The sequence below is a fragment of the Drosophila eugracilis genome, unplaced genomic scaffold, assembly GCF_018153835.1.
Source record: "Drosophila eugracilis isolate 14026-0451.02 unplaced genomic scaffold, ASM1815383v1 contig_401, whole genome shotgun sequence".
NCBI lineage: Eukaryota > Metazoa > Arthropoda > Insecta > Diptera > Drosophilidae > Drosophila > Drosophila eugracilis.
The window spans coordinates 851044-920513 of record NW_024573263.1 but is presented as its reverse complement, the minus strand read 5'-3'; the positions used below and the strand labels follow the sequence as shown (position 1 = coordinate 920513).

The following is a 69470-nucleotide window of genomic DNA, read 5'->3' as shown; positions in this document are numbered from 1 at the left end:
CGATTGCTGATGACCTGCCACTTGGCATTGCATTCTCGGCTTTATGGGTACTTCTCGATGCTTGGGAACTGGAAGCTTGGGGGCGTGGCACTGGCAAAGGTCAGCCCACCAAATCATCTGCGATGCCACTTGATGTTGTCTGATTGCTGCAAATCGTGGAACTGCAAGTGTTTTACAAAAAAACCCAGATAGGAAAGGGAATCTAACGAAAGGAAAGGGGAGAGAGAGAGATGATGGGGTTTTATTTCCGCACCTCTTCTCCCTGACCTAGTTGGAAAAGTTTTGCTGGCTGAGACTAGCACCTCCGCACGTATCAGCTTTTCACTTTTATTTGCCCTTGCCGGTGTGCCTTGTGGTGGTCCGTTGGCCTGCTGCTCCTGCTGAGATAACTCCTTCCTCATGCTCCGACAACTCCATAAAGCCGCACTCACAAAAGCTGATGCTGCTTCTGGTGCTGAATGTGCCCACATTGATGGACGGGAATGGTGAACACCTCCTCCAGAGTCTTTTCTCGGAAAACTTTCGGTTTCAAGCAGCTGTCTCGAGTCCGCAGCTCACAATTTAATTGGACTTTAGTGTGTCAGTGGGTTGCTGAATTGCAGACGTTTCGGTGAAGGAAGAGGTTCCTCCATTCCCTCCCTCTTCTCCTAGCTCTTGCCCCGCCAGTGCAGCAATTTCCTTGCAATGCAACTTTGTGCGCTTGCCGCCCTTTTTGGGCACTGGTACAGTGGTGGGTGATGGGTGGGGCAGCTGTTTAGTGGGTCAGGTCAGGCCCAGCCAGTTAGCCGGGAAATGAGTCGCGTGCATGATTTATGGCCAGGGGTTCTTGGGCAAAAGACCAGCTGTGCCGCCTGCCAAGTGTCGAAGAAGTTACGAGCCACGCCAATCTTCCGCACTTAAGAAAACACTTTCCCTAGAAACTTTAAAAATTTATTTTGAAGATAAGTTGCAAGAAATGTTCAGAGCTACTTAAATAGTTGGTCAAAAAGATTGCATCTTTGATAAATTTATTAATATTTCATAGCTTAATGGTCGAATATAAACCTTGATAATTACAATTCTGTACCAAAAGTAAACTAGATCCAGGTTTTTTTTGAGTGCAGTCGTTGTTAAAAATGCAAAAGCCCAATTACAACCACTGCCATTACATAACCCTTTCTAACTTCTCCCTCAACCCTCTTTTTTGCACTCGTTTTTTAGGCCAGTCCCGCTGATCAACTAATCAATACAATGGACTTGCGTGCCCGTTCGGCGGCGGCCATTGTGCGTCCTCATTCCGCGGATTTCTTGGAGTACGAGGCGCGTGCCGAGGCAGCTGCAGCTGCTGCCGCCGCAGCGGTGGCCCAAAGTCAGCAGGAGAGCGGGCGTGCTCCGCGGCCCAAATCCAGTTTGGATATCAATCGAACACCGGATAGCTTCTACTACTCAGAGGCCAGTTATGCGGATAAAATGCGGAAGAGTGCTTTGTATCTCCAGAGTGGTGGAGCTGGAGCAGCTCAACCTCAGCAGCCAGGAAGTTATCGCACCGCTGCGGGAGATTTCAACTCTGGTGTGAACACCATTGGCTATGAAAATCCCTATGAGAGGGCCTACAAGCGTCAGGAACTTCTGGCCGAGGCACAGGCACAGGGTGGAGCTGCCAGCAGCATGCCGCGAATGAGTCGATCTGCCAGTCAGGGACGCTCGGTGGCCTCGCAGCTGCAGTCACCGGAGCAGGAGAATCTTCCACCCTTGAATGTCCATCCCGGTTCGATTTTCCCTCCCTCGATGTCCACCCAGGAGATCATTAGCAAGAACGAGCAGTTCCTGCGCTCAGCCAGTGCCCGTCTACCCAAGAGATCGGGTGGCATGGATGATGACTATTCGGCTGGCAATTCGACGACAACCTCACCCACAGGTGGAGCTGGTGCGTCCAACTCTCCGCAACACAACCAGGATGGTGAAAGGAAGCGTGAGGAGTCAATGAAGCGACTGCTCGAATGGAAACAACGCATGTTGCAGTCACCTTTGACCCGCAAGGGCATCCAACAGGGCGGCAGCAACATGTCTGCCATGTCCAAGCTGGGCAGCAATCCGAACATCCTGCTGGCATCTACAGCTGTGGCCAGTGGAGCACGCTATGCACCCCAGGCGGGTAAAACAGGGCTGGTGGGCAATGGAAATGGCAATGGTCAGGGTGCTGGCAATCTACCATCTAACTCGGGAATTCAACGATCCCGATCCGAGAGCCAAGCCAACGTTGGACCCGGCGGAGTGGTGTACAACAACTATTCCTCGGATGATGAGGGTAAGTCAAAGTCAGCGATGACTTCCTATACGTATTCCCCATTCTGCTTGGCTTCAACTCTGTCCCTATGTAATACGTCTATATCTGTATCTGTAACTGTCTCTACTTCGTGTCTTTAACTACGTTTATGCGACGGTAAATTAAAGAAATGCAAACCTGTTTATAGATGTTTGCTTTAAAAGACCTATTAAAAAAAGCAATTTACTAAAATCTTATAATAAATTTAATGATGAATATCTCAAAAAGATATTCAAAATTGCATTTAAACCGCAAATATTATATTTTAATATCTTGATGAAGTGGCTGGCATTAATTACATTTGTTCAGCAAACATAAATATTTTTTTGCATTCAATGCGCGCGCATAAACGTAGTGAGTATCTCTCTATCTGCATCAGTATCGTAACGTATCGTATCCGTAGCTGTATCTTTATATTTATCTACATCTGTATCTGTAGCTGTAGCTGTTGCTAACCATGCTGCCCCGTTCCTTACTTTTACTTTTATTTTGATTTCTTTTTTTTTTTTACCCTTAGTTGCTCTTGGCTTTGCTTTCAGTTAGTTGCATGCTCTGCGGCAGGCCTTGAGCTGCCTGTTTTTTGCTTTTACTTTGTACTCAGACCAAAGTTACTCACTTGCAATTGCAATCTGCAAAGCTGCTTTGTGCCCTTCCGCTTGAGGTTCTTAGAAATCTATAAATAAAGGACCTCATCTGGCCGTGACAGGTCACTTTTCATAACTACGACCATTAACTATTTATAAGCCTTAACCGTTTCAATGCTAATTTATCATATTCAGATGCCAGACTAAACAAAAGCTTCTTCTAGTTGATATTTGTGTGTGTTTTTGCATACTTGTTTTATGTTTTAACAAATATGGTTAATTTAAATGTACAAAACAGAAAGCAATTAATGTCGAGTATATCGAAACCTTCCTGCCGTGCGCACAGACAATACATACATACATACCCACACACAAGCAGAAGCAAATTGAAAAGTATCGAGTAATAAATTTAGAATTGCTGCCAAAAAGTAGGCAACACATAAAACACCAAAGTCCGGCCAGGTTTCAAATTCGTTGGCCAAAAACTAAAAACCAAAACAAGTACACACAATTTTTTTTCTTTATTTGCCTTTTATTCAATGGAATAAGAAGGGTAAACCAAAAATAAAAAGTAAGATAAACCAATATTTCTGTAGTCCATAAATCTCTCTCTATATTTTTGGAAATCTCTATCTTTCATGGGTTTAGTAAACATTTTTGGCGTAGTTTCGTTTCGGATTTGTTTCATTCATCTACGTACATATACATATATATAAATATCGTTTTTCCATCATGACAACCGGGTGCTTGGTTTTTCCACTACTAAACTGCCGCTGTAAACTTCGCACTAAAACCCAAAAAAAAAAAAAAAAAAAAACATTAAATAAACCAAAAAACCAAATAAAACTCAAACTCAATCTGGGCTCATAGCGCAATCGACCACCCATTTGATTGATTTTAATTACATACCCAACCAGCAAGATATACAAATGTGTTTTATATTTCTTCTTTTTCCATACATCTATATAAATAATTCGTTGTGTATACGTTGAATTTTGGTAACTCTCAAAAAACAAATGAAAAAAAACAAAAACAATACCTCAATTTGTAAATGCTGTAAATGTAAAACAATGAACGTTAACTGATATACCGATACAAAAACATTAACAAAACGCACGAATCGCAGCTGTTACTGTGGATGATAACTTGTATAGTGCGACGGCAGGAAGGTCATCGTCAAAAGCAACAACAACGACATCACAGGCAATAGTAGCAACAACAACAGCGTTAGCAATAACAAATCTTAGCAGTGGCAAAGATCTAGGGAGTCCCATATCATCATCATCATCATCATCTTTATCAACGCCCAAAGCCGGCAATGCAAAATTCCAACTAAAGCCCATTTTGAAAGTGCACGAGGCCAGCAAGACTCGCATTATTCAGGTGCAACCGAAAGAGCTGGAAGAGCGGCCGAAACTCAGATTGCAATTGCCCAAGGCGATTGAAAAGGAGGAGCTGGAGGTGGAGGAGGAGGAGGGGAGGTGGGGCAGCAGCAGCAGCAGCAGCAACGCTCAGCAGGATGTTGAGGTGGAGCCCGTACCCATTCTGCCAAAGAAAACGGCCCCCAAGTCGCCGCAGAATGCCAATTATGTGCCTGTGTACAACAATAAGCTGGTTAGCAACTATGAGAACATGGAGTTTGGCAAGCCAATCCCCGAAAGCAAAACCCAGGATAGCAATGCAGCGATTACCGATCCCGATGAGACGCCCATGCTGATGCAACTCAAGTTGTTCAAAGAGCAGCAAGAACACCAGCAGCAGCAACACCAGCATCAACTGGAAATGGAGGAGGACCTGACACCCACTGCAGAGAGTAAACCCATTCCAGGGGAGGAGGTATTGGGTGTTTCATATGAGGAAAAAGAGCTGGTTGAAAAGGAGGAATCACATGAACAGCTGGAACATGAGCTGGAGGAGGAAGACGAAGAAGAAGATGAGAGCACGGCATGCGAGGAGTACACTGATGATGATATAGACGAAGCCCTAGCTCAGGATGATGAGGATGAAGTTGTCATCGAATCAGCAGAGTCCCAGGAACTGGCAGAGGAAAGGGAAATGCAGCAGATATATGTCAACGAGCCCATCACACCCACCGACCAGCAGTTCGACGAGAGTCACTATCTACCCATGACGCCCAAGAAAGTGGAACTGGGTCAACCAGGTGTCCTGACCCTAGTTTCCACGAATGAATCATACGCCGAAGAGGAGGAGAATCACTATGTGGAGATGACCAAGGGTATTCAGGACGAGGATTGCAAGAGCAACTATGAGATAATGTGCCTGGCCAGCACTAGTTCAAGTGCCTTTAAACTAACCACGAAAACGGAGCCTGTCTACATGGAACTGGCAGGAGTTAAAGCTGCTCCAACACCATCCAATGAGGAAGCCCACTGCTCCTCGGGTCGTTCCACCCTTAAGAAGGGCAAAAAGTCGGGTTCTGAAACCCTGAAGAAGAAGACTAAAAAGCGACAGGGCAAGGACATGCCGGACATCCTTAAGCCAGCTAAGAGTGCCTTGGCTTTGGCAAGCGATAGTTCTGATGCAGATGATGAGAGTAGTCGGCAGCAACTGGAGGCGAAGAAACTGCGCTCCAGATCACGTTTCAGTTTGTCGGATACTTTTAGGCCAGCTTCATACTATTTGGGAGCCTCAACGCCCCTTAATAATTATGCCGAAAGTTCGGATAGTGAGATACTGCCACCACCTCCCATACCAGATTCACCACCACCCATGGAGGAGCTCAAAACGGAAGAGATCTTCTCATCCGAGCATTATGATACGGTGAAGCGAAAGGATAGCAATGGTAAGGTAAATCTCTCGTATGAACAACTGCCCAAGATGCATGCCAGCAATACGTCCCTGAATTTACCCAAAGCTGTTCCTAGTCCTACCCTAAAGAGTAGTCGCCTTTCCCTACCTGACCACTTTACCAAGGTGCGAGGCAATCCTCAGCGATTAATGGTGACTGCAACGCCACCACAACAACATCACGCAAGGACCTTATCCGATTCGAATTATAGTTGTCAACTGACGGATAATAGTAGCTCTCGTACCTCCTCCGATTTGGATCTATATCGCCGAAGAGGTCAGCAGCAGCGTTGCACCAGCAATAATTCCCTTCCCCTGAGCAGCGAAAATGAGTCCGTGGAGTTCCGGCAGAGATCGGACTCGGAATTGGATCGTCAGCGCTCGAGGAGACCCCTATCCCAGGAATCCATCAGTGAGATTGAGTCGCTTAGCGAACAGTTTGAGGAAACCTTAAGTAGTCATGAACTCGATACCTATCTAAGTCATTTGCATTTGTCCACTGGACAGGCCACACCCACCAGTCACCTTCTGAATGATGCCAATGCAGCCGCAGGAGCTGATATCCTGACCAATCTCATCAAGCCACCGAAAACATTCAGGAATGCTGAAGATGAAGAGCAGCATTTCTACGGGAACATACACTTTCTCTCCTCTACAGACTCCATTCAGCAGTTGGGTGAAGGTGGGGCAGCAGCTCTACGGATCATTCATAGTCGGAATAACAGCAATATATCGACCCAGTCAGCTCCGTATTATTACTCCGAGTTACCAGCTCCTCCGCCACTAAACAATCAGCGGGATATCCATGCCCATGGCTTGAATATAGCCCATATACACAATCCCATCGATCGACATCAGTTCAATGTGGATGCCCTGGTGGACAAGGATCAGGCCATAGACAGTAAGAACATCTACTCTGGTCAGAAGGATAACAACGAGAAGCTGAGCAACAAGAACCTCAAGCTGAACAAATCGGTGGAACTGCCGGTGGAGAGCAGTGGTAGTGGTGGTGCACTAAACCCGGTGGTCCATTCATATCTCACAACTACTAAAAACACAAATCTCGCTCGTAAGACGATTGGTGGTAGCAACCCGTCGGATGATGGCAATCCTAACGATGGTGCTGGTGATGATACGGAGGAGGCTGACGACAAGAACCCATCGAATAATGTCCATCCCAACCTCTCAGTTCTAGGTGGCGAGCTGCTCTGGGAGGAGGATGCCCTGTGGCGGGAGAGTTTGCGTCGGGTATCCCAGCGACATGCTAGATCCCTAGATGATCTGGACAGGATTGCGGCAGCGCCTCCGGTGACAAGTACACCAAAGACCAAGTTAAGTCGCGAGGTGACCTATGTGAATGATAGCCTGAAGCCTCGTCAACATCAACCATCCAACGAGCATGATGTCTATGTACAGTTGATGGACAATGCCACCTCCTCGGCTCTTGGTCAGGACCAAACGGATTCCGATGTCTATGAGGTGCTGCGCGAGGAGACAGCCTCGAATTTGTCTCACAAATCCAACGAGCTGGATCGCGAGACCATTCGCCAGTGGGATGCCATGTCCAGTGGCCTAATGAAGAGCCACCACAGCGGTGTGGAGACCACAGTAGCAGGATCTGTCCACCTGCCCCTCACGAGCAGTGTGCGCTCCATCGTTCAACAGCTGAACAATACTTCCATGGACGATGCCAATGGCAATCCCATGACGATGGGCAAAAAGTCGAGAACGAACAACAACCACTGAAGAGGAGGCTATGCCCGCAGGAAACTGACCCCGTATTTCCGCATCCAAAAACCAAAAAAAAACAAAAAAAAAACATTTAGTAGTTTCAATTTAGCTCTCCATTTTGCCATTTGCCATTTTTGGTTTGCACAATTCGAGTTATTTTATGTCTCTGTGTTTGCCCATCATGTTAGATAGTTTTCCCCAGCTATAGATAGTGCTCTTTATTTGTTTTTGTTGACTGTCAATGTTGTTGTTGTTGTTGTTGTTGTCATTATTGTTGTGTTGTGTTGTTTTGTTTAATTAATCAACTGGTAAGCAAACTTATATTTATTTATCAAAACCCACTTATCACATTAAGTCATTATTGAAGCGCTTGTATATACATAAACGCCACACTCATTCACTTACATTCTCACATACCCCAAGCACCAACCATCCATCTGTAAAGTTGAACAAATCCATAGATAGTTAGATACTTTTTTGGGCAGTTACCTAATACAGCCGTAGCAGAGCCAGCAGCTACAGTTACAGATTATAAAGATTTCCACACACCCCTTAGACAATTTTCATACCCTTAAAAAAGAAAAACAAAGCAAAACAGAGAGCCAAATTTATTTATCTCGTACAACTGCTGGGCATATTCGCTAACCGATTAATGATTATTGCTTTTCCTAAATATTTCGCGCACGCATTGAAACTACTTTAAGCCCGCCTCCATTTGACAATCATTGAAAAAATCTTTGCCTAATCAAATATCTATGACCCAACTTATAGCCTCGATATCGGTGCGAAATGTTAACAATCTACCCGTTGGAAATCTGACGGTGAAACCGGATCCCTCGGATGTACATCAGGAGTCAGCATTTGCCCCTTACTATGGTGGAGCGGCGGAGACCAAGTATGCCAAGAATACTGTCCTTACGGATCGTGGTCTTTATGCCGGAAACGGATCCGGATTGGCCACATCCACGCCCCAAAATCATCAGCAGTTCCGGATGCGGCGCACCGGAAGCAGGGCGGAAATCGATATGCTGGAGCGTGAGACAAGCAGCCAGATCAGGGTGAGTTCAACTTAAACGGTTTTAAGGTGTATTTATTTTATATAACATATAAAAAGAATTTTTTTAAGGTTTAAAAACTCAACTTTACTCTTGAACTTTTCACTTTTTAATTAAAAATTGATTTGAGATTAAAAGTTGAAATGAATGTTTCCCTTTATGTGCTTTTATTTAAAAATTTTGTTCCTTAAAAATCACAATTTTGATAAATTAAAGTCAGTTATTTTATTTTTTAAAATACGACGCTACATGAAATCTCCATAATTAATGCAATTTTTATTGAATTTAAGCTGGGGGTGGCTGTTAGGTAAAGTGAAATTTAAATAAAATTTAGTTATTTCTAAAATTTTGGAAATATATAACAAAATTACAGTCTATTAAATTCAACTTAAGCTTTGGAAAATATATAGGAAAGCCTATTTGCTATCCACATTCGTTGAATTATAGAATATTATTTTATATAAATTTAAATTTTATCTTCAGAACCAAAAAATCATATAATTTTTTCCACATTCAACAAAAATTTAAAGGCGTCTAAATATTTGTCTTGGGTACATGTTGTTTGAGGGTCGGAAAGAATGAAACCTAAAATATATTTACACAACCCACAGAACTTGGATGTGTCTGCCGGGGATTTACTGAGTCGCACCCACGAGGAGCTGGTCCTTCTGCTGATCCAGTTGAGGAGACAGAGCAGCCAGACTGCCAGGGCCATTGAGCAGTGCTGCAGCGATATTCACGATGTGCAGGTGGATAAGCTACTGATTTCTATATGTCTATCGTTGGGAGGTGTTGGCTTACTACTGGTGCTGGTTCTGTGACTAATTCTCTAGAATATCTATCTAACTTTAAAATTTTAAAAATATTATATTTTGCAAATAAAACTAACAATCTCTATTTGGATTACTTCACAGAATCGCCTGAGAAGTGCCGAGGGCTTGACTAGAGCCGAAAGCATCCAGAGATTGGACTACTTGAAGCAGCATCTTTTGGACTTGGAGCGGCATTATGAGAAGAGCAAGCCGCTGGTCAATTTGGTGGACAACATGGTCAAACTGGGTTCCCTCTATCGAAACGATGCAAATGGTAGAGTCCAACCAGCCACCCTGGATCGCTTGGAGTTCAATCAGCGAATGCAGGAGCGTCAAATGTTGCAGGAGGAGCAGCAGCAGTGGGAGCGTCTCAGTCCCAATCAGGCTGAGTTACAGGTAGGTGTAGTTAACTTTAAACTTGTACATTAACTTCATTAATTAACAGTTTTAATAACAATTTAAAACCGGAATTAAGCAACCCAGATTACATAAATTTAATGAAAAAAGACAATAACTGGTATTTTTTTCTTCTTAAGGCCAAGGTGCGTGAGCTCTATCAACTCGATCAACTACTTCAAGAGGAATCCGGTACCCTGCAGAGTCTGCAGCGGGACAAGGAGGACCTCGAACGTGCCTTGGGAGGATTGAGGGCTCGCATCCACGACAGCAATGCCACGCCCATGGCCCTGGAGGCGGCCAAGAAACAGCAGCACATCCTGGAGCGCGAATTGTCGCGTGTCCATCAGCTGCTGGCCGAGAACTCAAAGGTATCCAAGGTGCCTAGTAGAAGTTTTTTGCATTTCGTGTCCAGCTGCGTGTTATTTGTCTGCTTGAGCTTCGCATGTCGCTTGTGTAACTAACAAAAAACTAATTTTACAAGGATTAAAATATGACCTGGATTCTATGGATTGAGCAATGTAGTTAATAAAGAGTAGGGTGGGTTAAAAGGGGGTTAAACTTCAAGGTTGAAATGGGAAATATTTTGTTAGTCAATCAATTTGATTACTAACAGACTATCAAACTCAATTATGATTCCTGTTTCTGTTTATTTACAACAAGGTAGGAATATCAAATACATTTTAAATTAGAAAACTTCCAATCAGTGAGCTTTTTTCCCCATTTTTTATGTTCAAATAAAGTAAATAGAAATTCATAATATTTGAATTGCTTTTCCTTTTAAAACAGACAAAAAACTTTCAGTTTGTTTAGGAAAATTTATAAACCAATTTAAACAAGCAATAAAAATAAAAACAGGAAATTAGAAAAAAAATATAATCAAGGTAGTTATGAGCTGTAGTGGATAGAACCATTTTAGACTTTTAATTAACAACTACAAACTTTTCTGAAAACAGAAAACTTAATTAGTGTTTACCAGAGCTCAAATGATAGGATTAATGCAAAAGACTTCTCATGTTTGTGGCCTCTGCTGCATGTGCCATTTCCGAAACCGAAGAACCAACCAATTAAACCGTAATCCTACCTTGCAGAAATTGGAGCAGACAGTGGCGGGAAATGCTCGTTTGGAGCAGGAGCTTCTCTTACTCCGTCAGAAGGTGCAGGCTACCCGAGGAGCAGCCAGCAATGGAATGGGCGGCGATGGCTCGCACATTAATGGTGACCAAACTGCCGCTGTTTTGGCCTCGGAATTGGAGCGCGTGCAGTCTTTGGTTGGCGATATGCAAAGACAACGCCATGAACTCAGCTCAGCGGTTCGCCAGTTGACGGAAAACTCGACCAGGTTGTACCAGGAGATTGGCAACAAGGAGATAAATGGCGGTGGATCCACCAATGGCAGTCTCAAGAAGCGGAGCAACTCCACCAGCTGGACAGAAACCGATCTGGATGCCAATATGTTACGATGTGGAAGTCGTCAGCAGCTTAATGATTCGACTTTAAACCTATCCACTCCTCTGTATGTAGACACTAATAGCTCGAGCAAGTTGAGTGACTACAACAGGTACAATGGTGGTGGAAGTAGCGATGCCCTAGAGATGATTGGAGGCGACAGTGATGGTTACCTGGACAGCAATCCATTTGCCATTGGCCTGGAGAAGCAGGAAATCAAGACAGTGAGGATTGTGAAGAGGGAATCAGAGCGAAGGAATCGCGATCGCAGTGAGAGGGGTTTGAGCAGCTCTATCCAAAATCTGGATCAGGTTTTGGAGGAGGAACAATATGCCCAACAGCAGAGGGAACAACAGCAAATGTACGCCCAGGAGGAACCGATGAGCAATGGCCACCAAAGTCGCTCCAAATCCCTGCCACGAAACTACAGTGAGCCCCCGAAGCAGAGACACAGTCGTCATCTGAATGGTGCCGCCAAGCAGAATGGTCATCACCATAATGGTGGCTATGATTACGATCGGAATAGCAACTACGAGCATCAACCACCGCCGCCACCGGCACCACAAAGCAATGGACACCATCAACATCCACAAAGGGAGCAGCGGGAGCATCTTAATCCCCTGGCCAATGCCTATTTCGCTAAGCAACTGCAACAGCAGGTGAATCCCTCGAGAGACAGTGCCCGTGTGGCTCTTCGTACCAAGACCGATTCCCTGCAGAGTCTGAACAAGAGTCTCACGGACATCAGTCCGGAGCCAGTGTTCCAGAGCGTGGCTGCCCGTCAGATCATCAACGAAATGTCCGCTGGTTCTGCATCCGAGGATACCGAGAAGGTGGTGGAGAAAGTGCCTCCCCATCACAAACATCGCCGGGCTGTACCAAGGGAAAAGAGGCGCCACTACACTGCGCCAAACAATGTCAACCAGAAGGCCATGGAGAAGGTGCAGGCTGAGAACGATATGAATCGAAATGTAAGTCGGTGGAGAAATAAGAAGATTTAGATTGTAATATAAAATAATTTCTTATAAAATATTTATAGAACACCAACTGGCGAGCTCGCGATGATCTGGACATGGAGGTGGCCCTAAGGCCTCGAATGAATGCACCTGATGTGGTTCGTTCTGCTTTGGGACAGGGTGAAAAGATTTCCGAGAATACCATTGATAACTTGCTCCTGGCACCGAACAAAATAGTCATACCGGAGCGTTACATACCAGAAACTGTAAGTAAAATCAAAGTCAAATATTTATTTAAAATTTATAATGGAAAATGAATTTATCAGACGCCCGAACTGTCGCCTGAGGAGAAGAAGCGTCGTCAGGAAAAGGTGGAGTCCATCAAGAAAATGCTGGCCGAGGCGCCCATTAGCAGCAATGTAAGTTAGGGATTTAGTAATATAGATAAGGTAGATAAACTAATCTGTTATTTATAATAATAGGAAAATGAGAGTCTGCCGCCGAGCAAAATCAACGCCGAAAAGAAGCAGCGCGAGCACCTACTGCAACTCAACCAAATCCTGGCCCAGCAGGTGATGCAGGTCAGCAAGATTGTGGCCGGTAAGTACATTCAACCTCGGACTTAGTTAGGTCTCTTACCAGCAGTTAATCTTTGTGTTAAGTTCCAATCGATATCCTAAAAAGAATACCAATTCCAATCCAAACGTATAAGCAATGCCTTGCAAGTTGAGTTTATGTTTCATGTTTATGTTCTTACTAATATGCTATCTCAAAATCAAACATATAGATCCTTATATTATTTATCTATATGTATATATATAAACCTAAGAGTTTATTCAGTGTAATCTAACCAGTCAGCAGATCCCTCCATTTTCAAACTGTCAACTCTATGCTCTTCTAATCTCTATATATGTATCTTCTTTCGACTCTTTCTGATTTCTAGATGATTAATGATAAAACATATCATATTGCATACCATCTAATCTAAAGCGTTAAGCCCCTCGTTCGTATAAGAACTCTAAGATCATGCCCCCCACCACCTCATTGCGTGCTCACCGTCGTCGTCCAAAAGTTCATAACCCCTTCTTCTCACAAAAAACACATCTTCCACATCTCCACCCACACAAATTCAGACACTTTCAACAGTCAATCATACATTTCGAAAAACTGTGGCCCGCATTGCCCTCTCATGCATTTGCATCTGCATCTACCCGACCAGATTATGTATAATTAATCATAAATTAAGTAACCAAATGGATGAGAGTTCTGTGAACTTCCGCAAGATTGCATTTTTCATATATTGCGCATACGCAGTGTTGGCCGAATAAGAGCGGTTTTAGGAGTTTTAAAATTGAATTGAAAAGGTTTTAGTGGGTTTTAATGGGACATTTTAAGTTAACATAAAAATTTAATTATTTAACGGGGTTTTCTAAGTTAATTATTACCGTATGAAAGGGGTATTGAAAAAATATTGAGAACGTTTTAAGGCCCAAGAAAGAGCTTTCAGAAAACTCAAATTTGATAAAATACCATAAATATTTATTATAAAACTAACATTTACGTTACACTTATTTTATTATTGTATAATTTTATTGCATTTGCATTCGTTTTAATTTGATATTGTTATTTGTTTGTTTTTGCATATTTTTCTAGGAAATCCCACTAGTCACAACTAATCCGCAAGTAGCCTGTTGACTTGTTTTCTGTTCACCTTTTGTGTTTACCTTTTGCATTGCATTTCACTATGTTTTTTGTTCACGTTGTTTGTTTGCCAATCGATAATTAAGAGGGTTCATCAAATGATTCGCGTTAAAAAAGATAAACGAAAATTTGTTGTTCGAAAAATACGAAACTAAATAAAATAATGTGCATACCCCAGTACGATATACACCTAAGTATACACAGTAACTACAGCAACGATAACAGCAAACAAGAACACACGCGAAGTTGAGATTTACAGCATGCTAAACTCACATTAAAAAACTCACTCCAAATCACAACAAAAAATACTACTAAAACTACAAAAAAAAAAATGAGAAAAAGAAACAACAAAACAGCAACGCAATAGCAACAAGAACAAGTACAACAACAACAACTAGCACAAGAACAACAACAACAACAGTTATACGATTGAGTAAGTCCAGGTTTGTACACATTTCGATTATACAATAATGATAAATAAACAATAAACCAATATTGTAGCTTCCAGGCCATGCATTTCATATAATAATCAAGCCCAAAAACTTTGCTTAGCCTAGAAATAGAATATTAAATATTGGCCAAAAAATAATCAACCTGCACGCAATAAATATAATATAAGATTTGAAGCTATAATTTAAACAAAAAATGCACACCAACACTAACTCACTAAATCACACACAAGCAAAACTTAACAAACACTCAAAATTCAGCAAAAATTAGAAAAAAAAAACACAAAATCAAGCACAGAGTTAAATGTTTTCACTAAAAAGCAAATTATATTGGAAAATTAGAAAAAAAAATCGATCAAATAGGAGGTTTTTAATAAAATAAACTATTTAAATAAGTTTATAAAGATTGGAAATAATATAAAAGTAATTAAAACTCTAATTCTGAATATAGAAAAACATAGCAATAGCAAAGCATAAAAGATAATATTAATAAATATTAAAAAAAAAATTAAAATTATTACAAAATTTAACATTTTAAAGAAATTATACAAAGTTTAGGTCAGTTTTATCTTTAAATTATTCTCACTAAAATTTTGTTTTAAAACTTAAATTCAAAAAAATTTACTTAAGATGATTGAAATTGAGCTAAAAATCAGTTAAAAAGTCAAATTTTACTAGGTACAATGTTTGCGAAAGTTTTGAAAAATCAATTTTATGCAAAATGGCTTAGTTTCTAAACTAAATTTGTGCACTGCCTAACATGCGTATAAAAGTTGTCGAAAAGAGTCAAGAAGCGATAAATCGAGTAAGTATAAGCTCAAAGCACCAAGAAAACAGCAAACTCAGGAGTAGCAGCAATAAAAAATACACAACAAAGTTCTAAAAAAAAAACGAAATAACGAAGAAAAGAACACAAACCAAACACACACGATATATATACATAGATATATACTTCCAAATGGTTATCGGTGTACTCTTTTTTATCCTACAAAACTTTTACAGCACGCTTGGGAAGGTTTTTTTTTTTTGGTCTAAGAAAATATACATTTACAGACTTGGTAAACTAACTTCTTTGCCTTTTTGTTAACCCACAGAGAAAGCCATGTCGAAGGCGGCTGAACGATCGAATCAGGATGAGGAACACCGATCGGAGTCACCAAGTGAACCACTGCCGATATTCCAGCAACGCGACAATTTTTACAGCTAAACGACGAACGAGAAGGAAGGTCAACTAAAATAAATACTAAAACTCCGATTAGCGAATTATACTATTCAGGCACAATATCTGTTGCATTTATCTTGAGAATCAAACTAGGAAATTTGCTAAAAATTTTAACCGAAAATCGTATCAATTCTTAAATGTGACTGAGTTTTTTTCGGGGGACATTATATATCTGTTGGAAAAAGATCAGAGGGTGGGGGAAAAATTAACGAATTTTTTGTGCGAGACGATTGTTATTGCGTAAATGATACTAAGCATATTATTATATATACATATATATATATATACAACATATACAATATGGAAATCAAAGATTCAACATATCACTGTAAGCGTGTTACAAGTCATTTAAACGATATCAATTACACACAATTAGCGAGCGTTCTTGAATTGTAGGAAAACGACGATAATCGATATGGGTATATCCGTATATAGGTCAGATCAGCAATTATGTACGATTTAAAAAGGAGTTGAGGCGAATCAAATACGTTCCTGAAAGGCTTACAAAGTAGAGGAGTGGCAGGTCAAAGAGAAAACAAAACTCATTCACGATAACTAATACAATAACTTTAAAGACTTTTGTAACGGACTTTTCGAGAGTAGCGCATTTTCTCTACAAAAGAACAAAAAAGAAAAAGGAAAACCAAGGAAAAACCAAACCAACCAACAATGCAGTTACATTAATTGAACCACTTTTGGAGCCAATATTAATAATGCATTTGATATGAACAAGTTTTTAAGATCAGTCAGCAACTATATATCAACAGCAGTGGCATCAAACAGTTAGTTAGGAACTCAAAGACCATCATTCCTATATAGAACAGCGCACTCAATGCACTTCGAACCTTCGCAATATTCGCAATATTTTCCCAAAAACGTACCTATCGCAATTTAAAAACAAAAAAGAACATAAATAATGGACTAATAAGAATAATACACAAATGAGGAAATATAATTGAATTGTATTTAAACGAGAACATATAAAAGGCAACGCTGAATTACGACATGCATATATTAATTTAAAGCTATACATATTTAAACGAGCATAATGCTATAATATACACAAACGTACACATAATTATTTAAATGTAGGTCAATTAGCAAGGCAATTAAAAGGGAAGCGGTCGAAATCAAATATTTGATCATGTTGATGAATGTTTTTAACAAAAAAAAAAAGAAAAACATAAAAGGAAAATTACAATACAAGTCAATGGATAAAATTTTACGCAATCGCTGATTGAATTTAATGTCTATGGAAACTTTAAAAGTTATTCAAATCGCATAGCTCTATTCACAATTAAACATTAAACAAATAATCATACTAATCCCCAAGAACAACGACAAAAATAAATGTTAATAATAGAAAGAGAGAGAGAGAGAGAGAGAGAAGTGGAAAAACGATCCCTGCAAAATTGTACAAAAATATATTTTAAGTTCATAGTTTTTAGTTGTTATTATCTATTTGCTACGTATGGTTTAAGGTTCTTTTTAATCATTACTGCTAAGTTCCCAATAATTCCACAAGTTGTTTGTACATTTCGCGGTGCTATATGAATGTGTATATGTAAATTATTTGCTCTCTCAAGTTTTCCCTCTAAGTTTGCGCACCCACAGCAAAAGTTAAGGCAAAGTCAAAGTATATATATATATAGATATATATCTTTATATATATAGACACTGTCATATATGTAGATTGTCGGCTTGAAATTGCTATTGCACCAGGCATAGAAGCACGCATACTCCCTAAAAAAGCGAAAGTAGCTGGGGAAAGACATTAAAAAGAATAAAAAAAACACCCACTCAACAAATATTTATTGCATATATATATATATATAGATATACATAAACATATATACATACAAAACTGTACGTCATAATATGATAAGAGTTGAAAGACGATAAACTGCGAACGAGAAATGTTATCAATAAAGATTATAGTTGAAAATTCAAATGACCACCCTGCCTCCCCGTTTTTTTTGTTTGGATTTCATTGTAACAGCTTGAAGGTTTCACGGAACAGGAACTCGGCTGGTCACTTACTGGCCACCAGCCACATCATATGACGAATCTCGGCCCCAATTGCCGGCTAAATTCAAGATCAATGTTAAGGGGCGGATTCTCCGGATTCTCCGTCATGAATCACAATGAGTCCCAGCCGCTGTCAGTTTCCAAACATTAAATATTTTTATTTTGAATTGTATTCTGCCCTGACGACGCCTCTGGAATTATAAATAAATCCAGAAATCGAGGTAGAAGCTAGCTCTGCGGAAATGTCACCGTTCGTGTGGGTGTGTGCAGATAGACATATCGGGTGAAATGTGGAGCATTCGATAACTTTCTAAAAAACAGTCTTATCAAAATTCGATATCACATTAGCATAATCGTGACTCTTGTGCCCCAGCAAAGCGCCCACAAGGTGATCTATGGCAGGTAAATTGGTTTGATTTTTGTACGCTTAAAGATATGAAGATGGAAAGTGTTTGCAGATTTCTACAGCAATATTTAGCCCTTTAAGATATTAAAACCAAATCTAAAACTTTCTAGAAGTAAGCTATATTAAAAGATCAGCATATTGATATATTTTATTAATAAAATAATTGGATTTTCAATGGCTTATCAACTATTGTTATGCATTGCTGGGGAATTACTAAATAAATTAACATTTTCAGAGAGTAATTTACATTTATCTGGAATGCTCTACTTGAGTTGCATAAGATTGATTACATTTTAAAACCGATTAATAGTAGTATTTTCCACTCAACAAGTAGAATGAATCCAGATCATACTTATATTTAGATATTTTCTCAAAGTGTATTCCCTAGCAATTAAAGACAACTGCGTTAATCAGTGAGGTTTTTGCCCTGTCCCACAACCTCTCTCTCTTAGATAGAGTTCAATCTGACGACCGCAGAATTAACAACACTTTGTCACTTTAACAGGCAGTTAATGAACATTTAGCGGGTATTCCGGACCAACATCGTCGAGCCATTGCAGGCCAGGCTAATAATTACAATACGCTCAAAAGACAACCGACTTATAAACATGGCACAGCGTATGTAAATAAGTATTGGATATGAAAAACCTGAATTATCATTAAACGATCAGGTTTATGGCTGGTGTTGAGCGTTGATGATGATGCGCACAAAAGCAACTCAAAATCTGAGTGAGTAAGGGAGCAGCAGATAAAAAACCCCGACATGGGGCGACATTGTCCAAGTATTAATTGTGCGGAATAAAGTGAGTTGGCCCGCAAGATTTAGTCGATTTTGTGCGGCTAAAGAGCGCGGTTCAAGCGAAACGTTCAAGAAAGATTAACTATAGGTAAAAAGTGGAATAGACCAAGGGATTCTAAATACCAGTATGTTAGCCTCGATTCCCGCCCGTGTAAGTCCACTGAGCCCGTAAATTTCCGTAAAAACCCAACCCAGCTCTCCCCCAAACTCAACCCCATTTCAATCGCATATTTCACACAGCTGGCGCTGTTCGCCGTGATAAGCTCACAGAGTCTGCTCCAGCTCCAGGCTGCTCCGTTCCCAGGAATCGAGAATGCGTCAGTATCCGTATCTGTTAGTCCCGTATATTCTCCACTTCACCTGGTCTTCTTTTTTTTTTTTTTTGTTTTTCTTTTCAGTGCCTTCACCAGCCAAGATTTATTGGCCGAGGAATCGGAGTCCGTTTTTAGCCAAGTTCAGGTCCAGCACAATCGGCATCGTCGCCATCATGGTGACGGCAATTACCACGGACACAGGCACCACAAGCGGCATTGGGATCACCATTTTCCGGGTCCGGACTGCCATCACCCGGGCGGTTTTGGATTTGAACATCCACCGCATGGACCGCCTCCCTATGGTCCACATTCACATCACAGATTCGAGCCACATGGCTTCGAACCATTTCGGAATACGTTTGGGGCACCGGAATATGAGGGACACCAGCGACCCTTTAACGCGCACTTGGAACCGTTTAAAGGTAGGGAGTAAAGCTCTATTGTTAATTATAAGATGAAAGCGGAAGTGTTTTCAAAACAAATATAAAAAATTGTGTCAATTTGATTTCAAGTTCTTGAATTGCATTGCAGTTTTTTATTTAAGTCTTTTAGCCACTTTTACAAAGTATATTTAGCCAGAAAAGTCAGTGGCATTTATTTCATTGGCTCGACCGAATACACTTTACTTTGTTTATTTTTTTAACTAAAAGCTTTCATTTACTATCTTTCTGATAGCTAGGTTGTCTTGTTTTTGGATAAACATTTCTCTGTCTTTGTTATTCTGATATTTATAGCAATGTTAACAAGTCTGTATTGTCTATGAGCAAACACTTACTCACAACGAATATCTATATGAGCTCTTTAAACTCAACACACTAAAATGCAAATTATGTTATTAATAAGTTAAAATGTTCTGTTTTTACTAACTCTTAATAGTTATTTGGAAAGAAACTCTATACATTTAGGATGTTCTATTTATAAAGTCATAAAAGTAATCAGTACACTTCTTTCTTTCAGATGACAAAGGGGGATCTCAAGGAGAACCCACTCAGCCCAGCACTAGCAGCGTAGCTCCACCACCTGCTGCTCCATCCAGTTCCCCCTCAACGTCGAGCACCACCACTAGAACCACCTCTACCACCACCACCACTACCACCACATCAGCACCCATTCCATCCAGCACCGAAGACGACACCTTGGCCATCGACATACGCATTGGCTGACGACCTAGACTTAAGCCTCGATTCTATTTTTGATATCTTGTGACATTAAAGTTGGTACCTAAACCACAAGTTATCTATTCCATTACCATTATAATCGACCAGCGAAGCCTGGATGGGCCCGGCGAAACATTATCCAGGCCACTTACAGGGATCTTCTTCTGAGGGCCCCCTTTAGTTCTGAAATATATGGTAATTCTAGAGCATAAACAACGGCAGGGGGTGACACTAAAATAAAATGCGAATGCAAAACAATCGGAAAGAAAGTGGCAAAAAACGACAAACTAAACCGATCTGGAAATGAGCACAGTCAGTCAGCAGAAGCAAAACAAAAGCCTGTTCTTTGCCCCGCGACCATTCCCGTACAACCTGTGATTCTTCGGAGAATCGCAACCTCTCACGCATTTTACGCAGGAGGAACAAAGGCGCAATCCAAGAACCGGACTGCAAAAAAAGAGTATTTTTTCTGTATTTCTGAGACCGCCTCCCACTATATAAGTCGAGCGGATCGCGAGCTTAACTGTCATTTGACGCCAAACGCGCGTCGTACGCAGTCCGCTCGAATAATTTCCCCGATTTCGGTATAAATATATATATTTAAATCTTTGGCGATCGTCGTTTCGTTAAGGAGCATTAAGAAATGGGTAAGCCTGACCATGCATACAAAGTGCAAATCGGTGAATGAACTTGAGGCGTGCAACATTATGGACACATAACCTTAGCGGTTCCATAAATACAAACCCTAACAAATGTTAAGAGACTCGAACTACATTCAATTAATAATGCACATCACGTCGATCTCGAAAAACAAGTCTTAACTGAAAGCGGGAGAGGCTTTTACGATTCTTTTACTGAGAAAAAACAAAACAATCCGGAGTGTTCCTGAAAAGTCTGACCATGGGACGCTTAAAAATAAACAATGTTTCCATATTTGTTTAATTTTTAAGGCGTGTCCTTTAAACAAATGATAAAATTTCTGTCTGAACAACATAAATATTCCAGAAAATTATGGAAGCTTCAAATTTTATTTCTTTAGATAGTCATCTTTGTTTCCCCGTTTTAAATTCAAGACAATCTTTTCTTTAACCCCATCTTAGTTAACCATCTGGCGCTCCTGCTCCTGGGAGTGCTCTCCTCCTGGCCAGCTGTAACTGTGTCCGGCGATACCACCTCTAGAATCGTCTGCTACTTCAGTAACTGGGCTGTATATCGACCTGGAATCGGTCGCTATGGACTGGAGGATGTGCCCGCCAACCTGTGCACCCACATCATCTACTCCTTCATCGGTGTTAATGATAAGAATTGGGATGTTCTGGTGATCGATCCGGATTTGGACGTGGATCAAGGGGGCTTCAGCAAGTTCACCCAATTGAAAAAGATCAATCCCAATGTGAAGTTGGAGATTGCGGTGGGTGGCTGGGCAGAAGGTGGCTCTAAGTACTCACAAATGGTGGCAGTTAGAGAACGCCGATTGAGTTTCATACGCAGTGTGGTGGGCTTTATGAAGCAGTACAATTTCGATGGTTTCGACTTGGACTGGGAGTATCCTGGAGCCACAGACCGTGGTGGCTCCTTCAGTGATAAGGACAAGTTTCTCTATTTCGTTCAGGAATTGCGAAGAGCCTTTGATCGCGAGGGTCGCGGATGGGAGATTACCATGGCAGTGCCGGTGGCTAAGTTCAGACTGCAGGAAGGCTATCATGTTCCGGAATTATGCGAGTGAGTTGAATATATTTATACCCGTTACTCGTAGAGTAAAAGGGTATACTAGATTCGTTGAAAAGTATGTAACAGATAGAAGGAAGCTTTTGCGACCCTATAAAGTATATATATTCTTGATCAGGATCAATAGCGAAGTCGATTGGGCCATGTCCGTCTGTCCGTCCGTCCGTCCGTCCGTCCGTCCGTCCGTCCGTATGAACGCTGAGATCTCAGGAACTATAGCAGATACAAAGTTGAGATTAAGCATAAAGTTTCCTGAGGTCCCGGGACAGCGCAAGTTTATTACAGCATCCTGCCACGCCCACTCTAACGCCCACAAATCGCAAAAAACTAAAATTACTGAAATCTCAGGAACTATTGCAGATAGAAAGTTGAAATTCACAAAGTATAATCTTTAGATGGCAGCGCATCTTATAGTGGTACTACTATCCGGCCACACCCACCCATACGCCCACAAGGCCCAAAAGACGGATTTCGGATTTTCTAGAAAAGCTGATATCTCGGTAACTATAAGAGATAGAAAGTTCGGATTAAGCATGTATGTTTCTATGATGATTTCAATGCGAATTGTTTTTTTCCGATCACGCCACGACCACTCAAACGCCCACAAAGCCCGAAAAACCAAAAATGCAAAAATCTCGAAAACTATAAGATCTACACAATTTTGCTTAGGAACACGTATTTAGGAGGTGCCTCTGCAACTTTCCACGAAGTTGCATCCGGCCACGCCCACTCTAACGCCCACAAACCGCGGAAAACTGTGGAGTCTATAATATTATTATGAATGCCTTCGTTTGGCCTTGTGTAACTTACTTCTGTTAATATCTATCGATTTATCAAAGATTTTTCAAATCGGAACATTTGTTCGCTATTTATAAAGAAATTAAGTTATAAGGCCTCACATGGGTAGTGACGTCACTGTAAGCATACTCAACATACTTCCTCTGACAATAGGTGGCGCCTTGTGAATTACCACTAGGAAAATAATATTTTAAAATTTTGTAAAACAGTGACGGGTATCTTATAGTCGCGGCACTCGACTATAGCGTTTCCTCTTGTTTTTTTTAATTTTTAGATGTAATTATTAAATGGTAGTTTAATATTTCAAAACCTTATAAACACTTTAAGCAATTTTTAAAGTCATTCACTTACCAAGCGAAAAGCATAGCAGATTTCCATTCACGTTGATTTACGACCAACCATTGCAGATTGCTGGATGCCATTCACGCCATGACCTATGACCTGCGAGGAAACTGGGCCGGATTCGCCGATGTGCACAGTCCGCTCTACAAGCGAAAACATGACCAATACGCCTACGAGCGCCTGAATGTGGTAAGTGAGATATAAAAAGCTGGCGGAGAGGTGCTGGGCAGGGTTGGGTTTTGCCGTGCCAAACTAATTAGCATCGTCATTCAAGAACGACGGTCTCGGGTTGTGGGAGGAAATGGGCTGTCCGGCCAACAAGCTAGTGGTAGGCGTCCCGTTCTACGGCCGAACATTCACGCTGAGCAGCTCGAACAAGAACTACAACATGGGCACTTACATCAACAAGGAGGCGGGTGGCGGTGCTCCGGGTCCCTATACGAATGCCAGTGGCTTCCTGGCCTACTACGAAATTTGCACAGAGGTGATGGATAAATCGAAGGGATGGACTGTGGAGTGGGACGAAGGTGGAATGGTGCCCTATACCTACAAGGACACCCAGTGGGTGGGCTACGAGAACGAGGCATCTATCCAAATCAAGATGGACTATATTAAGGTAAAGGGTTACGCCGGCGCCATGACCTGGGCCATCGATATGGATGATTTCCATGGCTTGTGTGGCAAGAAGAACGGTTTGATGCAGATCCTCTACGACAACATGAAGAGCTATCGCGTTCCGAAACCATCAAGAGAAACTACACCAAGGGTAATACTATCTTTTTTTTTTTAGATATAACTAAGTATTTAACTATTATTTATTAATTTCCAGCCTGAGTGGGCAAAGCCTCCAGCAACCCCACCAAATCCGGATGAGGGTCAATTGGGGGTAATTCAACCAACAATGAGTACTACCAAAAGACCAAAGCCTAAGCCCAAGCCCACAGCAACTCCAGTTAGTTCAACCTCAGCTCCAGTTCCAACTGCTCCCTCTAGCACTCAGAAGCCAACCACAAAGGTAAAAGTTACTGAAAGTACTTTATGAACTTCAAAGATAGTTATATATTATATAATTAATATATTTTTTACACAATATTTACCTATTTAATTCTTCTAGAAACCCAAAAAGCCCAAGAAGCCAACGACCACCACAACAACCACCACTCCTGCTCCGGAAAAGAACACTGAGGAGCCTGAAGAAGTTTTACAACCTGTAGATCCCGTAGATCCCGAACAGCCTATGGGCCAGTTCGATCCCAACGAAATTGATTGTACCAACCGGGACTTTGTTCCACATCCCAACTGTCGAAAGGTATGTGTAGAATATAAGTTTGAAAGATCTTTTTTGGTTTCCTTCCCATAAAGAAAGAAAAGTTCTTGAAAAGTGTTGCATACTTTAGGGCGACGGAATGAGATCTTCATCTTCTTTCTCTAAGATATTGTCATGATATAAGCTGCCCTGTTATAACTTTCATACACATTTTTAAATTTCCAATATTATAACCTATTGTAATCCCCATTTTTTTCCACAGTACTTCCGCTGTGTCCACGGCAAGCCCGTGGAATTCGAATGCAAAGAGGGAACGGCTTTCCATACGGTCCTGAATGTTTGCGATTGGATTGAGAATAGCGATCGCTACTACTGCACCCGCATTAAGAACAAGCAGGAGGGCAACGAGGCCCACTAACTGTCCCAAAATATATTTATAAACTATTTAAAATCGCAAACTCTAGCATAGGTTGACAAAATATTTATCCACACTTAGATATACATATTTAAGTAACTTAATTTAATATCAACATAGGGTTATAAAGAAGATTACCAGGCGAGACGAAAACAATAAAAATAAATTTGATTTTAAAATCCAATAAAGCAAAAACTAAATGAGCCGTTCAATAGAGGTGTGTGAGCAATCGTTTCGAGAATAAAACAATACGTGTTGGGGCAGAACATGTCTTACATAATCGACCATATGAGCAAACGGATTACGTATACGTAACGTTGTACCCTGCCCTGCCGCAATTTTCGATTTGGACTTGCCATTTCTAATTAAGCTAATAAACGCAATGACTTGGGACACATTTGCACTTGTCCGCAGCGAGATGAAGTGAGGTGAGGTGCACCGAGGTAGCCCCTTGTAGCCTTGGGCCATAACCAACGAACAGCTGTTCGTGCAATCAACCATATAAACGAGCAAATGATAAATGCCACACAGCGAAAAGTATAATTTAAATCCTTAACATTTGATTTTCATAATCTAAACTCATATGCGAAGAGCTTGAGGGAAATGGAACTTAAGCATTTGTGACACGAAACAAATCGCAAGAAAGAGGCCAGCAATTTCTTGATTTCGAAATTATTTCAAATTATTCTTTTTGGCTCAAAGAAATGCTCTGAGTAATATGCGGAATGAGCACCGCATTGTCTATAATTAAACATTCTTCCAAAACGAAAGTTCTTAAAAAGAGAGAGAGAAAGTGATCTAGCGAAAAGGAAATATCTAATCAATCAATCGAAATCTTTCTCTGTACAAGAAAAATATTTTAAAAATGTAAAAAAAAGTTTCGCATCTGCAAAAGCTATTAATTTCCCATAGGCTTATCCCAAGAATCCGCCGGGTTGTTCCCAAAATCCCAGCAGAGAGCGCCACCCGGCGAGAGGAAATAGAAATAAAAATTAACAAAAAAAATAAAGAAAAATGAAGAAAACATAGAAAGAGCATTAGAGACATAAGAAAAACCTAAACTCACTCACTCAACTCAGTCTGTGCTTTTGACAAATATTCGTGCTACGAAAATATCAAAATCGAATAATTTTCGCGGTCACAAGGTAAATTCATGGTATATGCATGTTGAGTTACGAATTGGTTTTGGACCGGGAGAGATCGTCTCGTATACTCGTGTACGGCAAAACGAATTTTCCTTCTTTCAGACTAGATAGAAAATAGATGTGATAGGTGTTGGGAAAATTCTAGCTGCCCTGTTCAAAAAACGACACGCACACGACGTGCACAGACGACCAAAACGAAGACGACCACGACGGCCAGAAATAAGCAAATTATTTAGCTAACAATCGTCGAAAGGGACACTAAGGATTACCCAGCCGACGATTGTTGGTTAAATCTTGCTAACGGCAGCGCGAATACCTATTCAAAATAATAATCATTAAAATATATTAAATTCCTATAATAATAATCAATCGATCTGCAAAAAGTGTTAATGAAATAAAACGAAAAAGTGCAAAATTGGAAGCCCACTGAAAACTGTGACATAAAATTTGTGCGAGCCTAATTAGATATCTATACAGATATACCTCTATATATATAAACACCAGACTTTCCAAATATACACATATATCCTAATATACCTATAGATATATCTAAAAAAGAACAAATTTATCCATTGGCTCTCTGGCCTTAAATAATCGTTGGTTTTTCGAATTCTTCACTCTTTTCATTTAGTGCATTTAAACGAGCGCATATATAGGCGGATGCATATATATGCAGAATACGAGCAAAAGTGTTAATTCTAATTTTCCCTAATTATATTCATAATTACGGAAAGCCTGCAAAAAAGGAGAATTTATGACGTGGCTAAAGTGCTAACCACGCTGGAAACTCGAGGATAATTTGTTGTTTTGATTATTATGGGGCGGCTAACAATTTGGTTCCTCCTGGGACTAACGTTAATCGCCGTCTCCAATAATGGTGAGTATCCTTCAAATCACAATCTAATCTCCTTCTTACCTTCTTATTATATAAGGCCGAAGGGCACTCTCAGATATCTTGACAGTTTTTCACGCAGCCTGGGCAGGCATTATGCAATTTTATAACAAAAAGCCAAGAAAAACAGAAGGAAAATGTTCAAAAAAAAAAAAAAAAGAAATATGTATTAATATACGTTTAAAAATATTTGCCTGAGTTTGTGCGTTCTCTATACTTTTTTTTTCTTCTTTTTCATGGGCTGGTATTGGTGTCTGCAAACGTCAGTGGACGACACTTTGGGCATTAGTATATTAGTATAGCCTCGTACACTTGACTTGGCCAACCACTAGTGGCACCACCGATACAGATATATAATTTTTGCCGACTTTTTTCTTTTTGCTTTCTTTGCTTTGAGAATTGAGAACTGAGATTTTCGTGCGCCGCTTGGCCGCTCTTCGTTGTCATCATTTGTAATATTTTTAAATTTAGAAAATTTTTAAGTTATTTGATTTGCGCTCAACGAGCGCTTTTCATCTATCTACTTTCCCATACATATGTGTCTTTGTATATTTTGTTTGGTTTGCTCAAGTTTGCAAAACAGCGCAAAGCAAAAAAAAAAGAGAAATGAGAAATGGCGCAAATGCCGTGTACTATATATATTATGGGCTGGGATGGGCTCGATTGCAGCAACATAAACACAATATGCAGGCAGTTGGCGGAATTTTGTATAAATAATTCTATCAATTCGGTTAGCAATGAAATTCGAAATTGCTTAAATAGCTTCCTGACCGTCCCCCACCCACATATGCCCTGAAATAAATCAAAATGAATTAAGCAGCCGACAGGCAAACTGCACATTGAAAACTGATAGGCAAACTCATTTAAAATACGTTTAATTGGACCCAGGACTTGTCCCCTGATTTCGGACAGACATCTGTCGGTTTATATATACAAAAGTAATTAGCTGAACGACCTCACCACCATTCCCAACAGTCACTCAAAAAGTTGCGACCTTCCATTACCAAAAAAAAAAAACAAGAATGCCAAAGATATATAGAATATTCCATTGCAAATGGAACGCCCCCGGATTTTCAGAGCAGTAAGGTGGCCAAGAGAAACAAAAGTAAAGCCAAAGTGGGCGAGCAGCCAACTGAATGGTATAGAAATTTACTCATCCGCAAGCTAGCGAAATGTGTTTGAGTTTTCATCTTTTAAAAATAAAATTCATAAATCCACCGTACATACATATATAGAGCAAAGTGTGTATGTTTGTACAGCAGCAAGTACCATAAATAATGTCAAGTTTGAACAGATAGAATGACCTCGTCGTTTGGCGCTGACATCAAACCGAGAAAGTACGACCATTTTTCTTGGATGACAAGATGAAAATAGTTTAGGGCCATTCCTAGGGCTTCCTGATCTCTAGTCTTCTTTGTTATACTCAAATTACAAATTGACCTGTCATGTTCTTCTCGTTGATTTTCAGTTGGGTTTGTCAATGCCGATGTCGGACCAAGTGAATCAGAATGTCGACCCTACATTGAAAAGGCCATACATGATTTGAAAACTGGTAAGTAATGTTTTTAAATAATAAAATTATATATTAAAATGTATTAACATATTAGTCAAAACATTTGCTAAGCCTTCTGATATGTAAGGAATAGAAAATAAAATAAATTTCCATAAATCTCCTTACAGTATTATTCTTAAACGAACCTGTTTTAAAGAGATATTTGCAATAGAAGATCATAAATTATTTTAAATGGACCATTAAAATATATCTACGAATCAGAATGAAATCATATCAAAATTAGAAAACAAGCTTTTAAATATGAGTAACACAAAATATAAAAAACATTTCTTTCATACTCTTTCAGATGGTGTCAAAGATGGATCTGGAGAACTGCAATCCGATCAGCCACGTGGGGACGACGACGATGATGACGATGATGGTGGGCTAAATGCGGTTGATGAGAAAGAGACTATTGAAATTGAAACTGTCGAATTGGATTCCACAGAGGACGCGAAAAGTGCCAACGATTTGGATGGTGATGGCATACCCGATGACGAAGATGATGATATCGATGGGGATGGCATACCGAACGACAAGGACGATGATATCGATGGAGATGGCATACCAAACGACGAGGATGAGGACATTGATGGTGATGGCATCCCGAATGATGAGGACGATGATATCGATGGGGATGGTGTGCCCAACTCCAAGGACGAGGACATCGATGGGGATGGTGTGCCCAACTCCAAGGACGAAGACATCGATGGTGATGGCAAGGCGAATCACGGTGAGTTAGATAAATCTTGAAGAGATCTAAGAGATATAACATTTAGACTTCTTCCTGCAGAGGATGATGATCTAGATGGCGATGGCACTCCTAATCATGGTATGACTTTAAATGTTACCTTTGCTGACTTTTATTTGCTTAATTTAAATATTTTTATTTTATATTTATTTATTTGTAATATATTTGATTTGCTTAATTCCAAAGCTTATCTTTTCAGATTGCTGCCATTTAGCGCTTTAATATTATTTTGTTTTCAGCATTTTAATCGCGCTTATAGCTAAAATATAAAAAACTACTAAGTTACTGATTAACGTTTTGAATATTTCAGAGGATGAAGATCTTGATGGCGATGGTGTGCCCAATGAGGAAGATGACGATCTGGATGGTGATGGTAAAATCAATCACGGTAAGCTAAGAAATATTTTTTCAAATAATATATTTACTTAATGATAATTTCTGTTTTACAGAGGACGAAGATCTCGATGGTGATGGTTTGAAAAATGAAGATGATGAGGATCTGGATGGTGACGGCAAAGTCAACCACGGTAAGAATATTGAAAATATTCCAAATCCAATATATTTTAATGTTTTTTATGTTTCTCTTGCAGAGGATGAAGATATTGATGGAGATGGCGTAAAGAACGAAAAGGACGACGATTTGGATGGCGATGGCACCAACAATTCCCGTATGTTAGTCTTAGACCTTACATCTTTACAGTTTTATTAACTTCCTGTTTTCCTATTTCAGAGGATGAAGATCTGGATGGTGATGGTGTGCCAAACGAAAAGGACGACGATCTGGATGGAGATGGCATCCTGAATGAGCACGATGGCGATGTGGATGGCGATGGTGTTCCCAACGAGCATGATGACAAGGACAGCGGTGAGAATAACGATGACGACGATGATGATGAGGATGAGAAGGATGCGGTCAAGAAACGTAGCAAACGTGAAGTTGATGCCGCTCCCGTTTTGGATATTGAGGCTCCACCAAGTCCCGCCGAAGAATTCCCTGTAGAGGAGGAACCCGTCAAGGAGGAATCTGCTGAAGAGGAAGCCGAAGCTGAGGCTGTGAAGGAACAGGAACCCGAACAGGAAGCTGTGCAGGAACCGGAAGTTGAGGAAGCTGAACCGGAATCATTGAAACAGGAAGAAGAGAAGGTCGAGTCTGAGGAAGTGAAGGAGGAGGAGAAACCAGCTCCAGTCGAGGAGGAGGCTGAGGAAGAGCCTGTCCAGCAGGAAGCCGCTGCCAAGGAACCCGAAGCCGTCCAGGAAGATGCCGTGGAATCTGAGGAAGCTAAGGATGAACCACAGGGCGATGCTGCCAAGGAAGTTGCTGCTGAGGAGGACGACGATGATGACGATGACACCAAGCCAGAGGATGAGCTTCTCTGGGTAGGTCTTTGAGTTGATTTTAGTTAACCTTATAAAATTTAATATATCAATTTTCAGGAAGGAATTATCCCAGAGAATCGTCGCAGTCGCCAGCACATTACCGAACTGCTCCAACTGGATGAGGAGTTCAATGCCCGCGAGAAGGCCACCGATAATGTGGCTGAGATCATCCTGAGGGACATCAAGCGCATTTACGAGAACGCTGTCAAACCCCTCGAAACTCTGTACAAGTATCGCGACCTGAGTAACCGTCACTTTAGCGATCCTGAGATCTTCTCTAAGCCACTGATCTTGTTCATGGGACCCTGGTCCGGTGGCAAGTCGTCCATCCTTAACTATCTGACCGACAACGAGTACACCCCTAATTCTTTGAGAACTGGTGAGTATAATTTATAAAGAGTATAGTAAAGTCTTTTATTAAACATTAATATGAATGATATTCATATTTTTGCATATTAAAATGTTTTAATGTTTATTAAAGTGCCTCATAAGCCTTAGACAACAAATGAAGATAAATAAATTTCTAATTGCTAAAATTAAATTAGGAAAAGTAAAAGATCTAAACATTCCCCTAAATATATATATATTCTTCCGCTATTCAACAGGTGCCGAGCCGTCTCCGGCCTACTTCAACATTCTGATGTGGGGCAATGAGACGGAGGTTCTTGATGGCACCCAGCTGGCGGCTGACTACACCTTCGCCGGTCTGCAGAAGTTCGGCCAGGGATTGGAGGAGCGCCTGCGTGGTCTGAAAATGAAGAGCAAGATCCTCGAGAAGGTAAGACAATAGTATATAGCCTACTATCTGTCAGGGCAGATCAGGGAGAGAGGTGTACCATAGAATATCTCAAGCATTAACTTGTCGCCCAGGGCAGCAGCTCGTCGATTGGGAAACTGCAAACAGCTGGCCACATGCCAAACGGAATTTATAGCTTTTAGCGCACAGGCTGTGTGCATTAATTTCGTTATTAATAAATTGATGTGCGGGACAGGACAGAGATAGTGGCCAAGAAAACAGACCAAACAGACAGTAAAGCAGATATATATCTAAGACAAAGGCAAACTGCAGAGAATTACTATATTTAAGCACTTGGCTATGCGTATTTTCAGGTCAACATCGTCGAGATACCCGGCATTCTAGAGGTGCGCAAGCAAGTGTCCCGCGTCTTCCCCTTCAACGACGCCTGCCAGTGGTTCATCGATCGGGCGGACATCATCTTTCTGGTCTACGACCCGGCCAAGTTGGATGTGGGTCCCGAGACCGAGGCCATTCTCGATCAGCTGAAGGGGCGCGAGTACCAGACGCGCATCATCCTCAACAAGGCTGACACCGTCAAGCCGGAGGAGTTGTTGCGCGTCCAGGGCGCCCTTATCTGGAACATCTCGCCGTTGATGTCGTCCGCCCAGCCCCCGCTGATGTACACCACCTCGTTGTGGACGCATCCCTACCAGGATGGTGCCCCAGCCCGCCTGCTGCTCGCCCAGGAACGCGCCTTCCTGCGCGATCTGCGTACGGCCATCGACAAGCGCATTGAACATAAAATCGCCAGCGCCCGTCGTTTCGCGGTGAGTACTCGGGCGTATGCGTAATATTTTTTAAAGAGCTAGAAATGGATAGAGACACTGAGATTAGAAATTACGATATTCGGTAGCATTGATATAATCACAAATCATTATCAATTAAGTATTTGCAAATATTTTTCGTCGTGGAATATGCCTATCGAGGCGTATACGTAATATTTTAAAAACCTTTTGACAAAGAAAAATACATTTTTTAATAAATGCCTAATTCTGTATCCACAGGTGCGAGTGCGCAACCACGCTAAGATGGTGGACTGCTACCTGAACACCTTTAACAACCACAAGACGTTGTTTGGCAACAAGAAGCGCATTGCCGATGACATTATCGACCATCCACAGAACTACCACATCTACGAGGGACTCTCCACGCTGACGAACATCTCGCGTTATGATCTTCCAGATCCGGAAGTCTATCGCGACTTCTTCCGTTTGAATCCGCTGTACGAGTTCAAGAAACTGAGGGACACCTGCACCTATTTCCGTGGATGTCCGATCACCAAACTGGACTTGGCCATTGCCTACGAGCTGCCCGAGTTGGCCGGCAAGTACAAGAAAATGTCCGAGTCGGCTTTGGCCAGCATTGAGGCACAGCAACGGGATGAGGCCCGGAAAGAGGCCGATCCGAAAAAGACGAGTTGAGGTGTTGACTCCTCCAGAGGAGAAAACCTGCCATTTAGTTTGTTTTAGTGAGAGAGTTAGAGAGAATGTGACATCGGCACCGGTAACCGTCTATAGGGAAATAAATATCGAGAAGGGAGAAATGTTATAGGACCCCCGAAAAAATCGGTAGAGAACAACAGCGCAAGACAAAAAAAAAACAAAGGCCATTGTTTGAACAGGAATTGAGAGAGAGACATATATAACTAAAGTGCGAGAGAGAGAGAGGTGGGCAAGAGCGTTTTGAAATAGCAACGGTTGCTTTAGAGGACTTTTGATTTCAACCGCCTTGCAGGAGAACTATATTTTCATTTATTATTATCTTAACCGAACTGAGAGCTTTATGAGAGGGAAACTAATACAATTTCGAGAGCCAAACACACAAAACACACACTGACAATTTTCATTTTTTAACTGAGTAGAGAGGTAACCATAGAGTCTTTTCTAGGCGAGTAGATCAGCACTTAACCCATAACTGAGAGCAATTAACTAATTGACGAACTATCGACGATTTCTAACCCTTACGTAACCCTCATAATTCGACCCCTCATTGGCTATCATTATAATTCTCAAGTGCCCAAGTTTTATTTTTCTTTTATTCCGTACAAATAGTAGTGGACAACAGCGCAGAGTTTTGATTTTTGAGATCTGAGATTTGAGATATGAGTTTTGAGCAAATGGAATTTGGTAAAGTTTTAATTTTTCTGTTTTTTGTTTCCTGTCCCTGACGATTTTTCGTAGTTGATAAGACTTTTTGATAAAAGCAAACAGTGAAGACGATAATAAAAAAATTTAATTTATTTAAATATACATAAAATGAACTTGTTGACGAGCGTGAGCAGCTCATACACATAAAATACAATTAATCAATTTTACACATTGAAAGCCTATGTAAAATGAACTGTGAGAGCGGGTGAAATACACAAATAAATAAAAACTACAGAAAACCCCAAGCAAACAATTGTTTTATTTATAAGATGTCAAGAAAAGTTATTTCCATGATGTGCTTTTCAAAAGCTAACAAATGTTATGTTTTAAAAAGATTTATGAAATAGGTTTTCAAAATCTTTTTAAGCAACAACAGTTTTCTTGCTAACATTTGGTATTTTGTTAGTATTTCCCGCGAACAGCTGGGGTCTGTAATTGTTGTAGAGTGGCCAGATAACGTAGATTTAGTAATGTTAAAGAATATGTTAAAATTACCTAACAACATTTGACAACACACGCGAATTAGGGATAGAAAAATAAACCCGGCCGGAATAAGGTGAAAATGCATACGGATCTTTCCGCCCATCTGCACACGCCCGCTTGCAACAAGTTGATCGAGGAACTCCAGGCCTGCCACGAAAATGTGAGTTTTTACCAGGATTTAACCGGTAATGGAAATGGCTACTAATAGAGGGCTCTTAATTTTAGAACCCCTTCGCCAAGTTTGTGGGCGTTTGCAATTCCATTGACGACAAGGTGGTCAAGTGTCTAAAAGGCGAAAGGATTGCCCGTTCCGCGGCAAACCGAGCTAAAGCTCGCGAACGTCAGGCTAAATACAAGGAAAAATTGCACCAAGAAGAGGCTAATTAGCAGAAAGCAACAGCCAAGATGTCAGTGCTACCGGAAGATCCATTGGAACCCTACTATTTCGAGCATGAGGATCAAGAGATCTGCGGAAAGTTGGTTACTCCAATAACAGATAGTTATCGAGAGGATTATCCCACTGTTGTGGACCGCTTTTTCACTAGATATTACTATTTTAAGGGTGACGTTCCCTACCAAGTGCTCTACCACTCCAATCGCATTTGCTTGATTTGCCTGGCTGCCGATCATCCAGCTTTAAGTCAGGGCATCTCCTCAGTAAACTTTGATATAGGAAATGTAGATCGCAGCCAGAATGTGGTCAAAGGCAAGGGTAAGAAGGGAGGAATGATCCTCCAGGCTGAGTCCACTCTGGCATTGCTTACCACGGACAATGGAGATACTTACAAGGTGCCCAGCTGTATTCGTGGAAAACTTGTAGAGGTGAACACCGCTCTGGTGGAGGAGCCAAAGCTTCTGGAGCACCTTCCAGAGGGAGCCGGCTACTTCGCTATCCTCCTTCCAAAAATCGAAAACTGCGATGCGATCAAGGCAAGTCTTCTAACCCAGGAACAATACGATGAGCGTATAAGGTTGAGAAAAGAAGTGCAGCATAAAAATGGAACCAGTGGTAGCATTCAAGACTCTCCCCAGATCGTGGAAAAGGAGCTGGGAACGTGATTCTCATTCAGGTTTTCTGTTCACCTTGTCTTTATACTCTGTTAAACACTAATCATTTGAGGCACATGAGGTTATGAGTGTACCAATTAAACTTTTGACATTAAAAAAAATATTTTCCAATTGTCTGTGTTTATCATTGACCACTGTTTTAGAGTTTAATAAGAGAAAATTATGTTCTTAAAAATGAGGCAAAATATAAAATTATTTACTATTTTTGAAATAACAGTCTGTTAATCGCGATTTATTTACAGAACTCTGTTACGACTAGCCGTGAACTATTTGGCAACGCGGCGCAACACGTGTGAACAATAAACAGCTGTTAAAGCCGCATTTCATTTTTATTTAGAACCGAAACAGAATTACTACTAAGTAATTGAAATGTCTGCTAACAAGCAAAAGAAACTGAATACCATGGAGGTGGACCCCAACGATGAGGACTCTAGTTCCAGCGATGATGATGATGACGATGGCCCCCACCCAGATGCTTATAGAGGAAACGAGGTAAACAGAAGCCTTTTAAAACAAAAAACAACTTGTTTAATGATAATACTTTATATTAGGAGGTTCAAATCGACTTCGAGGGTCGTTCTCCGGTGGATCCTGATGCCCAGGGAATCTCTCAGCTTCTCCAACGACTATTCCTACGTGCCCATATCAACTGCAATCAAATGGCGGACTTAATTATAGGTAAATATTCAAGGCAATGAAATTATTCCAGAAAATTAAAAGAATTACTGCTTATTGATTTTAGCCCAAAACTACGTTGGCAGTGTGATATGTCAGTGCGATGACGAGGGCGCCGAGAGCGAAACAGATGAAGACAACATGGTCGAGGATGGTACTGTCTTTGGAATCACTTCCGTGCTGAATCTGACTGCCAAGAAGGATCAGCCCAGCATCGCCCAGCTGAGAACTTACCTACTAGATCGCGCCAAGTCGCACGCCTCGGAGCAAGTGCAGCAACAGCTGAGGGAAATACTGGAAAGTGAGCAGCGCCATGTGGGATTCCTGATAAACGAGCGGTTCATCAACATCCCCGCCCAGATCTCCGTGCCATTGCTGCAGAATCTACAGCAGGAAATCGACGCCGCCAAGGCCAAGAAAATGAAGTTTGACTTTGGCACCCTACTGCTGCTTGTTAAGTTCTACAGAAAGGAGGCGAAGAAGGGAAAACCAGCAGAGGACAACTACACCAATGCTGAGGATGAGTTGCTATCGGATCGGGCCAAGTTCTCTTTCGAGTATTCCGTGGCCTCTGAGACCGACTCGGGTATGTCTGGGGATTGGCTGGAAGGTGATGCCGTAATGACGCCCTATAGGAAACTCCTAGTGTTAGAGGCCAAGCAGTTACCTCAGTTAATTGACGATATACAGAGCTTTATTAATGGTGAATAAATGTTTTGCAGTTATACGATTTTTTGAAGTTTTTATTGCTAGAAAAAGTGTAAGAAAGGGCTTCAAATAATTTATGAATTATAATTTTCTAATATAATTAAAAAAAAATTTAATAAGTTAATCAAAATTGTTCCATATCAAGGGTACCAAAAGTGCGTGCCGAAAGCTCTCCAGCCTGTTACCAACGATTGGCAACGCGGGCAAACAACAAGCAGCTGTCAGCTGGCCGGCATTTGAAAGCTCCGAAAACGCCGGCTGGTCTACTGCGAAAACCAGGCTGACATTGCTTTCCCTTTGTTTATACGATTGCTTCGATTTGGCCCAGAAACTGCATCTATAGTGAACGTGACTGGCAAAAGGAAACCAACAGTTCCCAACCGATCGACGTGAGTAGACTTTGACTTTATTGTTTTCGAGTTATATCCGAGTTCTAGTGTTACATTGCAATCATATTGAAGATTATTCATCGGTCGTGCAATTTGTTTTCATCCAAGTAATATATATGTATGTATATACATATGTATGTATGTATTTACTTATGTTCATGAAAACAAAAGCCCGATCCGTTTGTTGAATGTATAAAAAGCTTGGCCACCCAGCAAGAACATTGCAAATCGAGAGAGTTATCAGAAGCGCTCCTTATCGCCAGCTTTCGGTTCCAGATCCGATCCCGCACCCAAGTTTCCAGTTTCCAGCTGCAGTGCTTTGTTCAGTGACGCCCCACTTGCCGTTCGACCAAGTCGCGTGAGCTGCCTTTGAAAAGTACTCATCATGGGTATCGAGAAGTGAGTATGATTAGCTGTTATTAGTGGGTGTTATTGGAGGGTGTGTTTTAAATCAATTGGCCTTAGTTATCTGACCACGCTTAGCGACCGATTAAGAAAGCTCTCAGGTATTCGCCATCTTTTACAGTGATGGTTATTCGTTTAGCAACTTTGTATGCAGTTTCTTCCTAGCATCCCAAGAATGTCCAATCGAAATTAAAACCTGTTTTCTTGATTATGCTTGCCATATACAATCAATTTTAGTTTGTTTGCCAACAAAGAATCGGCATATTGTGAAAACTCCACGCTTTATCTTTTCTGAATATGATAACGTTGTTTGACGAAATTGTGTGAAAGTGAAGAGGAAAACATTTTAACATTTCAATTCAATAACGCGAAAGTGATATATATTTCTTATTACTAAGGAACTTAAATTGAAATTATTAAATAAATTCTTAACCACATCTAGAAGAATTCATTTCTGTAAGCAGATAAAGATTTTCAAAGAAGTAAGCCATAAAATCTCCTAAATTATCTTGTAACATTATTTGAACTTCCCTATGTTTTTGGTTCAGTATCTTTTCTGTTAACTTAAAATATATTGGTGTGCTAGAAGCTTGTCCGGTGCTACACTTCTTTCTAAATTGGGAAATTAGTTTATGAGTGTGGTCATTCCATAAGCTTATCGAAGCTCTTTATAGCACTTAAAGTTAAGATAATCTCAGCGCCAGGAATGGGGGTTATAGGAAGGTAAAGTAAACCAAGTCATGGGCATGGCATATTCTACACTCAAAGGGGAATTTTCTTTTGGAAAACTAAATTGAAATACAAAAGGCAAGATGTTACGTAATATGAACAATTCAATCAACCATAAATGCCACTGTGAAGGTGACGTGATAAAATGTACTGGAATCAAACGCCATTGCATATATTGTTGACCCACAGAAATGTTTCTTAATGAATATCAATAACGACTTCGTTGCGGATTTCACTTGTGTTTCCCACAGAATTCTACCATGCACCCTCCGGCTGAACAAGCTTATGAGCTTGGCGGGCAGCGATTGCCTGTGCATCATCGACCGTGATGCGGTTCCCAGTGAACTAAAAGAGGCCTTCGAGGAGCACCGCAGCTTTGACAAGTCCTTCGACAGCAGCATATCCTGTTTCAAGGCTCCTAATGTCGATCAGCCGGTGGTCTATGCCCCTGTCTCCAACCTCACTGATTACGACGATGTGAGGAGCTACCAGGAGGCAGCCAAGAAGTCAATGGAGAAGGTGCTCAAGGTGGGTTTGGTTTATTGTTCAAGAAATTTTACAAGAATATTTTTGTTATCTTTGTCATAAAACACAATCGTAGTATGCTCGTAATGCTCTTCAGAAACTTAAATCTAAGATTTTGTTTTTGATAGTGTCAAAACCTTTATTAATCACAATCAAAAAAAAATATAAGTGAAAAAAAATTAGTGAAATTCCTTGTTCTTCATTAAAATTTATTTTGAATTACTTCATTTATATTTTTATTATAAATTTTATTTATTTTTATAATTTTATAAATCAGGAAATTTACTTTAAAATATATACTTAATAAATTTGTTTTCTCCAGGCTGGTTTCCAAACCCCACTGCTTTTTGTGCCCAAGGTTAAGCGCTTCCCTCAGGCCGAGCTCTGCACCGTTCTCGGTGCCCTGGAGCAGCTTTATGTGGTAAGTGATATCACAATCCATTGATAACCCTTTTAAACACAAAATTCTCTCAGCCCATTCAACTGCGCGAGGCAGGAACTAGCAAGGACGCTCGCGTGACCACGCTTAGTGTTCAGATCGATGATCCAAAAGCTGATGCGATTTTCCAGGAAGCTCTCATTCTTGAGGCTGGCCGCTTTGTCGCCCGTGACATCGGAGTTGGAGACCCAGAGCGCATGGCGCCCATTCAGGTGGAGAAGTACATCAAACCCCTGTTCGACAAGTTGAACGTGAATGTGGTCAGTGATAAGAAAATTCTGGAGAAGGAGTATCCCCTGTTTGCGGCTGTGAACCGCGCTGCCGATGCCGTAGAGCGTCACCGTGGTCGCATTATTTTCCTGGAGTACAAGCCTCCAAAGCCAGCTAGGAAAACTCTGATGCTGGTAGGCAAGGGTGTGACCTATGACACCGGTGGCGCTGACATCAAGGCTGGAGGTGTGATGGCCGGTATGTCGCGCGACAAGTGTGGAGCAGCTGCTGCCGCTGGTTTTATGCAGGTGGTCACTCAACTTCAGCCAGAGGATGTCCACGTAGTAGCCGCCTTGTGCATGGTCCGCAATTCCGTGGGCGAGGAGTGCTATGTGGCCGATGAGATCATTACCTCACGAGCTGGTCTCCATGTGAGGATAGGAAACACCGATGCCGAGGGTAGAATGTGCATGACTGACGCTCTTTGCCGCATGAAGGAGATGGTCGTGGAGCAGAATCTCCCGGATCCTCATCTGTTCACCATAGCCACTTTGACAGGACACGCTTTTATTTCGGCTGGCGAGGGTCAATCGATTGCCATCGATAACAGCGTTGCCCACCGCGAGGACCATGCCAGAAAGCTGCAGGCTGCTGGGCAGGCCTTTGGAGAACCCTTCGAGGTTTCCGGTTCTCCGTCCCAGTGATTTTGCTTTCAATGCTGGCAAGGTGATTGGCGAGGATCTGGTGCAGGCCAATAACGCCCCGTCGGTAAAGACCCCCGCGGTCACCAGGTGCCCGCTGCCTTCATGATCATGGCTTCTGGTCTGGACAAACATGGACTGGACTCGAAGCTGCCCATCAAGTATACCCACATCGATATTGCCGGCAGTGCTGGTGAACATCCAGCGATGCCGACAGCTGCACCTCTGGTTTCCCTGGTGAAGACCCATCTACAGAAGTAAATCCTTCCCAGATTGCATTCCCGGAAGCCCCAAACCGTACTTAGACATCAATATGCATAGCTAACCAACAATATTATTTTTCTGTCCACTAAAATGCATCACCGTTATATCAATAAAAACAACATATATCCAGGTGAAGCTGTGTTTATGATGAGGCTGATAATATGGAATATTACATGATTATAGTTTTGACAGATTCGTTGTATCAACAACATTAAACAATACATAAAATTGTTTAATTAAAACTTGAGTGCCTTTTAAAACCCCATAGATGATCTTTAAAAACAAGAAAACAAAATGTATAATATCATTCCCATAATAGTTTATAGACCCCATTTGTTTATTTGCCTTACAACCAGCCAATGGGATGTGATCCAGGTCTAAAAAGTTCTTTGGCTTTTATTTCTTTTTTTTATTATTACTGCATTTCCCAGCGGCATTGTTTGCATAATTGGCGGGTGCCCTGCATTTCGAGCTCTTGTTGGCCATCTACGGAGCACAGCTCATGCTCCTCCTTTTACCCCGCCACCACAAGCCTTTTCTTTTCAGTATTGCAGCGCCTTCTTTTTCAGCTTGGCCCACAGCCTAGAACCCGTTAGTCGCTTCTTGGCCATGCTCTTCGCTTTGGGCCTCGTTCCGGGGAAGCTTGAGCTTGGGCAACTTGGCATGGCTTGGAGGGGCGATGGGGTTTACTTGTCAGCTGTCGCATGTGTCGTGGTACCGTTATTGCCTGGCTTCGGAAACTCGGTCAAGAGTGTCTCATTCATGCTGTGATTGCATAATATACCGTTGGCTCTCGTTGGCCTTCTTCTGGCTTCTGATTGCCGTGTCTTCCCGTTCTTGGCCATTCTCCCCATACGAACTTGGTTCCTCCTTCTCTTCTGGGTGCGCGCTTCTGGGTAATTTATTGACAGTCACACTGGCCACTTTTGGTCATCTGGCCAAGTCGGGAAGGCTTTGGCTCTGACCAGGCTAACGGTACTTATTATTGATGAACGTAAAAGTCTTTTAGTTGACTTTTCTCCCATTTTTGCTCCGTTAGTGTGAATTTATTGCCAAGGCGGCACGAACCAAGAAAAATTCAGCAGCGGGAGCAACGGGAGAAAAGAAAAAAGATTTCTGGAACTGGAAGATTTCTGACTTCTTGGCCATTTAACGGGCCGCAAGACAAGAGTTGACCTGATTATGGCAGGACTGGCTAACGGCTTCCTGGATGCTGTCATGTTCAAGCTTTCATACTAAATCTGTTTCATATGGCAGATGATTAATTGATGTAATCGGTGGCTTCAATTTGCCTAAAGGCTTGTTATGGGATTAAGAAAGAGTGTGATGGCTTGTATTTATTTGGGGTGAAAGACTTAAATATGCCAGTCGTAGAAGAACCAGGAATTTGCAAATTAAAATAAGAATATTTCCATGTACCCTAGACCGAATTAACAAAGAACTGAAGACGCTGAAGAAGGTCAAAAACGTCAACGTATCCTAAATCTTAAGCTCTAATATAAAACCCATACCTCTCTAGCTTATAAATTTGCTGAGATCTTTAAACTTCCATTAAGTAATCAATCAAAAGTCGAAAGTTTTTTGTAAGGAATTTGAATAAACAAACCAGCCATAAATCAATATCATCTACATTTGAAATGTTTCCCTAACTGATGCTTTGTTTTCCCATTGAATACTGAATCAAATCAGCTGACTGGTCGACTGCCCCCCAGTAAGAGATCGAAAAACAACAACAACGAAAACTACAAACCCAAACAGCAATGAGGAACAGCAATCCGGTATGGACAATTACCAAAACACCTTGTCAATTGGGCGCTTGTCTTTTGGAAGCAGACGAACTGGCTCCAAGTGTGTGCTGCAGTTGCTCCTCGATCCATAAAGTCGCGAAAACGGCAAATGAAGAAAACATACCACTGGGGTCTTGGGACTTAAGACGTCGGTGGTGGTGGCGGCGACGGCATTAATAATAGCAAACAACAGACAAGCAACACCAAATGAGGGGGGCTGTGTTGCTGTTGCTGTTGCCGCTTGTTGCAACTTGCAACTCTTGCACCGGCAGTAGCAGCAGCAGCAACAGCAACAGTAACAGCAGCAACCACTTGGAGCAGCAAACGACAGAAATGATCTTAAATGAATGCGGAAGTTTTTCTTGGGGTTTCGTAACCAGCTACAGCAGCAGCAGCAGCAACAGCAACAGCAGCAGCAGCAGCAACACCAAAGAGGTCGCAATTCCAGTGGCAGCAATGTTGCTACATTTATGTACATGTGTTTGTCGGCCAGTCGATGCCGTGAGCCCATAATCATAGATGCTGCTGGCTAGGTCGAAAGCAGCCCAGTCCATGGACATATTAAAATTAATCCAATGATTGCAGCGGCAGCCGCTTGAAAATTGTTAGCCAATTTGGTAGCCCCTTCGGTTGTAGCCTGCTGGTAGCCTGTTGGCCTCACTTGAGTAAGCAGGGAGCGTGTGAATCGGAAGCTGGGGCAGCCCAGCTGCCAATAGTCATTTGATCCTGGCCAAAAGCTCGGCAAGTTTCCCATGTGCCCAACCAGTTGGAAGATGATGCAGCACCATCAGCAGCAGCAGCTGCTGAAATCATCAAATACTCGAACTGACGAAGTTCAAGGCTGCCAGGATCCATCCATATTGAATGTCCTCCCCCGCCTGCAGTCGTTGTTCATTCATGAACAATCCATGAATCCGTCTACGCATGGGTGGGCCTAAACAGATCCTGCCTGGGAACAGACAAATTTCTGCATAAACCCATAAATATCAAGTTGATCTAAACGGGATATCCAGAGGCGCCGGCGCCCTGAACTTGAAAATCCAACAAGGCCGACAAGTCACGTACCGACCAACTTGACAACTCATAAATAAACGCTAAATTATGAACTCCAGTCGAATTTGGAATAGGAATTGAAATGTTTTTGCCACACCAACAGATTTTCCTAGGCCAGCAGTAAATACAGGAAAAACACAAACAATCGGCAACCCGCAGCAGGCACAAATACACGGAAAATAAATGTGATATACTTTTCTGCCAATATGAATTCTTAAGGACTTATTAATATATTAAAAACACAACAAGGTACTAAAGTTCATACTTAACTTAGTTACATTGAGTTAGATAATGGAGTCAATCCTTCCTTATATGATGTTGTATACATTCTTGAATATCGAATCTTCCTCAAAATAGAAATAATAAAATTAATATATATGTAAAATATTTAAAACTTTTATAAATATTAAAAGTTAATACAAATTTATTTAGAAATCCCAAAGTATGCATCCAAACTCAAGGGTTAAAGTAACAAGGAATTTCTTTGTGTGCAGAAAAGGCGCCTCATAATCCATAATATTGTGTCATGTTCATGATCAACGCGGCCTCAGCCTTGGCAAGGAAAATGTGTGGCCGGCCCACACCTTTGTGGCAAAATTATTTGGAAAACTCCTCGACGGGCGAACGAAAGTAAAAGAAAGGCCCGAAAAACCAAAGCCAAAAACTGAAAACTAAAAACTAAAAACCAAAAACCGACATACGAATTCGACCCGCTTGCCGGCTAATGAAGTGGTAAAAAGGGGCTTGGAAAACTGCATGCCATTGCAATTGGTATTGGTGTGGCATTTGGTGTTGCATTCACTGTTGCCACCAACGCCGTTTGCCTTTGGTGTGTTGCACTGTTGCTATTTTACCTCCACGGAGTTGAGCGCAGTTGGCTTGCCATTTTTATGGCCTCTTTGGGTAAAATGTTAACAACTGCGCCCAGGGAGGGGGGTAAAATTATGAATTTTTACTTTCACCGCATGTGGCAATTTCAGGTTTGCCAGCGGGCTTGAACTTGAGTCAAAAGCAAAGGCAAAGGCGTCGGCAATTGTCAAGGCTGCCAAAGGTCACAAGACCCAGTCGAACGAAAGGTGTGGTCGAACAGATAAGCGAGTTTAAACACCACCAGATACGAGATGCAGATACACTATCTTTATGGAGATGGGAAATATAGATTAGTAATTAAATACTTTTAAAAAGGAATTTAGTCAATAAGTTTTACAATTATGCATATTGTAGAAATGTATAAATGATATTGGTAAGCATTTCAATTATTAAAATAATTTTTAATTCCATGAATTGAAATTACAATTATGGTGATAATAGCTGACTTTTACAGCTTGAAGATTCAATTAATGCCGATTAAAATGGATATTACCGCTTGTAAAAGCGTTAAGTTGTAAATTAAATCGTTTTAATGATGAAACTAAAACTAATAAACCATAAATGAGTACCATTTTCTTAAGAGGTATTTCCTATAAAAACAATTAAACTAGACTCAAAAAAAAATCAATTGAAAATTATAAAGATATTACTTTAGATGTCTCTGAAAAAAATTGATATTGATATACGATTTTTATAATCATATTATTAATATTTTATACTTTTTCCCAGTGTGCTTCACATAGATGTATTACAACGCCACTCACACAGTTGCAGCCAGATCATAATTGATTGCTGCAACAAATATTTTTATGGTCAGGGCCGAAATCACTTTTAGCCAAGCGAGAGCGAAGTTTGCCAAGCAATTTGCTTTTAATCTAGCCTGATGAAGATGTCCGACGCGATGGGATTAGCAGGCCACAAAAGATATGGGCAGGGAAACTGGACACCCATACAGCAGCAGCAGCAGCAGCAGCAGCCGATGTTGTTGTACGAGTAGCATGCTGCCACATTTCCGCATTTTGGCCGAAAAGAGAGTGGAGACATACTCTTAAGTCTACTCTTAAACCCCAACCGATTTTCGAGGTTCGCTTCAAACTGGCAAACTGGCTTACTCGGCAGAGTGGCCGGGCCCAAAAGGTTTGAGCCAGGTTCGCTTCGGCCCATGATCGGTTGGATCTTCGGCTCCATGGAGGCAACAATACGTCACTAGGGTGAACGTACTTGCGGATGTTAGTGGGTCACTATTCGTACGGTCAACGAACCTTTGGCCGCTTGTAAATACAACAAAAGAAAAAGCCCGGCCAGCAACTTGCTTTCTTTCTTAACTTTTCTCACACACAAACATACATACTATACCATACCAATCCAGAGATGACTCTCGTCTCTCGTCTTGACTGACTTGACTGGTTGACTTGCAGTCGTAATTTACTTGGGCTATAGGTTGATCGTCAACAACCCCCAATCCCCGCCTGGAATCTCCCCGCTCAGTTGCATCCTGCTGGCCGTATTTGTTGCCATTTTGGTTGCATTGGCCAAGATGCGGTGAAGCTGAGGCTGCAGCAGCTCCAGCTTCAGCTCCAGGCAGCTGCATTGCTTGGTGTTCTTATTATGCCCCAAACAGGTCCATGGAAGGCTCTGGCTTTGGCTCTTTTCTTGGGCTTTGGCTTTGGTTTGGCTTGGCTTGGTTTGGCTTGGTTTTCACATGATTATCATGATCATCATTACCATCCGCAGCCACATTAATATCGTCATCTTCGGGCCAACTGTGCGAACGGGAGGCAAAATTTAGCTAGACTGAGACGGAACGATTCGGAGAGCTCCCAGCTCACAGCTCACAGCTCTGTTCACATGCAAGTTTCGCCGGCTGGCTGGCATGACTTGTGGTGTTTGACTTGTGTGTAAGTCAGTCCATAGAAATGCATTTCCGCATATTTTACACCACTAAAAAGTCCAAAAAGAAGGAGGAAGGAAAAAAAATTGGAAAAAAAAACATATACATATGTTTGTTTACTCTTTTGTTGTGGGGCGTTCGTTAGCTCCATCTCCGGGTAATTGAAACCATAATCATTATCTGCAGGCCTGCAGCCTTCTGCGGCCTCTCAATCAGCTCAGTTCAGTTCAGTTCAGTTGTTGCCGCTCCATTATAATGGAGTAATTATGGCGTGTTCGAGAGTCAAGAATTTTCTGCACTGGACCTCAATGCCAAACAATTCCCTTTTGTCATGATATGGTCTTATCTGTGGCTTCTCCTCCTCTCGCATCCAGCTTCCCTGATAACATGTCACTGAACCCCATTGGAGCTTGACATTGTTTACCACTCTCCAATCATTTGCATTATCTTCGAATATTCATGCTGAATTCTTGAAACCCCATCCGAATGGGAGAATTATTTAAATCAAAATCTGCGAAGCATTGAAATGTTAAGCACACGCTATAATAGAATTTGGGTTGATTTCTATCGTTGGTATCTAGTTTCTTTTATTACTTTTATAATATCTAAACTTGGAAGGGATACAAATTATGGTTTGGAATATTTAAATCAGTTAAAAAATGAGAGATATGGTAGTAAAGTTAAGGCAAGATAGAAGTTTCTTCGATCAGCTTAATTTAATAGATTTGTTAAAATGATTTTAGGGTTTGACAGGTTTTAAAGTACCATTTTTCACTAATCAAGTTATTTGATTCTTCATTACATCTTTAGTTACATTGAATAACTATTTATTATAAATCTATTTTCTGTAGAAACTATTCTAAGTTGGCATATCGATTCCTAGCGACCTTTCTAATATTTCTAAGCTCATGTAGATGCCAACGTATCCATCATTTTAACACTTTTATGGCCAGCCATCCATCAACTTTCTTCAACCGACCTGGGCTAGCTATCTTTCTACGAACTTCTTTATCATTAGGAGTGCACGATCATGCCAATAAAAGAAAGAAATCACGGCCCGCGATCGTTCGCCATGGTAACAAACTTAATGCATTCCGCGTTAAAGTGTCAATGATCTCGTTACCGAAAAAGAACGAAGAGCTTCAAACATTTCACGCACCGGAGTTCATTGTACCACAGAATTGGACGGAGGGCCACAGAGGCATGGGGCAACCATATGGCAAAGACTATCGTAGATACAGTCTAAGCTCCCTAAATTATACTATTTTATATCTAATTTTATAGGGCTTTCATTAACTCTAAGTCTGGGAAATAAATTATTAGTTTAAGCTTTAATTTCTATACCTATATATATTTAAGTATATCTTATATGCCCAGGGCTTTCATTATACACACCTTTTTCAAGGGCAATTAGGTCTAGAAATATAGATTAAATAACATATAATTTTCAAGACAAATCTCAGTTTTTCATATAATTTTTGTAAGAGAACATCAAAAAGGTTCCATCCTACGATTAGCAGCGATTTTAATTTTTTAACTTCAATTTAAAGAGATTTCTCTGATTTTCTAAGCTAGTTTAAGTTATAGAAGTTCGACTGTAGCCAATAGAGTGTTGAGAAGGGAGGAAGGAGAGGGCGACTCCATTGGTGGTAATGGCCAAATCATGCACGAGCTTTTGCAGAAAGAAGATAAATTAATATGGTCAGCATGTCATGAATTAGCTTTCTTCCTATAGCTGCGCTCCGACTTTAGACTTTGGCTTCTGCCAGTTGGCTACTTGGCTATCCCAGAAACAAGGCAACAAACAAATACAACACGGGGTATCACACACGGCACACAAACTTTCACGCAAAACGTCCATTCAACTCCGGGCTGAAATAGAAAAAGAATCAGAATCAGAATCCGAAGTAGAATCAGAAGCAGAATCAGAATCAGAATCAGATCCAAGAAGCAGCAGCAGACCATAGACTGAGGAATAGGTATGGAAAGGTATAGGTATACGTATACGAATACGTATAAATTCCCATAAATCAGCTGTGAGCCAAAGGGTCAAATACCTCGTGGCGGGCTAAAAATTACACACGAACATGTGTTGAAAGGAGAAATTAAAACAAAATTTGTTTTACACGCTGACCAGCTGGAGAAAGAGAGAAAAATAGAGCAAGCCATAGAGAGATGGAGCATAAGTAATGCACTGGAAAACAAATTAACTAAATTATCAAAATTAATACAAAAATAATGTGATAATTCTAAATTAGATATAAATTTAAAGTTCATACTGATAATTTTTTAATATCAATACAATTTATTTTATATAAAATTCAATGCTAACTTTTGTCAGTTCATTAAATTCCTTCAAAATGATTCTTATATAACAGCCTGATCATTTTTAAAGATTATTATTTTTAAGTCCTAAATTTCTTTAAATTAAATATTTTTTATTAAATGGCAAATTTTTCTGTTAATGTATATCCTTTAGTGAACCCCATATAGTTCTAGTTTATTTAATCCAGATAGGCGGTTGCCTAATTGCCACCGAAATCTCATTTATCACACCTCCTCCACGCCCCCTCAATAAAGTTTGTTCCAATTTTGTTCCACTTAAAAAGCAAAAGCTGCTTAGATTGGGAATAGAACTTCCTTCTCATCACGTCGTTGCCCACATACGTTACTAACTCTGGGTCTTGGGTGGATCAGTGTGAGGGGATCGGAGAGTGGAGTGTGGGAAGAAAGCGCACCAACGAAAAATTAAACAAAACGAAGAACCAGTGAAAAGGCTAAAACATCGGCCCAGACTTTTGTGTGGCCATAAAAATGCGTGAGTTACGTTCGGGCCAAGAGCAGAAATAAGAGCCAGAAGCAGCGGAGACGTCACTCAGTCCGTCAGTCTTTCAGCCATTCTTTCAGATTTTCAGTCTTCCAGATTTTGATACTGGGACTGGGACTTGGACTGAGCCATCGCCATCGACGCCGCTGGAGTTTGGCCAAACAAAATGCAAAGCAAATTAAACATTACTCTGCCTGACCTGCCCTCCAACTTTTTGGTGCACAGAGAAAAAGTAGTAATTAAATTTATTTATAAAACTTAACAAAATATGGTCATAAGTAATAAAGTTTTATATGCCATATCTGAAAATATAAATATATACATTTTATTATTCTAATAATTTTATTTAAATCGCATAGTATTAATGAATATTAATGTTATATACGTTTTTTACGGTGTCATTATCCTCTTGCACCCCACCATCATCACCACCCCAATTTCCTTTTGTATGCCAAAAGCCCTGGGATCCGCAATGGTTTTTGATGATGATCATGATCATGATGATGATCATGATGACGAGGTTGTGGCTTTGGCTTTTGGTTTTTGGTTTTTGGTCCGCCGCCGCCACCGCTGCTACGTTTAATGCGCCACGGTGTTACCAAAGTGGCAGCGACAGTTGCGGCCATTCACCTCCCAAAAACCAAATATCCGCCCGTGTGTGAGAGCCAGTAGTGGCACACATATGCAGCATACAAAGTGTGTAAGTCGGACCCAAAAAAAGAATGAAATGACCAGGCCATCCCATCCGCGGTGTAACCAAGTTAAGCCAAGTTCGCTAGGTCCAAGACCCATACTTGACCAACTCCACATTCAAGGTATGTGTACGTGTGAGTGCGTTTTGGGGTAACAAACTTTTGCACGGGAAAATATTAAAAAGAAACTAGGGATTGTCTATATACGAGGAATATCTATTTATCTTAAAAAATCTTAAATATTATTATCTGAAAATGTAATTATTAAGAGTATATATAAGGTTTGAAATTTATTGTAGATCAGACTTCTGATTCCAAATAAATCAAATAGTACCCTCATGTAGAAATCTGCAGATTTAACAACCTTTTTTATGCTTATTTTGTATCGAAATGTTTTCCTCAGTGAACTCATTTTTTCGGCGCCTTTTTCTTTGTGTTGGCAATTTTTTGACTTTCATTGTCAATGTGACCGTGCCACAGAAGATTACAGAACCAACACACACAAGTTTTGAAGCTCGTTGTAATGGATTTTCGGGGACGATGGTTGGAGAATTGGGGAAACACGTTCCACCTTCTTGGCCTGCTTCCCTCGACAGGGCCGGGATATGATTGACATTGGGCAGGGTCGCCATCAGTCCAGACTGACATGCTAATGTACGAAGGAGCTTGCCGCTCCAAAACAAACAAGTCAAACAAATGAGCTGGGGAGAGAGATAGAGAGAGAGAGAGCGAGATATGCGATCAGAAAGAGACGGGAGAATAGATCGCGGCTTAAAACCGGCAAAAGTTCAAGCAAAACAAAATCAGCTGACACTCAAAGAGTGATTACTGGCCTGTAAGAGAAGGTTTTGACTTGTAAGAGAGTTAAATAAGAGGAAAGAGTGAGAGGGCGATACAGTAATCGAAAGAGATGGCAATAAGAGAAGAGAATGCAATGCAACTGGCCTCAGAAATGCGGAAGTGTATGCTACTCATGCATCCGTCGTTCATGTAATGCAAGAACGAGACGGGGCATATTAAGAAGAGAGAGAGAGAGGGGGGCGATATTGAGAGATCAACTGGTTTGCGGCTGTTTGTGTTGGTGTGTTTGTCACTGTTTAGGCAAACATTGTTTATAACTTGTTTATATAAATATTGTTAATTTCGTGCGAGGCCTGCAAACTCAAACTGGCCCCTAACCGGCATCGCTCTCTCTCTCTCTCTGCCTCTTCTATATCTCTTTTTCCTCATGAAAATCATGGATTTATATAGAGAGCTATCGAAGACGGGATACAAATGTGCGAGGGAAGGAGACAGACAGCTCTGGGTGGGCGAGAGACAGGGAGCGAGCATCGTTAAAAGCGCAATTAATTGCTCACAGCCAATATCAAATCAACAGCGTTTTAATGAATTGCACAAATTTGTTCAGATTGCCGCTGATTTGTGGCGCATTGGAAAAGGGGAAGCGAAAAAAACTGAGTTGATGGGTCGAGGTTCAGATTAAAAATACATAAATGTCACAATGATTCACTGACGGAAAAGGTAAAAGCCCCAGGAAGTAGGTTAAGTTCTTGGAAAATTACATTACACATAATGAAATCTTTATTGTAATTAATAAAAGGCCAGTAAAACAAGAATTTAAAGGCTTACTAATGATAATTATAATATCTAGAAATTTTATTTGTATTTATTTATAATTATATAATTAAAGCTTAAATTCTTAGTTAACACTATGTGAATAAATCATAAGCCAATTACACCTCTAGCTAAATTGTAAACTAAGGCCAGTAAATAGGTTAGTTTATTGGAAATTAGGAATACAATGATGGAAAAAACTCATCTCGAGACGTTGATAATGACTCTTAGGGGGACTCACCCATTCCCATTCCTACATCATTCAAGCCAATCGATTATCTAACATGGTTTTCAGAATCCATATCATCGGAAAGCGCGCTCACAACAAATTGGGTATATCATCATTTTATTTATAGCCATCAATTACCATTTATGCATTTCCAATTAGCCTGGTAGTAGGTGCTGGGCCAGCTCTACAGCTCCACAAAAAAAAAAAAAAAAAAACAGAAAGCCCGGGGACTCCGCCCAGTTGGGCACAAATGCAACATTCACACGTGCAACAAAAGTAGCAGCAACAGCAACAGCAACAACTGCTGCAACTGCAACTATGAAAGCATTTTCCAATTCCGATGCATGACATTAGATGCGCTCTCCCATACACGAAGTTACATATGCATGAAAAGAATCCCAACTGGTAATGAAAATAAAGTGCACGTCGCATGCGGTAATAATAACAATAAAATAAAATAACAAATTACACGCAACACTGCCTCAGCCTGGGACTCTTGACTGGGGCCAACTTGGCCGGCACTGGGAAAAATATTTAAGAAAGAGAAATTAAAACAAAAATCTATATGGAACAAGTGTAATTTTTTTTAAAGTAAAAGTAAGTAAGTAAGTAAGTAATTCTCAAACTTTTGATCATCATCTTTAAAATTATAAAATAAACGGGTAAATGGCACTTTAAAAGCCACTAAAAGAGACTTCAAGATAGATTAGTTTCATAAACTGCACATATGTATGTATGTTTAATATAGGAAGCAAATTATTTAAAATATGAACCACCTTTCTCCGAGTGCTCTTCGAATTGAATTTGAGTTCGACTTGAGGTTTGGGACTTGGCCAGGCGAGCGATAATTACGGAGACACGGCAACAAAGGCAATCGAGCCGACTCACTGAAAACTTGGCAGTAGAAGGAGAAGCCGCTGTTGCTGAGAATCGTGTGTCCCCATTTCGATGGAAGAGCCAGGGAAAGGGGAACTCGGGATCGGAATCGGGAAGGGCTAACTTAACCTGGGGCATAGAAAGCTGGAGCTGTTGCCGTGGCCAAAAAAAAAAAGAAGAAAAACTGACAAGAGGTTACAGCCAAGGGCAGGGGCTCCAACGAAGCTCCCAACTTACAAATTGACTAAGAGAGCGCCTCTCTTTTGGGCCTGCTCTTGGTTCTAAAGAGTGTTCGGGTGAAATGTGGCCAACAACACAGACGGACAAACAGAAAACGCACACAGCCAAAGCCATATAGCCATATAGCTTACTTGTGCAGCTCAGACAATCTGGGTCACATTTTGCCATTGAACCGGTGACGTCACAGCGGGGCAACGACCGCAAAGCACGACCAGCTACAACAACAACGACTAGCTACAACAACAACAGAGACTAGCTACAACAAATATATACCAACAGCAACAACCACAAGACATCCAAGCAGCCATTGGAAAGCGTGCAGGCAAACATTTTTACAACGACAACTTGGAACTTGGAGCTCAGCTTCATTTCTGGTTTTCTCCGCTGGCTGATTTGTTGCCCAGCGAGCAAAGTCGTTTGTATGTGTGTGTGTACGACACCCAACACTCTGCCCCCTGTCCCACTTCAGGTGCCACGCCTCCCCCGCCCACAATAGTTCATTAGATGCCATGTGCCATCGTGGCGGAACCAACATGATTTGGCTGCAGACGAAGGAACAGCCAGCAAAGGCACAGTGAGAAAAATATATGTTTTTTACTATCTTTGGCCAAGCATTTAACATTTTCATATGGAAAATGTCAGTTGTGTAACATTTATACCACACGTGCGATGTCTAAGTAAGTAAAAACTGTTTATTTGATTAAATAATTTGCTGATAAAAAAAAGAGTTGAGTTGCTATCTGTAATGTTTCCACTTAATTTTGACTGCTCAAAGTGATTATTAATTATCATAAAGATTACCAGCTAGCGGAAATGTATCAGCATAAAATAATTTTCAAAAATATTACATTAAAAATTAATATTACGTAAATTATTAACTAATATTTTTTTGTGTAGCCACGGGAGATTTTCAACTAAATCCAAGAGCCGGCTTTTTTGCATTTGAAATGCATTTGACTTTGATGACTTCGGCGCAGGCGCTGGAGCTCTTTGCCCTCGAGAATGCCTCATTTTCCGGGAGTTCTGCACGGCGGCTACAAGCAAAAGGTTCTATTTTTAATATGCCCGCGATTAGATAAGCTCCACAGCAACAGCCAGACGACAGCCACAAAACAGCAACAGCCACACAACAGCAACAAAAAGCGGTGGCAACAGCGAAACAAATAGCGAGATAAGGGTTGGAGCCTAGCAGGCAGAACTACACGGCACTTGGGGTCTCCACCACCACAGCGCCGAAATAGCTCAGTTGGGAGAGCGTTAGACTGAAGATCTAAAGGTCCCCGGTTCAATCCCGGGTTTCGGCAACGCTTAACTTTTTTATATATTTTTATTTCATTATTGATGCTATCAAAATATTGTATGAATTTATAAAGGTTCAAATTAATTAATAAAATAACTTCCAACAAGTTATTATTACTATTATTATTATTATAACAACAAGTATTCCAACAAGTTTTATTTATTGGTAAAATTATTTATTGAAATTATTTAATATATTTTATTTAAGGGGAAGGGGTGAATCGATTTTTATTTTGTTTATAAAAATGAATATTATTTATTTAGAAAAAATAAAAAACAAAAAATAGAATTGCCGAAACCCGGGATTGAACCGGGGACCTTTAGATCTTCAGTCTAACGCTCTCCCAACTGAGCTATTTCGGCGCTGTGATGGTGGCGGACGCAATTGACGTGTTGTCCGGTTGGCTATGCTCTGTCCCTCTTTCGCCTTTCTACTGTTGCTGTAGAGATTTATAAAAAAAGGGCTTAAACCGAGATATTTACCTGAATATTCTTAAATATAATGTAAATTAATATATAATTATGATGTAATCGTTTTTTAAACTAAGAGACATCGCCCTATTAGCTTTTAAAACTTAATAGAGAGTATGTATGTAATGTATATTTGAAATATATTTAAAACATCCAAAAACACCTTTCGAGTTTTGCCTTAGGCTCATTTAAAAGTATTTAAGTGTTCTATAGATGCGGGATTTGGCCTTGTCTATAAGCCTCATAGGGTCATTCATGTCCAGTGGCATGTGGCTGTCAATCAAGCGGTGTTCGCAAAATTAAACTAAGCCGGCGCAGCCAATACTGACCTGGCCAGCGGGACAATGGATATGGATGGCAAGATGGTCAGGATGGCCAGAGGATGGTCAGGATGAAAGGTGCGGATTAAGCGGCATAATGGGCACGACGACTCAATCAAACAGCAGGACAAACGAAACAAGGTCAGAGAAAAGTGAAAAGGGAAAATGCAAATCGCATTATTAACGCAGCCATTGACACGTTGGACCTTGGCCAGTGAACAAAAACCAAGGACCATTGTCCGGTTGACTGATTTGGCCCATTCTTTGGATAAAGCAAAAGTGTGACGAATGCGTTGACAACAATTAAGAGCTAGAAAAGGTGATCCGCCAGGTAGATAGGTAGGAACACCTTCAAGTGGACAACAACCGATTGAAGGAAAACCAGGAGGCAGTCGTGGGGGCGTAATGATAGATTCCATTCCGGCAGCTGCAAACAACAAACTAATATGCAAAGGATCTCGGCCGAAATTGAATCCAATCTCGTTTTGACGGTGTCCAACAACAGCTGCCAAGTGGAGGACGCGTGCTAGGCGACCACAAAAGCCATTGACTCGTCCTGAAAGGGAATCGAATGGAGAGATTGCCGCGGCCTACGCCCCAGAATATCGCATATCCGTTTGGCATAAAAAACCAAAAAATATAAAAAAACCAAATGCTCCATGGCAACTGGCACGCACCACATGGCGCCCTCCGTGTCTTTTGCATACAAAATGAAAAAGAAACCCTAAGAAAAAATGAGAGGCTCGGGTTTTTTTCTATAATTTCATTGTTATTTTTTTTTATTGAAAGTGAAAGATGAAAAAAGAGGCACCCTCAAATTGCAGCATCCAGGAAGTGTGTCAGCCGCGAAAAAAACCTCAATTCGAGAACAAGAGGGCCTAAAAAAAGTGAAAAGATCCTTTTGAGCTGCGGTCGGGGTGCCAATTGTCTATGGCGTAGGCTCAGGTTTTTTATTTATGTGGCTGCCTATCACGGAAATCATTTGGTCCTGTCTTTGTTTTCCCTTTGCACTGAGAAAATGAAAATGTTTACAAAAATAATAATAGTTCTTAAAATATTAAATAATAACAAAAGAAAAATTCAATATTTCTAACTCTAGAAATGAGACTCTAAAAATGATAAAAGAAGATATTTTAAGAAAATATTTTCTCCAGTGCACACACAGAATAACCATCAGCCTATGATGTTGTTTTGGTCCTTGTTTTTTTTTTTTGTTGTATGCTAAGCAAGTTCCCTTGAGGGTGCGTCTGCAGCGACTACCACTCTCGTTTTCGTTTAGAAAACAGGGACAGGGGGACAGAGTCCAAATCCGTTTCGAGTCCCTCAAGCAGATGCGCTTAGAATTTAGAAATATGCAAACTTGTATCAGGGCCGCAGCGATTTGGAAGCGTGGAAGGAATCTTACAAGCTTCTCGGCACCCTTGCTTCTTTATTCCCTCCCCCTACACATACACACATTACATGCGATGTCTGTAAGGGTTGCCCGCTAAGCACAGCAACTAAGTTTGCCGTAAGGGGTGACATGTAAATTTTTGGTAGATTTGTAGTACAAATTCCTGTAAAAGGTACTAGGCTACCAGCCATCGACAGCCCAGCAACATTGTACTTGCCAACTTACAGAGGCCCCCACAACAATCTCAGCAATCGTGGTGGGGGCTCAAAGACCAAACAACCCCCGTGGCGCTTGTTTACACTATGTAGCAATCTGATTTACCATTACAAAGTTACTCACCAACACTATGGTAAAAAATAAGGTCTCAGGGGGTGGTATGTACAGTGGAGCAAAGTTGGAACTATATTAAATAAATAATTGTAATATTTACCATGCTATATTGATAAGATAAAAGTTTCCCAATTATAAATAAAATATTACATTTGGTTTTCTTTAAGAATATACAATTATTTATTTCCTTTTTAATAACTTAAGCCTTAGTCATATTATCAAAGAAATACTTCTTCAAAAATGTATATAAATATATTTACATTTTAAAAATCTTTCAATATAATTGTTGTTTTTAAAAATCTGAATAAAAAATGCAACCAATCCACTGTGCAACACCGCGCAGCGAGAATCCTGCTCCACTTCGGCATTCCCGGCACTTTTATCTCCACTCTCTTAGCAGCTGCGCAGAAGGCGAGTCCTTGGATGGGGAATCCTTTGGAATGCGTCCACTTACTAATCAGTTCTGTTGGCCTGCTACCAGAATCTACAATATTTCTTTTTCTCCACCGGAATGCGACGCCCACGCAAAGCGCTAATTTAGGCGCCAAGTTTGTCACGCCGCGTGTGCATTGATAATATATGCAGACGCTCCCTCACGTGGCAGGGACATAAAAATTTCTTATCATTATCGTAAGGGTAATAGGCAACCAAAGTTGGCCAGTAAGTCGGGGGCGTTAGTAGGAGTGGGCGAAAAGCAAAAAATAAAAATAAAATGAGACCGAACGAGAGGTTTTCCCACTACTCGTACATTACAACTGACATTCATAACTTGAGCTTGAGCAAGTCCTCCAACGTTTCCGTGCATTGCGCATGTCCTGGCAGGAATTAGAACCACCTTTTGGGTGTTCTGGTTTCCTGGTAAAAAACGACGCCGACAAGTTGACTGTTTTCGCATTAAAATGCCAGATTTATTACCCCAGAGCGAGAGGCTTTCTAATGCCGCCTCTAAGCACGCTCTTGGCGGCATATTCTTTTTCTAACATTTCTATGAGAAATATCTGGCTAACAGGCGTTGAGAATTCCTAGATGGAGATTGGAATGTGGTGACTTTGGCGCAAAAGTATTTGTGGCTCTAGTTCCCTTCTGTTGGCCTGACAACGTGTGACGAAAATGGAAATTTTCTAATGGCCGCCCACGCGCCCGCCTTTTTGTTGCCGAAAATTGCCTTCCGGCCTTCCGGATCGAATCGGAGTTCTTGGCCAGGCTGCGAGCCTGTTCGAATGGGCCAGAAGATTGATGACTTGACGTTTTAATGACGTGCTAAATGCCCATAAAAGTCAACGACAGCTCTGGCATTTTCATTTCTTTTTTTTATATTTGTTTGGGGCAACCACTTCGATTTTTCTTTTTTATTTGCAGCTGGGCTGGAGCACACACATATTTTTTTATCTGAAAACACATGTCTTTGGGCCTGCTAGCCTGCTCGTTTCAGCTCGAAAATATTTTTTTAAAGCCACTCAAAGCGGCCAAGCACTCACACACATGAGACAAGACTCATTTCCCCAACGCCTCCGTTTTTCTTTTTTTGCAAGAATATATTGCCTACTTTAACGGGCTTAAGAGCTCCTCTTTATGGGCTCAAGTTTATTGGCAAGTCACACTACATTCTAAAGGTATATTTATATAATATATATACTCGTACTGGCTGTGTGGATTTTTAAGGGACTGCTTGTTGCGAACAGCTGGGCACCTGGTGGTATAAAGCCACAAGTTGGCACTTTAAGATGCGGCGCCATTTTGAAACTTTTGCTGGCATTTAAAACTTGGCTCACGCGGCGTATGCGCAACTTTTGCACTCCAACATTTTATATATATTCCGGGAAGAGAAGTTTCCTTCGGGATATCGCCTGTTTGGATATTCCTGTTTGCCGTGTGTCGCACATGCAACGGATCAATAGCCCGGTCGGCCACGCCCGCCGAAAATGGAGTCTGCGATATACAGACGGATATCGGGGATTCGATACCAAACGGGCCGAAACATGCCACACATGCGGAACTGATGCATTTTCATTTACCAGGCGATCAGGGCTGACATACCGGAAGTGAATTCCTAAGCTCACTTCCGCTCTTGGTGGGTGCCACATTCCATTGGCTGTCTTCGAATCCTGATGCCCTGGCATTCAGGCGTCCTAACTGTCGCCCTGGCCAATGTTGCCATGGGGCCTTGGCCATGGGCTCCAAAACGTGAAAGTGTGTGTATATGTGCGCGTGTGTTTACAAAATATTTCGAACTTTTTTTCGGCAACACTTTGAGAGCCAGACATTTTTCGGTAAACGTCATCGGATCGGAATGCGACGCTGCCACTTTTGGTGGCATCTGCTGGCCTAATGACGGTATTCCGCTGCCGGCTCCAAAAATTCTTTCGACTTTCGCCCGGGTGCCACCTAGAAATGGAAAATTTATGGAATTCGTCTACCTATTGGCCTCTTCTCAGCGCCCGACTCTCGACGGCAGCGAGGGTTACTTTCACTAACTGTGACTGCCGATTTGCGACCCTTAACTTTTTCAGCCTTTGGGGTAGTTTACACGCTTGATTGTATTCTGTACATACATATATATATGAGAAAAAAATACTTGTTATTTGTGTGGGTGGAGTTGCTTAGGATTTTTTTTTTGTTAGCCGGAGGTTTGGGCAGCTTCTTAAGTTTGCTTAGACGCCTCACATGTGTAGTTTTCAAATGCCAAGAGCGCAGGACACTTTCGCTTTCCACATATGTGAGAGCGAGTCGAAGAGAGGGTTTTCCCAACTATTTTCCGGTAGTGAATGCCAACTGAGATAGTTGCTCGTCCTACTGGGAAATCATGTTGGCCTGATAACCTGGTATGGTAATACTGTTAGTTTTGAAACACTATAGTTTCGTAGTTTTAGTTATAACAGTAATCGCCAACCACCACCCCAACACCCAACACAAACCCGCACACGTATAGTGTAGTTTTATCTAACGCACATAAGGGACTTAACTGGAATTTCAACCCCAATTGCTGTTCGCCTTGTTGGAATATACGAAAAAATCCATTATTATGAGCGCCAACTCCTGCGGCGGGAGTCGATTGGCTCCTGTCGCGCACCTGTCGCCGTTGTCGTTGCCAAAGATTGCATAATTTACCTGGCCCCAACAGGCAACCAGGAAACATAGCCGCACTTTCTGTATCCACCCGCAGGTGTCGCGGCGCTGAAAAAATCGCCGGTAATATTAAAAAAAATGAAGGGCCCCATTGAAAAAGGTAACAATTTCTAATACCTTTCGGGCTGGCATTTGCCTAGGGTTGCGTTCGCGTTAGAAAATTCTAAGCGAGAATTTCAATATTAGAAGCTATCCGGCGCCGAGGACTCATAGAAGGCGTTGGTATGCATTAGCACAGTTAGCTATTCTCCAGTGACGCCAGCTATGCGCATGACACATAACACCGGCCAAAAACCACCCATTAGCCACCCGCCACCCACATACCAACCATTCACCACTCGCCAGATGGTTCAGAAATCTCAAACCTCCCTCCGCCTAAAAGGTGGGGATGTACATATGTGCTGCACTAGCAGAAAAAACGTTTACTCAAAAAATGAATATAGTTAAACTGATATTAATAAAAGAAGCAGGAACAATTAACCTCTAGCTTAAGTTAGTAATTCTCATACTTAAGAAAGAAAAAAATATTTAATAAATGAATAAATTAAATTGTTTTATATTTACAAAGATTTAACTGGTGAGTGTTATAATACAAACAATCCAAAACCAATTCTCTCACTTTCCTAATGGTGAATTATGGCTGAATTATTAGAAATATGAAATAATATTTTTTTCGCAGTGAAGGTGTCATGGCCTTTCCATGGAGTGCTCTTAACCGTTTACGGTAAATAATATTCAACAAAAAGAAGAAAAAAAAAACAAAACAAACCAAAAACAAAAACACCGGCAGAAGACACCTTCTGTTCCGCCGGGGTAACAGCATTCCGGTGTCCTGCTCGGCATCGCTGTCAGCCTGTTTAAAATGAATTTCTGGAGCTTTGAAGATTATGGACTCACTCGGGAGACGCTTTCAGGTCGCACCGCTGAGCATGCTCAAGTCGGTGCTCTCGAGGCTTAATTAGTTTAAGAGGATCAAAGAGGGCTTCAAGTGGTTGCCGGGGCCAAAACCCCCGGCGGACGAGTGGCGCACAAGTTGCATTTAAAGGATACACCAACAGGCGAACAGCAGCTCCCAGTTGGTGAATGTCAAATTGGGGGCAAATATAGAAGGAAATCCAAAATGGCAGAGCGACAAAAAAAAAAAAAAAAAAAAATCGGAAGTAAAGGAGGAGTGGAAATAAAATTGATAAAATGCCATAAATAAATTGCTGGTCAGTTGAGCACACACAAAAACACGGAATGTTGCATGTGGCTTACAGCCAATCCAGTATCTGTGTCTATATCTGTGTCCGTATCCTGTGCGATGTATCTGTGTGCGAGTGTGGGTACCCTGTGTCTGGCAGATACATGTGTGTTCCTAGGCATGTATATCTGTGGCATGTATTTAATGAACTGGCAACTGGCAACGGGCAACGAGCAACTGGCAACATGTGTAGCATATTATTTACACAATTTAATGTATTTAAATGCAATTCTTTGCGAGACCCCCACCTACGCCCCTGCAACCAATCCCCTTCGACCCCCAAACTTGCATCGAGGCAAGGGGTCGCTACCAATACCAGTGCACTGATGTAAGTATATGAAATGTGAATAGGTTCGCAGGATGTGAGCACAAGTGTCGTTGTGGAGTTTGCCAGGGGTGTGGGCTATTCAGGGGGTTCAGGGGTTCAACGGCCCAGGGGGTTCAGGGGATAGCAGGGGACAGTAGAGGGTAGTAGAGGGTAACAGAGGGTAGCAGCTATCATCATCATCATCATCGTCGCCGGCAGCGAGTATCCAATGAGGGGTAGAGCCACCCCATGTCGACACATTCGCCCCTGCTGTTCCACATTGTTTTGGCCCGTGTCTGTCTGAATGTGTGCGTCCTGTACAGGCCCCACTTTATATTTTTTCTCGCTTTTTGCTTTGTGTTTGGCTGGGGTACACATATTTATGTGTAGTACATATGTTTAGATTTGTTATTCATGCCATGTAATGGAGACAGCTGAGCTCTCTCTCTCTCTATCCCTTACACAGGCCCTGTGGGTAAATGGCATTATGTGCTCCGTACATGGGCCTCTGGATTACCCAACCGGGTTCCTAAACCCAAATGTCCTCTTATGTATCCCGTTTGCGTGTTTACTTGGCCGTCACAGGAGCAGCGCTTCCACAGACACTGATTGTTCTGCTGGGCTCCTGAAGTGGCCCAAAGGAATGGGTCAGCCAAGTTGGTAGTATGTCCTGCCAAGCTGACCGCGTTGGCAACCAGTTGGTCAGCATTTTAGAAGGGGGTTAACAAGTTTTATTTTCCATTTCCTATAATTCTATACCTGCTATAAATCTGCTAAAAGACTTTACATTTTCAAAGATTCTTTGTTTAATAGCCCGGAAATGCACTCCAATTAAACGCATCTCCCGCGGATCTTCGCCACCACATGGAATTACCTTCCCGCCAAGTGGCCCAAATCGTTAGAGCCAAATGCTCAGGCTTTCACTTTCGTTTCATTCGCTCGCCGGCATCAATAATAAAGCCATTTGGCTGCTAAACGTTCCGCTAAATGTTTGCCATAAAGCGGCGCCAACGTCATAAAACCCAGTCAGATACCAACTAGATGTGAGAGAGAATCGTAGTAGTAGTACAACTCTGTGGCAACCACGGGGAAGTTGGGTATCGAGGTGGTACATATATAGGTGGTATCGTGGAGAGGAGCAAGTTCAAAAACCCCACGATACGACGACGTCTATCACTGTGTTGAGTGCTGACTATATCTGGGTTTATTGTACTTTAAGCGTGCAGAGTTTGCCAGCAGCTCTAATTGCGGCTATGTGTGCGTGATTTAGTATGAAGTATTAGTATCGTAGAGATAGTATATACATATATCTAAGTATCTGGCAGATACCCGTCCGTGAGGTGGCATGATGTGCCCGTGATGTCTAGGAAAATGCATAGCCACAATGTCCACCGCAGCTCTAATTGTTTGTCGTGCTGCTCGTACTCGTACTCGTACTCATACTCACACCCTTGTACTCATATGACTACAAGTACGAGTATGTGAGTACTCATTTCAATGCGACTCGGCCGGAACTGGTGTGTGTGCTCTGCGTATATCTCGTTCATGTTTGCTATAATTTTTTGACGCTTGAGTTAAATTTCAAACCATCAACGTCTGCGTTCCAGCTCACAGCACTCTTCGTTTCCATAGGTTTTCAATATGGCACTAAGGGTATATAAGGCCTACCTTTAGTTCATTCTAAAGTTTGTAATATCCTTTACAAAAATGAAAAATATATTTTAAGATCATTGAACAAAAGTTTGCAGATTTCAGTAGGGGACTTGTAAAGCTTAAAACTTACTTATGATTAGTATTCTTCGTAGGTATAAAAATATAGAGCTTGGTGTGTTGGTGTCTGTGCACCTCAAACCTTATGATCTGTAATTAAAACAGCGAATAAGTATCTTAGGGATATCTATTTACAGTACCTTCCTAAAGAATTCAATAACCAACTTTAAAGAGCATTTAATGTTCGAATCATCCCCTTAGATTATCCGCACTTGCTGCGATTGTTAATGAGGAAGGAAATCGCTCTAATTGGATGTCAACAAACATATTAAACGCGAGCCGCGAGCGTCTGTGATACGAGTATATTATTGCATTTGCTTTCCCGGTACTCAGTACTCGCCACTCGCGATTTTTCCCCCCCTGCGGCATGGAAAGCCCTCCTGTTTTTTGTGTAGGGGGTAGGTGTAGAACTCCCCCCAGATTCCCCAGTAGCGATTGTGTGGGCTGGCAGTCAGTTTCCGGAAACTTTTTTGCGATAAGTTAATTGTATCTGTCGTCTGCAGTCGCAAGTTGTGAATTGCGAATCGCAAACTGGCGAATTGCTCGCCAAATACAAGGTTTAATTGAGAGAAATTGAGACTGCAATCGCGGCTCAAGTCATAGGCAAAAGGCCACTTATTGATATATCCGGACTGCCAGCAGCCGCAAACAAGTTGCAGATGGCGAGAGCCGCCGGGGAGGCAAATCACATTTCTCGTCGAGTTCATTCAACCTCGCCCCAGTGAACTTAGCTGAGGTTATTTTTACTTCCAAGCAACAGCCTCCATCTCCATCTCACTGAATTCTCCCCGGATCTCTCCCCTTCTCCGCCAAAGAGCCACCTAGGCCAGGCCAACTGGTCGTAGCCAGAGCAACTGGTCTGGTCTTGTTGCTCGGGCGAAACTTGGCCGGTTGGCTGGTTGGCTGGAGACCAAAGTCTCTGGTCTCCCGAGGCACACCAGATTTATAGGGCCCGCGGCTAATGCACTGGGCAAGATTGCCATAAAGAAAGAATACTATCTTAATGTGAAATAGAAACTATGTAGATCGTATTATTTTCCTTTAAAGTTGACAATAAAAATATGTACAAAGAGAGTAAATTTTAGATCTTCATAAGATCATTTTATAAGATCAAGTTAAATGTTTTATAATAGAAATTCAGCAACTGGGTAAAAATTGATTATTTATTTATTTCAGACTGGAATAAATTCAGGCTTAAAATAAAGATCTATTCATCAGTTTGTCCCAGAAAAGACTCGTAGCCAAGCACCATTCAAAATAATATTTTGAATATTTTCCTGATTTCGTTGACCTGTTGGCTTATGCAGGTGCCTGATTTGCTTTTTCTCAGTGTATGGAGGCCTTTGCTCATTTTATGTTTTGCTTGACTGCAGTTTCTGGTTGCTGCTGTTGTTGTTGTTGTTGTTGATGTTGCATGTGCTGTTGGCTGCTTTGCTTCCTTATTGGGTGAAAATCGCGACTAAGCCATGGGGAAGTCATTTTTGATTGCCAACAGATTGATTTGTCATTTTTTTTTTCGCCTCAGCACTCCCCCTCTGAGAAGGCCAAATCCTATGACTTTCGTAATCCGAAAGAGTTTTCCATTGAGAAGGCGGCACCTTTGTTTTGCATGCAATTCGATGCATTGATCTAATGGCCATTGACAGTGGGCGCAACTGATAAATTATGAAATCAATAACAAAGCTGTAATAAGAGCGCGGACAAGGTTCATAGTTGGCATGCATAAGATACTCTTACACTCGCACGCACTCTCCATCTACATCTACATCGACATCTCCATTTCCAGCTACCAGATACTTGGATACTCCGATACTCAGATACTCGGCTACTCGAATACTCGATACACTCTGAACACTATTCCATCCACAAACTGCACGATAATTGCAATTACAATCACAATCACAAAGTCCGTCGTCCATCGCCGTTTGTCGCATATGCAAATCAATGCGAAATTTCCATAGAACTCCCCGCCCGGCCATTTCCACATTTCCATTCCGAAGGCGCTGTCGTTGATTGATAGCTCAGAATCAAAGGCAGTTGTTGTTTTCCCACTTCGGCAGCAGGTCTTGATTTTTGGATAGAATGTTTTTAGTCACAAATTTATATAATATCTGTTCTCCCTACTTAGATTAAAAAATATAAAAAATAAATCATAAACTAATAAACGAAAAAAGTTATTTCATATATCATAACTTTATCAATGTAATAGATTTTATTTCTTGAATAGAACCTTTTAGTTTCTAAATCTTTGAGGCTGTGGGGGACCTGATCTTTATATATAATAAATAATAAATTTAAAAATGTAATATCAGTTTTCCTTTCCCTCTTGAAAGCTTCTTAAAAGTTACTTTTAACTAAATAAAAAATTACTTTTTGGAATCTCTTTAAAAAAAGACAAATCCCAATGACTGCCGGAAATGTTCCATAAAAATTAGACCAATTCTGATCATCACACACCCTCTAGGGTATTCCCAACTTCGATGGCCAATTGCTGGACTTTCTATACGCTTGTTTTTCTCTCTGCCGGGCTCTGTTTTCATAAATAATTTTGCGTAAGCTGCGCCAACACATGGTGAAAGATGCCAAGACTGCTTACGTGCCATCGAGCAGCATTCAGTGGTGGTGGCCACATCCACATCGCAGTACTGAGATACTGAGTTACTCAGGAGGAGTATCTGCAAGATACGCGGCTGATGCGCAAGCAGGCCATTGACCGTTTGACCGCTGTGTAATGATCGACAGTCCGTATATGCCGCATCCATATGCAGATTCTTATGCACCGCCCGCAGATTTTCCACTCATATTGGTGCCATTAACGGAGAACGACCCGCACGGCCGGGCGGCGACTTACCTAATATCCTGGACCGTTCATTCTTTCTTTGAATGAGTTTCGGCAATTGCCGTACCGTTGGCCGAAAGACAAGTATCTGTGGGATTTGCATTTGGCGTCACTGCGTCAGTGCGTCTGTTATGAACCCACCGACCGATTGCTCGATTTAGCATATTCAATTCCCCCCGATTCCGAATGCTTAACATATTCGTCAGTCATTACTCGGACTGGGATCCAAGCCAAGCCAATCCAATCCACAATTCGGTGGCTGTGGTGGCGCTGTTAGGTGTTTGGAAATCGAGGAAAAGTTCCATCACAGTCACGTTTACTTGATTTAATTCGTTGACCAAATCTGGAGTAAAAGTTCACAATGTAATTTATACTGATGCCGGCGGGCACGTGGATCACAACAAGCTTGGACAGTCGTTGCCCCGGTCAGGATTCTCGGAAGAGATGACTACGCAATGGCAAAAACTTAGTTTATTATTTGGGTTTATATACTCGTAAGTAGGGATTATATATAAGTAGAGATAGATTTTCTACACATTAGTACCTCATAACGAAATATCTATGCCTTAGTTATCAGCAGATCTTGACTTTCCAAGAATAGATTACCAATTCAAATTTTCTGGACAATTTGGGTCAACTGGACCAAGTGCTTACCATTTACAGTTACCTTTTGGGCCAGTTTGTCTCATGGTTAATTAAAAGTGTCAAGCAATTTAAGCCACTTAGGTGACTATTAGTCAGGCCAATAGAGCTCTGCAGCCAAAGCAGTTACCATTTATCAAGCAAAAGCACGAATGTTCAAACTGTCAACGCGGCAGCAACAAACAAGTTTCTGCAAGTTGCAATGGCAATTTATGAAAAGCAAACAAAAACTGCAGCATTGCATGGCCAAGTCCAAGAGCAAGAAAAGTCAGCGGAAAATACTGTTAAATGTGCACAAACCAAAAAACACAACGAACATTGACCCAAATTTTTAAAAAATCTCCAAGACCGTTTCGGAGTTTTCTTCTTTTTTTTTTATTCTGGAAACAAACATTGCATAAGTCTGGGTAAACTAAGAAAACCACAGCAGCAGCCGTCTTACCAAAAACCAAAAAAATATTAAATTGATCAAATTACAAGGCAAATGCGGCAGGGAAAGTGATGATCGAGGGGGAAAACTCACCGACTGACAGTTGTGCCAACAAATGTTGGATGTGGCACGTGGCGCATTCGGGAAAACAAAAGGTGCAAAACGGAAAGGAAAAACGAAAACCCAAACGATGCATAACGAATTCGTTAATAAAAAAGCAAAAAAGGAAAAACTGTTTGGAAAGTGAAAACCCAGAAGCGGAAGCGCCAAAATGCAGCGAGGATGATGTGCATCCGGGGCAGCACTTAAATAGGTAAATTTCGGATCGGCTTTTGGGGCTCTCGAGATCCCACGCCAGGTAAGTTAAACAGACTAACGGAAAACTTCAGGCAGACAGAGTGACCCAAAGAGCATAAGGTTAATGGACCCCCGAGAGATTTTGCTATAGGAAAAACTACAGCTGCGTCTCCTTAACTTTAAATTTTAAAAAATTATGGAAAATATTTAAGAGAATATGTTTCCAAAACTATTTTAGCTTAAAATGTATACTTAAGCATAAAAACTTATTTAAAAAAGTATTTTGAAGACCCATTTAATGGTTTTCATTTAAAGAAGACTTAAGGATCCTTTAACTTCTCATTTCACTTCAATTTAGGCGGTTATAGGTCCCCTTATGTTGTCATAGTCCGTGCCAAAGGGTGTGACGATCATCTTACAAGCATGGAACATCATTTCAATCTCAAGGTGAGTCCCAACTCCGGGCCCGTGCCAAAGGGTTCGCATCCCCCGCTCGTGCCGAGCAGCCGTCCTTCAATCGAATATTTTGTTCCCAGCCGGAAGTCCCATTCTCTTGTTTTTTTGAGTTTTTTACGTCGCTGTAATAAAACGAAAGGATTTATATTTCCTATTGTGCCGCAGATGACACACCTTGTAATCAGCTCCTTCAGGCCTTCTGTTCTGGCCTCACCAGCTGACTTGGACACCAGTGTAATTTTTGGGTTTAAAAATATGACAAAAATCGAGAAATTCTGCAACACTTTGGTGCAGTATCTTCCTCTTTTCTTTCTTTTTTGGTGGCCTTTTGTGAGTGGACCTGCCTCCGGTGTCGCATTTCGCGGAAGCACCCGTCGTTCCAGTGGGTCGCCCTGCTGACTCATGCCGAGCGTTTATCCTTTTTATGAGTCGGCATTTGCGGCTTAAGCCTTTTGAGTTTTTACCAGTTTTCGAGTTGGCCCGGCTTAGGCTACCACAAATGTCACGTAAAGTGGGCAGTGGCCGTCGCGCCGCCGGCTCAAAGACCATTAATTTGGGACTTATGGCACATAAGGATATTAGCATTTTGGCAAGGATCCTTAACTCAGCGTCTCTGTTTGCCCAAACGGCGACAGCTACAATCTCGGGTTAACATCTATATTTGCTCATTTGGACTAGGATATATGTTTTTGTATATATTGATGGATGTTTCTAAAGCGGTTTTAATTCTTTTGTTAAAAAGTTAAAGAATTATTTGGTAAGGTCCATAATAATGATGATGAGAATGCAATTTTTTCTTATTAATTTTATTTATTATCAAAACGCGTCTAATTTGTAAATTTGTTGAGACTGAAAGTGCTTTATTTTATAAAATGAATCCATAAACCTTATGAAAACTTTTTTTTTAGTCAGAATTTAATTTCTTTTAAATATTTCGCTATTTTTAGGTTTGGTTGGTAGTAATTCGACTTAATCTTATTTAAACTTCATCTACAATAATAAGTTTAACTCAATATATTTTTAGAAACATTTTGCTTAGAAGAACTTTTTATAGAATTACCTCATATAGCCATTAAATTTGGTTTGACTTTCGATAATAATAATATATGTTTAATAAACTTATGTAAATTGTTTAATTTTTCTTTATAAAATAATGCATTTTGCTTACTCTAGTAAACCCATTTATATAGATCCCCTCTTATCTTTGAAATGAGACATATGATAAAACAATGTTCTAGAAATTTACCTTCAAAACTCATTTCTTCCGGTGTACTTCGCCGAGACTACAATAAATTTGGCCCAGAGATGCACCTCAATTAGCTGAGGAGCCCAAAAGAAGGTGGAGTCTGCTGTCTCAGGATCGCAGATCGGAAATCGAAGGACCAATGGAATTCAAGGATAGTTCCTACCTGAGTTCCTACTAACCCACACCCATTGGAGAACCCCACACACACACACACACTCGGACACAGTCACCTGGATGTGTGAGCATAACGAGGGCACTCGATCAGAAACAGCTGTTTGGTGAATGAAATCCAGGTGGGTGTGAGCAGAGCGAGAGAGCGTGAGCGGAAGAGAGCGGGCGAGAGCGAGAGAGTTAGCTCACCTGGAAATGAATGAATATCACAATCGTCTCATTTGATCTCCCCACTCGCTCTCACACACTCAAATAAGAGCGATATGGCATTAAGAGCGGCGCGCACCTGCCTAGCTATCGCTCTCTTTTGCACACTCTCCCGCTCACGGAGCTCTCGACAGCGACGCCGGCAGCGACGTCGGGCCGGTCGAGCATTTAAGCTTACGACTTGACGAAAATCAAATCAAAAGATCGACAACATTCGACGAGTGCAGATCAGCAGCTAAAAAGCAAAAAAGAAAAACATCTCAAAATATCTGAGAAAATCCAGTTAACCAAACTCGCAGTTTTTCACGTAAAGATTTTCCGTGCGGTCACCTAAAGAACTTAAATTGACAATCTCTCTCAGTTTATTAATAAACAATAAATGTTTTTAAGTGTCAGTGACTCTTGAACACACGAAAAGTATAAAAAACCCAAACCAAACACACACAGCCAAACGTGACTGTATAATCAGCCAAGAAAACCAACAACAACAACGATTGGTGGTGATAATAAAAGAACTTACAACAACAGCGACGAGAACCAGTATAAAGTTCAATATCGCGTTGATTCAAATTAAACAAAGGAGATTCGACAGCACCAGAAACAGCAGCAACAAAAAGCCAACTCGGTTTTGTCATTAAAGTATTTTTGGTTAATACACGACATTCGAAATGGCAGCCTACTTGGACCCCACTGGCCAGTACTGAAGAAGCTATAGGAAACGTCAAAGATATTTCTTAAAAATCTATAAATTATATCTTAATAAATCAAAGATCTTAAACATGGCCGCCTATCTGGATCCCACTGGTCAGTACTGAAGAAGAAGCAAGAATCAGAAGTATATACTCTTTGAGAAACAATCTGAA

At 41.2% G+C, this 69470-nt stretch overlaps 9 protein-coding genes and 2 non-coding genes across 14 annotated transcripts in view; 10 read left to right on the top strand and 1 right to left on the bottom strand.

The window, feature by feature from the left end:
* The window catches only part of LOC108116872, an 18258-nt gene extending 3492 nt beyond the window's left edge, over positions 1-14766 (top strand). Inside the window, 10 exon segments of the mRNA XM_017228962.2 lie at positions 1201-2287; positions 4016-7411; positions 8200-8486; positions 9398-9691; positions 9832-10062; positions 10783-12111; positions 12180-12362; positions 12423-12515; positions 12579-12696; positions 13750-14766. Coding sequence (XP_017084451.2) covers positions 1201-2287; positions 4016-7411; positions 8200-8486; positions 9398-9691; positions 9832-10062; positions 10783-12111; positions 12180-12362; positions 12423-12515; positions 12579-12696; positions 13750-13772 — 7041 coding nt within the window. The 3' untranslated portion in view covers positions 13773-14766.
* Positions 14767-18085: 3319 nt separating this feature from the next.
* LOC108116822 (transcription factor Sox-1) lies at positions 18086-20247 on the top strand. Its single transcript, XM_017228872.2, has 4 exons — positions 18086-18852; positions 18942-19018; positions 19100-19437; positions 19973-20247. Exons 1-4 carry the CDS (start codon positions 18829-18831, stop codon positions 20176-20178), a joined length of 645 nt encoding a protein of 214 aa, XP_017084361.2. The 5' UTR covers positions 18086-18828; the 3' UTR covers positions 20179-20247.
* Positions 20248-20688: 441 nt separating this feature from the next.
* Positions 20689-24917, top strand: LOC108116894 (endochitinase). The gene is made up of 7 exons (XM_017229002.2): positions 20689-20819; positions 21273-21894; positions 23106-23229; positions 23315-23806; positions 23870-24055; positions 24155-24349; positions 24570-24917. The coding sequence occupies exons 1-7, from the start codon at positions 20816-20818 to the stop codon at positions 24723-24725; spliced, it is 1779 nt and encodes a 592-aa protein (XP_017084491.2). The 5' UTR covers positions 20689-20815; the 3' UTR covers positions 24726-24917.
* A 983-nt stretch (positions 24918-25900) lies between these two features.
* LOC108116893 lies at positions 25901-33630 on the top strand. Of its 4 annotated transcripts, XM_041818866.1 has the most exons (14): positions 26029-26316; positions 26499-26744; positions 28228-28311; positions 28619-28693; positions 28760-29044; positions 29105-29143; positions 29373-29450; positions 29512-29589; positions 29653-29730; positions 29793-30439; positions 30497-30818; positions 31045-31217; positions 31550-32005; positions 32243-33630. In XM_041818866.1, exons 2-14 carry the CDS (start codon positions 26684-26686, stop codon positions 32657-32659), a joined length of 2793 nt encoding a protein of 930 aa, XP_041674800.1. In that variant the 5' UTR covers positions 26029-26316; positions 26499-26683; the 3' UTR covers positions 32660-33630. The 4 variants fall into 4 exon arrangements, with proteins under 4 accessions (XP_017084488.2, XP_041674801.1, XP_017084489.2 ...); XM_017228999.2 differs by lacking the exon at positions 26029-26316 and adding an exon at positions 25901-25939 and having other exon boundaries at positions 28619-29044; XM_017229000.2 differs by having other exon boundaries at positions 26028-26316; positions 28619-29044.
* A 227-nt stretch (positions 33631-33857) lies between these two features.
* Positions 33858-34255, top strand: LOC108116898 (COX assembly mitochondrial protein 2 homolog). Its single transcript, XM_017229008.2, has 2 exons — positions 33858-34028; positions 34094-34255. Exons 1-2 carry the CDS (start codon positions 33948-33950, stop codon positions 34253-34255), a joined length of 243 nt encoding a protein of 80 aa, XP_017084497.2. The 5' UTR covers positions 33858-33947.
* Positions 34256-34273: 18 nt separating this feature from the next.
* Positions 34274-35047, top strand: LOC108116897 (protein Abitram). The gene has a single exon (XM_017229007.2). The coding sequence runs from the start codon at positions 34274-34276 to the stop codon at positions 34925-34927; it is 654 nt and encodes a 217-aa protein (XP_017084496.1). The 3' UTR covers positions 34928-35047.
* Positions 35048-35201: 154 nt separating this feature from the next.
* LOC108116896 (protein BCCIP homolog) lies at positions 35202-36341 on the top strand. Its single transcript, XM_017229005.2, has 3 exons — positions 35202-35428; positions 35488-35614; positions 35679-36341. The coding sequence occupies exons 1-3, from the start codon at positions 35306-35308 to the stop codon at positions 36320-36322; spliced, it is 894 nt and encodes a 297-aa protein (XP_017084494.1). The 5' UTR covers positions 35202-35305; the 3' UTR covers positions 36323-36341.
* A 229-nt stretch (positions 36342-36570) lies between these two features.
* LOC108116895 (putative aminopeptidase W07G4.4) lies at positions 36571-40110 on the top strand. Its single transcript, XM_017229003.2, is given in 7 exon segments — positions 36571-36708; positions 36985-37107; positions 38094-38370; positions 38690-38788; positions 38842-39702; positions 39704-39788; positions 39791-40110. Coding segments are annotated over 6 exon segments (1524 nt in total). The 5' UTR covers positions 36571-36708; positions 36985-37093; the 3' UTR covers positions 39979-40110.
* Positions 40111-53291: 13181 nt separating this feature from the next.
* Trnaf-gaa lies at positions 53292-53364 on the top strand. The gene has a single exon. It is a non-coding gene; the product is annotated as a tRNA-Phe (tRNA).
* Positions 53365-53649: 285 nt separating this feature from the next.
* On the bottom strand, positions 53650-53722 carry Trnaf-gaa. Its single transcript has one exon. It is a non-coding gene; the product is annotated as a tRNA-Phe (tRNA).
* Positions 53723-68782: 15060 nt separating this feature from the next.
* The window catches only part of LOC108116997 (peptide tarsal-less AA), a 1069-nt gene continuing 381 nt past the window's right edge, over positions 68783-69470 (top strand). Inside the window, exon 1 of the mRNA XM_017229162.2 lies at positions 68783-69470. This exon is cut by the window's right edge and continues 381 nt beyond it. The gene's annotated coding sequence lies outside the window, so the exon portion shown is untranslated.

What these genes read in the sequence shown, in the direction of transcription:
- LOC108116898 (XM_017229008.2), top strand. Translation starts at nt 33,948, where the DNA reads ATGCATACGGATCTTTCCGCCCATCTGCACACGCCCGCTTGCAACAAG. An exon ending in TCCAGGCCTGCCACGAAAAT is followed by an intron (nt 34,029 to 34,093) that starts GTGAGTTTTTAC and finishes TCTTAATTTTAG; the next exon opens with AACCCCTTCGCCAAGTTTGT.
- LOC108116894 (XM_017229002.2), top strand. An exon ending in CATGTTCCGGAATTATGCGA is followed by an intron (nt 21,895 to 23,105) that starts GTGAGTTGAATA and finishes CAACCATTGCAG; the next exon opens with ATTGCTGGATGCCATTCACG. An exon ending in CAAGAGAAACTACACCAAGG is followed by an intron (nt 23,807 to 23,869) that starts GTAATACTATCT and finishes ATTAATTTCCAG; the next exon opens with CCTGAGTGGGCAAAGCCTCC.
- LOC108116896 (XM_017229005.2), top strand. Translation starts at nt 35,306, where the DNA reads ATGTCTGCTAACAAGCAAAAGAAACTGAATACCATGGAGGTGGACCCC. An exon ending in ATGCTTATAGAGGAAACGAG is followed by an intron (nt 35,429 to 35,487) that starts GTAAACAGAAGC and finishes ACTTTATATTAG; the next exon opens with GAGGTTCAAATCGACTTCGA. An exon ending in AATGGCGGACTTAATTATAG is followed by an intron (nt 35,615 to 35,678) that starts GTAAATATTCAA and finishes TATTGATTTTAG; the next exon opens with CCCAAAACTACGTTGGCAGT.
- LOC108116893 (XM_017228999.2), top strand. Translation starts at nt 26,684, where the DNA reads ATGGGGCGGCTAACAATTTGGTTCCTCCTGGGACTAACGTTAATCGCC. An exon ending in CGATGGCACCAACAATTCCC is followed by an intron (nt 29,731 to 29,792) that starts GTATGTTAGTCT and finishes TTCCTATTTCAG; the next exon opens with AGGATGAAGATCTGGATGGT. An exon ending in CCCTAATTCTTTGAGAACTG is followed by an intron (nt 30,819 to 31,044) that starts GTGAGTATAATT and finishes GCTATTCAACAG; the next exon opens with GTGCCGAGCCGTCTCCGGCC.
- LOC108116897 (XM_017229007.2), top strand. Translation starts at nt 34,274, where the DNA reads ATGTCAGTGCTACCGGAAGATCCATTGGAACCCTACTATTTCGAGCAT.
- LOC108116822 (XM_017228872.2), top strand. Translation starts at nt 18,829, where the DNA reads ATGTTAGCCTCGATTCCCGCCCGT. An exon ending in TAGCCTCGATTCCCGCCCGT is followed by an intron (nt 18,853 to 18,941) that starts GTAAGTCCACTG and finishes TATTTCACACAG; the next exon opens with CTGGCGCTGTTCGCCGTGAT. An exon ending in GCACTTGGAACCGTTTAAAG is followed by an intron (nt 19,438 to 19,972) that starts GTAGGGAGTAAA and finishes TCTTTCTTTCAG; the next exon opens with ATGACAAAGGGGGATCTCAA.